The 72,089-nt window shown below is 34.4% G+C and overlaps 3 long non-coding RNA genes, 1 other non-coding gene and 1 pseudogene across 7 annotated transcripts; 1 reads left to right on the top strand and 4 right to left on the bottom strand.

Annotated features, from left to right (window-relative positions):
* Positions 1-13,332: 13,332 nt before the first annotated feature.
* LOC145049102 (small nucleolar RNA R71) lies at positions 13,333-13,439 on the bottom strand. Its single transcript, XR_013683217.1, has one exon. It is a non-coding gene; the product is annotated as a small nucleolar RNA R71 (small nucleolar RNA).
* Positions 13,440-32,739: 19,300 nt separating this feature from the next.
* Positions 32,740-43,308, bottom strand: LOC145098301 (uncharacterized; annotated as a pseudogene).
* A 3,107-nt stretch (positions 43,309-46,415) lies between these two features.
* On the top strand, positions 46,416-47,318 carry LOC145101417 (uncharacterized). The gene is made up of 2 exons (XR_013705659.1): positions 46,416-46,785; positions 46,886-47,318. It is a non-coding gene; the product is annotated as an uncharacterized LOC145101417 (long non-coding RNA).
* A 7,406-nt stretch (positions 47,319-54,724) lies between these two features.
* Positions 54,725-55,993, bottom strand: LOC145100086 (uncharacterized). The gene is made up of 3 exons (XR_013704808.1): positions 55,509-55,993; positions 55,278-55,381; positions 54,725-55,184 (listed from the first exon to the last, which is right to left on the bottom strand). It is a non-coding gene; the product is annotated as an uncharacterized LOC145100086 (long non-coding RNA).
* A 1,905-nt stretch (positions 55,994-57,898) lies between these two features.
* LOC145101416 (uncharacterized) lies at positions 57,899-60,999 on the bottom strand. Of its 4 annotated transcripts, none has more exons than XR_013705656.1 (5): positions 60,563-60,999; positions 60,285-60,488; positions 59,884-60,171; positions 58,587-59,505; positions 57,899-58,457 (listed from the first exon to the last, which is right to left on the bottom strand). It is a non-coding gene; the product is annotated as an uncharacterized LOC145101416 (long non-coding RNA). The 4 variants fall into 4 exon arrangements; XR_013705658.1 differs by having other exon boundaries at positions 57,899-58,644; positions 59,243-59,505; positions 60,563-60,996; XR_013705657.1 differs by having other exon boundaries at positions 57,899-59,287; positions 59,379-59,505; positions 60,563-60,995.
* Positions 61,000-72,089: the final 11,090 nt, after the last annotated feature.

The following is a 72,089-nucleotide window of genomic DNA, read 5'->3' as shown; positions in this document are numbered from 1 at the left end:
AAGAAAAACCAATATCTGTGATCGCATATTGCCTATCTACGATCACATTTTTATCCCGCAACCCAAGAAACTTCAGAAATGCTTTCGTACTTGATTCAAATGCAATCCTTGAAGAAATTCAAAAAACTGCAATCCCATTAACCATATCCATGATCACATTTTTTTCTGAAGTTTTGAAAACATTAACAATAGCCTCGTACATCATTCAGGGGTAAATATGGAAAAAATCATATTTTCTACGATCGCAATTCTGCCTTCTGCAATCACATTTTTTGCTAACTTATTCTGAAAGCTTATGTCTCACATATAAATAAGACCCTCATTATCAGATTGAGAGGTTAGACGATTCCAGACGACGAAAATCACTTCTGAAGGCGATTTCTGATACCTTTCAGCGATTTCTGAAGATCTGAAAGCTGTGAATCATCTCACACATTTAGTTTAGAAGAGATTATTCGGTTAATGTTTCTTTTTACCAGTTTAGATTTGTTTTTAGCCGTGTTTGGCTAAAACCCTAGTTTTTAGTTCTGCATAGACTAGTAATTTTCATATGATCAGTTATTAGATTTGATTCTCCTTTTGTGTTTCTATCTAGATTTTTTTTCAGTTTTGAGCTTAATAAATATTTGATTTTTAATTCTTGTTAATCTGATCACCTAGTTAGGGTTTTTATCATTCCAGCTAATCGGTTAATAGAATCCATAATTGTTCTTATCAACTGGTAATAAGTAACAACTCTCAGATTGGTTCCGTGTTAGGGATTTAACTCTGATATAAACTAAAATTTCATATCTTTACACTTTCGAGCTTGTGAGAAGTATTGGATATTGTTGAAAATTTTACATAATACTTAATGCAACTTTTCTGATCTTAATTAAGAGCTTGTTTAATTGGACAGTAAAAATTTAGGGTTAACCGAAGAGCTTGTTTTGGTTAATTTAACTAGGTAAAACAGATTATACTAGAGATTTGTAGTTTTTCTCAATACCAGCTTAGATAAAACGCATTCTGAATAATCAGATCTGGGCCGATTGCATGATTAGAAAAGTCGCAGCATAACTGAAATCATTTTTATTATTGATTTTCGTTTAGTTTATTTTCACTTCAATTTTTAGTTTTTAGTTTAATTCAAATCCCCCCTTTTAGAATTTCTATTTATTGACTAGAATGTGCCTGATGCAAAAGGGCATTAATTGTTAGGTTGTGCCTGAGGATTCGACGTTGCTTCCTTACGCTATATTATTAGTGCAACTAGAAGTGAAATTTTATTTGCTTAATACGCCTGCGATAGCGTGTTAGCAGTAAGTCACACTATTGTCTATTGATCTTATTTATAAATTAAAAGGACCAACTGGCATACCTATTTATTTTTATGTTTACCATTACTTTTTGGAACGACATAAATTTAAGCATGTGAAAACCCGACATGGACTGATCAGGCCTGTGAGGAATGGAGATTCCAATTAAAGATCTTTAAAGTAATACTAATTATTAATTTTGGTATTTAAAGGATTTTAGGAAGTGTAATGATATATTACCCCTTATAATTTACCAGGCTGCTCATCCAATATTGTTGACTATTTGATGAGGGTTCTGCTATAAAAAGGAACTATTTTCATCTCTATCTTGGAAATTTATTCATGTCTTCTCGTTGGAAACAAAAATTGGAGGGATTAAATTGTTAAGGTTATGAACAACTGCTTTGTAATTGCAATGAATTTGGTTAAAATTTTCTATAACGATTTTAGAATTCAGAATTAAGATTGATCAACTAATAATTCGATGAAGTGGACTACCCAATTTCTCTATTTTGTTTTTATCAAATAAGGTTTATGTTGAATCTTTGCATTTTGGTCTGCTATTTTCCAGGATGTATAGTTATTTGGGAGGACCTTTAAGGTAGAGGCGCCTTCATAACATGGTTATTGTAATCTTTAAGCATGTTGAATTGAAAATAATCGAATGATCTTTGGATTAATTTAAGTTGTTCTTATATCAGTTTGATCTAATTTTTGGGTTTTGATTTAGAAGGCTCATTTTGGTTTATCCGTGCCTACTATCCCCTAATATATTGGAGTATTCATTCTAATATGTGCTACATATTATCATTGTGACAAATCTGGATATATTGGATGCTTAATTGTTGTAACATCTTCACTTATATTCTTGCACATCCCATATGGTGTTTCTTCATAATCTTTACAAATAGATCATCCCACTCAATACGTGTTACATCGTGGAGATACAAGTCGCTTCAATTATCATACTTTACTTTCTTTTCGTTACATCATTGTCTTCATTATACTTTGAAATTCATAGTGAAATATAGCATTGTACCTACTTTTATTAGTTTCATATTCATGATTTTGAAAAAACCATTTAATTGCATACATGGTTTACATTTTTTAGCTAATTGATTTGGGTTTGATTTCTTGGTCAACCGTTTCAGCAAAGTCGTACAGTATGCATGCCTTATTTGTTGATATGATGTTCAAAGGAAAAGGACTTTCATGTGAACCAGGGGTAAGTGGTTAAATTCACTAAAGAATCAAAAGTACAAAAAATAGGTTTTTATACGGCTAAATGCAATAAATAGCAATCAACTACCAACATATCAGACTCTAGTCCTATTTTCTTAGCTACCTTATACTCATTACTAAGGGCCTGTAGCTTAAAAGACACAAACAACTTTTAGGTTTCTATTTTACCTTTTTACTTAGTATTGGATCATTTAGGGAATATAGTATAAAAAATAAAATAGAAGCCAAAATGTTACATGTAATATGTACTCCATGAAAAGTCATTGATGTCCTAGTATTAAACCGCTATTGCGCATCATTTAAGCAAATAATATTCTCACTTCTTGGTTGCACTAAAGGATAACACCGGGAAGCAGTGTTGAATGCTCAGGGACATAGGCTAATGGTCAATGCCTCTTTGCATAAGGCACATACTATTTGTTTAACAGAAAAATATAAAAAAAATAGGGGTTTTTAATTTAACACTAAAACCAAAAAATTGTAGTGAAATAAACTAAATGAAATCAGTAATAAAAACGAATTCAGATCTGCTGCGACTTTCCTGATCATGCAATCATCCCAAATCTGGTTATTCAAAATGTATTCTATCTAAGTTGGTACTGAGAAAAACTAACAAGCTCTAGTATAATCTATTTTACCTAGTTAAATTAACCAAAACAAGCTCTTCTGTTAACCCTAATTTTTCTACTGTCTAATTAAACAAGCTCTTAATTAAGATCAGAAAAGTTGCATTAAGATCCATGTAAAATTCCCAACAATACCCAATATTTCTCATAAGTTTGGAAGTGTAAAGTTATGAAATTTCAGTTTATATCAGAGTTAAATCCCAACAAAGAACCAATCTGCTACTTGTTACTTATTACTAGTTGATAAGAACAATTACGGATTCTATTAAGTGATTAACCATAATGATTAAACCCTAATTAGATTAGGCTAATAAGAATTCAAAATCAAACATTCATTAAGCTCAAAACTGAAACAACTAGATGGAATCACATAATGAAAACCAAATCTGATAAATTATCACATGAAAGTACTAATATATTGTAGAACTAAACACTAGGGTTTAGAAAGACATGGCTAAAATTAGTCTAGAATAGTAAAAAGAGAAATCAAACTACTAATTCTTACTAACCTAACTGAGAGACACGATGCGCGGTCTTTAAATCTTAAAAAATCACTGAAATTGGAGAGAAATTGCCTCAAAAATCTTCTTTTTCATCGTATAGAGCTTCAGGAATTGGTTTGTTTTCAAACTGATCAGAGGGGTTGTATTTATATGCAAGCAGGTAACTTCCAGAGCAAGAATACGAAAAATGTGATCGCATATATGCAAAAATGTGATCGCCTTTTGCCCAAATTTTCCTGATTCGCCATTTAATGAAGTACGATGCTGTTTTTGACCATTTAGAGACTTCGACATGAAAATGTGATACCATATATAGGGAAATGAGATCATAGTTTTTCCCTTTTTCTTCATATTGGTATTTTTGACCTTACAAATCCTCGACCATCAAATGTGATCACAGTTGTACAAAAATGTGATCGCATTTTCGTGTAACGACCCAATTTTCGCATCCAAAAATTTCGTTTTTAAAACATTACTTTAGAAAACATTAATAAATAAAACAATGCTTAATTAAACCATTTCACATCGAAAACCGAATTTGAAATCCATAACAATTAAACAACCAAAATATCAGAGTATCAATCCCAGGGTAAACTCATAAATGCGGAATCAAGAAGTGTGTGTGATGAGCCGCTACCGCGCCTGCTCCTTCCCCTTGGCTGAAGAGGTACCTGAAACAACAATTGAAAAACGTAAGCACAAAGCTTAGTGAGTTCCCCCATCGTACCACATACCAAGCAAACACATAACGCACATACTGCCAGGCTATTCTGGGTGCCTGACTACCCGGTACGGCCATTCTGGGGCGCCGACTACCCGTGCGGCCATTCTAGGGTGCCGTCCTACCCATGTCAAGCCATTTTGGGGTGCTGACTACCCGTCGGTCCTAACAACCGATCCTCGGGGACTAGTCCCCTCCTACTACCTCTATCGCATATAACATACAAGCCAACATGCAAACATATCATCACATACTGTCAGACATTTCTGGGGTGTCTGTACTACCCTTCAGTCCTAACAACCGATCTCTACTTTTATCACATAAAACATGTCATGCTAGCATATAACATATCAGGTAGTAGCAAACCTAGATGACATCACAAAGACAATCATCTAACATACGACTCCAACTGGTGGGCCGGCATTGTGGCCGTAGACCCACCGCTACTGGAAAGTAACTCACCTCAAAGTAGTTGCTGATCTGATCGGGAACTGACTGTCTACTGTTGCTGCTGCTGCTCCATAAATCCTCCGGCTGTAATTCCCACAACATACTCAATCAATCACTGCTAACTGTCCTTTGGGTAAAATGACCATTTTACCCCTGATCATGTCATAAGTCAAAGTCAGAGTCAACTTTCAGTGACCCGACTCGCCGAGTTGGCTCTCCAACTCGCCGAGTCCCTATCCACTCGATTGTCTTGAATCCCGTCCCTACTCGTCGAGTTAGGCGTTGACTCGACGAGTTCTTCTTCTAAACTGAGGTTCAAGTCCTTCATCCTACTCGCCGAGTTGTATGAACAACTCGTCGAGTTCGTCTTCATCCGAAGAACACTTATGCTGCGACTCGCCTAGTTGTATGAACAACTCACCGAGTCTGTTCTTGATCTAAGAAGATTGCCTTGAACTCGCCGAGTCAGGGCATTGACTCGCCGAGTTCCTCCATGGATGAGTTTGGCTTTCAACTCACTGAGTCACACCCCGTGACTCACTACTCCCACTCAAACAACGAAAAGGGGACAAACTCGGAGACTCGCGAGCAGACTCGCCGAGTCAGATGAACGACTCACCGAGTCGTTACCATGCAATCACTATATGCTGGATTCTGCTTGAATCTAGCTTATGCTATCCACAGATTTGGGTTCCTAGAGCATGAGTAACACATAAAGTTTCCAACTTTACGTGTAGATATTCACCAATGAGATTTTTAGGGTTCAAAATGCACCAAAAGAGTAGATCTAGGGTCTTCATGCAATATGGGTCCATAAAGGCAGTAGATCTGAGCTCCTGGAGCTCAACCATGCCTAGATCTAGAGGCCAATCAGCTTATTACGAATTATATTGCACATGCAAGCTTGGGGAAGGGCTCAAGAAGGACTTTAATGGAGTGACAAGCATAGAAACAGAGGGGAAACGAGTTATACCTCAAAGAAATCACTGAGAGAACACGAAGATGCTTGGCTTCCTTCCCTTCCTCTTGATCTACTCCTCTTCCTTCTCAAAATATTCAAGAAAACACCCAAAAGGTCTCAAACTCACAAGAACAAGGGGTTAGAACGTATGGAGAGCTCCTGAGGGTGAAGGGGGCTGGCTTGGGGCGGAAATGAGGGCTTAAATAGGGTGCAAACCCCTGAAACTTAGGGTTTCATCAAACAGCGGTGACTCGCCGAGTCCAGAATATGGACTCGCCGAGTCGCCAACTTAAACATGTCCCGGGTCCCGTCTCTACTCGGCGAGTTGGACCTATGACTTGCCGAGTCCAAGGCTAAAAATGGAAAATACTCAAATAATCTTACGTACCAGGAACCAGGTGCTACATTTCGGCTTTTCGACGTGATTCAGTTGTAATTCTTCAATTTAAGCATTCCAAATCATTCCTCAGCATCCTTCTTGGTTCCAACTCCATTTAAGCTCCAAATATGCATCCAAGCTGCTCCCAAAGTACTGCTCCACTCGAATTATCTAAAAACGACAAAAAAACACTAGCAGTACGGGTATTCTGATGAAAGACACGAGTTGAACATTATTTAAACTAATAACATGCAAATATGCAAATTCTGATGCTAAATGCTAATAAGAACTTTTCTAAAAGATGCATAAAATGACATCTATCAAATCTCTCCATGCTTGAACATTACTTTCCCTCAGGTAATAAAAAGATTGAACATTGTAAGTGAAATGGAAAGACGTAGATGACCTAAAAAGAACATAGAATAAAATAAAGAAAACTAAAAAAAAAAAACTTGAGCTAAAAATACTTAAATCTTTTTTCACATGATTAGACTTAACACCGAGGGAAGCTCCATTGGAATCACTACCTAGACGATCATCACAGTACCTTACATCCTTCACAAATTCCCAAAGTCAGGATGAAGTTTGACGGTGTGAACCAATAAACCAATTGTAACTTTTATTTAAAATTTATACCGTAATTAACCTTGCAAGCAGAAATAACATATTTTAGAATTTCACGTCGTCAAGACTAGATAATTAAGAACCAGGCTCGACACATCCTTAAGAACTCATCACGTCGAATCAGTTTTCGTTGAAGTAGTGAGCCCACCCATAGGGGCCCAACTTATATGCTTTCACTTTTTTTAGAACGACAAATATCATATCACACAGTTCTTCATTCGCGCCAGATTTGACTTTCAGATGACTTCTGAATTGATTGAACTTGATTCTTTATATTTTTTTTAGCTTTGAGTTCTTCAATTGTCTTTTTGAATTTCTTGAGATTTCATAGTTTAAGTGCTTAAAGTTTAGCTTGGGTATCAGATATGACAGTTCATACCCTTCTTTTCTTTTTTTAATGTGTGGATCTGATATAATGTTCTCTATTACCACGAAGGTAACGTGTGTCAACAAACAGGTCCATGTTTTGTGGGTCCAGACTTGTCAATCAAGGTTCTTTTTAAACATTCCAAAGCAAATAATTATGAAACTATTATTTTCGTCCACACAATATTTCGATGCGAAATTCTTTTTATTTTTTACAGTAGGCGTCTCAGATCATGGTATTTTGCGACCCCTGATTATGAGAACTATTACTGAACTTAGCAATATCGATCTGATCACTTCGCACTTTCATTTTCCATTTATACAGAGCTATCAAATGCAAGAATGTCATCATATCATGTAACTTTTTCTGATTTATTATTATTTTTTCTTTTTCAGTATTTTATTTATATGTATGTAGAAAATAAAATCTTTTTGAGTTTTTTTTTAATGGAATGCAAAGAAAAATAAAAATAGAAAAACTAACATAAAATATTTTTGAATTTTTTTTCAATGCAAATGCAAAAAGGAAAATTGATAATTTTAACTGAAAAACTGAAAAAACTGAAATTTTTAAACAAAAAAATGCAAATTTTGACACTAATCCCCTCCCCAAGCTAATATGATGCATTGTCCTCAAATACTAAAAGAGGAATGAACAGCTCAATAAAACATGTAAAATCAAAAGTTGTAGCTAAGAAAGAATGTACCTAATAAGTTTGCAGAAATTTTTGATTTTGACAAAGATGTTGGCGAAAAATCTAAATTTCAGCAACTTTGAAGATCCTTTGATTTCCCTAAGCTTGTTTGGAACTGTGACCATCTCTTTATTAAAAGCGGGAAAATAAACTAAAACTATGTGCGTTGCCTCCCGGAAAGCCGCCAATTTTTAAAGTCGGTGGCACGACTTTGCCCAACCAGATTTGTTAACTGGTGTTGTTGGGAATCCTCGGAAGCACAATTTTTTTTCACTCCAGACCCCTTCAGATATGGTAGAATTGGTGGATCTGGTGGTTGTACAGCAAACTGGAAAGACTTAAAATTTTTATCAGTTGACTCCTTCTTCAGATTTTTAAATCTCTTTCTTTTTCTGATCCTTCTCTTTAAAGCAATCTCCTCCTTCTCTTTAGGTTTTTTTTCTTTTCAGATTCTTTTCAGTATTCACCTCCTCCTTTTCTTTTTCCAAAAAAAATATTTTCAGTTTTTTCTCTGATTTTTTCTTAGCAGAAATCATCTTCTCTTCTTCCCCAAGCTTAGCTTTTGTCAACGTCGTATCAGCACCTTCAGTATAAATCATATCTACTTCCATCTCCCCAAGCTTGCCCTTTTCCATCTCTTTTGATGTGTCAGATAATATTATTTCTACAAATATTTCTTGCATAGAAGCATTAGAAAACTCACATCAATCCTCAGATAAAGGATTGTTGGTACCCAGATAATTAATAGAAAATTTCTCGGTTGGAATTTCTTCTTCATTTACTTTGAAATTAACCACATCCCCATCAAACTCCATTGAAAGTGTGCCATCAAAAACATCAATTTTAGTTTTTTCAGTTTTCATGAATAGCCTCTAAAAATAATTGAGTTTTTATTAAAAACATCCACATCGTCTATGTCCAGAATATAAAAATCAGCAGGAAAAATGAGTTTGTTTACTTGGACAAAAACATCCTCCAATACACATTTTGTGTGTGTTGTCGAGTGATAAGCCAACTGAAAGATTGTCCCGGTCTTTTGTAAAGATCTCAATTTTAATTTTTCAAAAACTGATAGTGGGAGGACGCTGACTGAAGCACCTAATTCTAGCATGGCTTTTAGAAAAGTAAGGTTTCCCAACTTTCTAGGAATCGAGAAAATTCTCGAAGCCTTATACTTTAGGCACATACCTTTTTGCAAAATAGCAAAAATATTATCTCCATCTTTTATGTTTTCGTTAATTTTCAGTTTTTTCTTAGAAACATATAAATCTTTTAAAAACTTGGCATAACAAGTTAATTATATCTAAAAAATGAATATTAACCTCCAACTTACGAAAGGTGTCCAATATTTCCATGCCTTCTCACTTGCACTTTGTGCTTCTCATTCGTGATGGTAATGTGGGAAACGGCTTGTACTCCTCCAGAATTGGCATGGGTTGCTTAGGAGCTTATTTTTCTTCCACCTTTTTAGCTTCTTTTCCATATTCAAATCTGCTTGAGTCTTCATAACTCTTCCCACTTCTCAAGGATATCATGCTCACATTGTGCTTCAGATTGTGTTCAGTCTGTGCAGGTACTTTCCCTTGAGACTCTAGTCGACCCATAGAAGTTGCAAGCTAAGACATTTGTTGTTCTATATTCTTGATACTAGCTTTAGTTTCGTTCTGGAACGCATGGGTGCTGGTGGCTAAGTTGTTTAAAGTAGTTTCTAAGGCCGCACTGGAACTAATAGCTTGTTGATTTAAAGGTTGGTTCGGAAAATATTGTTACTGATAATTTTGCTGGTTCATATTCTGATAAGTCGGCTGCTAAAATCCCGGAGACTGAATTCGTTGCTACTGAAATCCAGATGGATTCTGATATTGTTGTCGTTGCTAAAAATTATTCTGATAATTTTGTTGATAGCCTCTGATAGCTTTTACTACAATTGAATCCTCTTGCAATAATGGACATATGTTAGTGGGATGGTCAGTCTTCAAGGAAATCTCGCATTGTATCTTAGCAACTACTTTTTCTTTTGTCAGCAGCATAACTACTTGTTTTAATTCTGAAATTTAGGCCTCCAGATGATGTGAGCTAAGTTCTTTGACTCCTCTTGGCTGATCAGTGTACCACTCGTCTTCGTTTCCGGAGTGTTTTGAGTCAATACCCACCTTTTCTATCAGCTCCCGGATTTTAGTTGGTGTCATGTCACCTAAGGATCTGCCACTTGAAGTATTTATCATCCTTCTGTCCATTGGTGTCAGGCTTTCACAGAAGAACTAATAGAGCTCATAATCACTGATCCCATGTTGCGGACATCGGACTAACAATTTATGATATTTTAGCAAAATATAATGATATTTCAACAAAAAGAAATAAAGATATTTTAGCAAAAAATAATGATATTTCATCAATAAATTATCATTATTCAATATAAAAAATCGGAAAAAAAAAAAAGAATTCAACAAGAATAAACAAAAAGGTAAAATAAGATTTCAGCAACATATAATAAAGATTTCAGCAAGAAAAAAGAAGAAAAAGAGGTTGGAAGAGGCAATACAAGTGATGCGCCAAACAGAACACGCGCAAAGGTTTTTTAGTCTGAAGACTTCTGAAAAACAAACAGCTGTGAGATTAAAAGTGATGCACGTGTGCTGCGCCGCGCAACAATAAGAGGTCCGAAGAGACTTTTTACAAAAAAAAAAAAAAAAACAAACAGCATCTAAGCGTCTGAATGTAGGAAGAAGATATATCAGCCAAGATTTGAGTTCAAAGTTTTGGTCTTCATGGAAAGTGATTAAAGAGCTTGCCGATTGACCTGCTGGGTGGCCCATTCTCTAAGAGTTTTCTCTTCTTCATCCCCACTCAAGGCTAATTCTTAAGATTCAGTTTGAGACGAGTCTGTGGTTTTAGATTTTTCGGATTTCGATGGGGAGTATGTTTTAACTGGGCTTTGAGAAGATGAAGATGGAGGTACTCTAAGGAAGAATGGAAAATTCGGGTCTAGTTCGTTCAACAAGGGACTACCTTATGGTGTGTTGATCACTAGAGGTAAGGAAGATGATGAAAGAAAGAAACCAACTGATTGTTTCAATTTTGATGTTTCTTTCTTCAGTACAAAAAAGTTCTTGGCATACAAACTATTAGAAGCATTGTGTCCCCGTCAATGGCGTTTATATTTGCATAATTAGTTATATGTTAGCATACATTTTTATTCATTTTTAGCTAATTAATTGCATATCATGGACAAAAGATACTTAAAAGTGTTTGAATTGTGTTTTCAGTTCCAAAAGTGAAGCTCGGAAGCAAAAGGAAGCAGGAGAAGCGGTTAGGAGCTCGGGAATTGAACAAAGAAGAAAACCACCAAAAACAACACCTACTCGGAGAGTAGGATCGACTACTCGGCGAGTTCGATCGAAGAAGAGAAGATAAAGACTTCGTGACTTATCATGTACGGGAATCAAGGGATGGACTCGGCGAGTCGGCAATGGACTCGACGAGTCGTTTCGCATCTATAAAGATAACATCACAGATCGACATTAGATATTCTAAAACCTTTCTGGAGAAAACGGCTGTGATTGGAGAGTCAGAAGAACCCTAGAGAACGAAGATACAACCTAGAATTCAATTTCGAAGGAGATTTGAAGCAAATTCTCATCATTCTACTAAATCTTTTGTTTTCCATTACGGCTAGACAATTAGAATTCGTTTTATTGTTGTTAATTACCTCAATCATGAGCTAAAACTCTTAAACTTCTGTTTGGGGATACAATATTGATAATATGGTTTGATTTATGGTAGGATTAATTCGATGTTTGTGATTTTGTTGATTTTAGCTTGTTAAAGAACCTTGTGTGTGAATGATAACTATTTTTCTGTTAATAGGAAGATAATTAATTAGTATGAACATCTTTTAATTGTCAACCTCATATGCTTATGTGACCACTTCATCATATGACTAGGATTAATGAGCATGAAACTAGAATTAATAAGAAAAATAGGTAAATTCATGTATGAGCTTGTGTGATGACCATCAACAAGAGGTTAACTAAAGGACCAAATTAGTTATCTATTACAAGTCTAAATTAACCCGAATAAATAATCTAGTGAATCAAATTAAATTAGACAATTGATAACTATTTGAGTTAGTTTGTTCTCTAAGGATTAGTGCAGCGAACGTGAATCTAATCACTTGAATCGGTAACCAATAGAAGAATTAATCCATTGCACTATTACCATAATATCAACCATAGGATCAATTGAGTTGAACTAAACAGAAGTCCTTCCCATTATTGAATTTAGTTAAATCTTTGCTTTTCTAGTTTTTAGTCTAAGTGATAGTAAGTTTCTAGTCTTGTAAAACTAGAGAAACCCCTACTTATTAATTAATTTAGATAAAATTAGTCTTTAGTTTTAATTTACCGTTCCCTGTGTTTGATACCCTACTTGTTTAACTGTACCACAATTGATAGGTCCACTGCCTTTGTGTGTTCATTTTATAATTAAAAGTAGGTTTAAAACGAAGTGAGTTTACACACATCAAGTTTTTGGCGCCGTTGTCGGGGAACGTTTCTAAATTAGCATTAATTTCTATTTTTATCGATCCTTTGTGTAAGATTTCTCTTACACAAAGTTAATTCTTAGGTAATTTAGTAATTAGTATAAGTTTTAATAAAAATCCGTTTTAATAAGTAACTAGAAAGTTTTTCTTTTTTTTCCTTGAACTCGACGAGTCCATCGTTGTTCACAGTTTTAATTTTATTTTATTTTTCTTCTTTTTACGCGTTTTTCTTGTTTTGTTTACAGTTGTTTCATGACCCAAGGATCTGATACACCTCTGGTCCCTCCTCTCGAAGACCCGGAATCCGCACTAAGGAGGAACAAAGGAAAAGCCGTTGGAGAATCCGTTTCTTCAAAGAATTCACCACTAAAGAACCTCAAGTTCGTTTTCAGCAAGAAGAGGAGCAGCAAATCAGGAGCATCCAGCGCCTCTTTGACAATCGAAGACCCGATTAAAGAAGACACTGAGTACGAGACCGAGGAAGGAGAAGAACCTACATACGAGCACGAATCCGATTTTGAGGACGATTTAGCTATCACTATGGCTAATATCGATGAAGTCCCCACGGGGGAATGGAAGAAAAGGATGTGCAATGACACTGGCCCGGGACTTGTGCAGCCCGCAATTCCTGCAACTGCTACTTTTGAGCTTAAGGGTCATATCCTCGCTCAACTCAAGGAGATTCCTTTCTATGGAAAAGACCACGAAGATGCCTACAAACACTTGGATGAAGTAAATGATGTGGTTGACTACTTCAATGTACCAAATGTGCCACGCGAGACCCAGCTACTTCGTATGCTTCCAGTCACATTCAAGGGTGCTGCAAAGGATTGGCTCAAGTCACTTCCTCCCGGGTCGGTCACCACATGGACTAAAATGAAAGAAGATTTCATAGACCACTTTTGCCCGCCTTCCAAAATAGCCAAGTTGAAGAAAGCCATTGCCAACTTCGAGAAACAACCCGGAGAGTCTCTTTATGAGGCGTGGGAAAGGTACAAAGGTCTTCTCAGAAATTGCCCACACCATGACGTTAATAGCCAACAAGAGGTCTCCATCATCTATGATGGAGTCAACGTCACCACAAGGCAATTGCTCGACTCGTAAGGCCCACTCACAAAGAAGGCACCCCCAGTAATCAAGGAATTAATTGAAGAATTCTCTAAGCATTCTAGAGAATACCACAACCCAAGAAATGAAGTAAGTCGGGGGGTAGTGAACTTGGCCAATGATGGCATGGCGGCAATGATGGCTAAGCTCGATAGTTTAGATAGAAGGATGACAAAAATGGATCAAACAATCCATGCTATTCAAGTTGGATGCGAGAACTGTAGAGGGCCTCATCTCACGAAGGATTGTGACTTGGATGAAAATGGAAAAAAGAAGGCGCAAGTGTTCTACTCAAGCGGGGACAAATACGACGAGAATTAGCGGAAACCCAAGAAGGAATGGCTCCCGTACAAAGAATATAAAAGGGCAAAGGAAGAGAAATACAAGCAGAAGGAGAGGGGTTTCTATCAAAAGGAAGAATTGGTTATAGAAAAGAGAGCCGATTTAGAAGAAATGTTCACTAGATTTATAGCCACGTCCGAGAAAAGACACAATGATCATGATGTTGCAATACAAGAGACTAGAACTATACTTAGGAATCAGCAAGCATCTATTCTCAACATAGAGAAACGGCTAGGACAACTTGCACATCAAGTGAACGAGAGGAGGCCGGGAGAACTTCCGAGTAAAACCAAGAATAATCCAAGAATGGAGAATGTGAATGCTATAACCTCCAGCTATGGAAAAAATTTTACTCCTATGACCCCTGCACAGAAGGTTTCAACAAAGGTGCAAGCAGAAACAATAGAAGAGTCGAGTTCAGCTAAACCCGAAGAGACTCGTTGAGTCCCTCTAATGGACTCAACGAGTCCATGCCCTGATGACAAATCTGTTGTTTCATCAAAGCCCTATAATCCTCCTTTGTCATTCCCAATCAGAGCCATACCTGATGAAAAGGTTAGAGCATATAGAGCTTTCATGGAACATGTCAAGACCCTTCAAGTCAACATTCCATTTGTGGAAATGATGCTTCAAACACCCAAGTATTTTAACTTGCTAAAGCGTCTCTTTGCTGCTAGAAAAGATTTAGCTGAAGTCGCGGAGGTAGTATTGAGTGAGCTACCAGAAAAGAAGGGCGATCTAGGAAGCATCACAATTCCTTGTCAATTTGGAAATATACTTGCTACTAAAGCGTTGACCGATTTGGGTGCAAGTATTAACTTAATGCCTTTTTCTTTCTTCAAGAAGTTGAATTTACCGGAGCCAAGGCCTGTGAATATGAAGATCCATTTAGCGAATAAGACGATTATTCATCCAAGAGGTGTTTGTGAAGATCTCCTCAATAAGGTCGATAAATTTATATTCCCCGTGGACTTTGTGGTACTTGATATGGAAGAAGACCCTGAAATTCCAATTATTTTAGGGAGATCATTTTTGAATACCGCATGCGCATTGATAGATGTATGCGAGTCCACACTAACATTGAGGGTAGCAGATGAGTCAGCAGTGTTTAAAGCTCTACCAGAGATTAAGCAAGAAGAAGGAAGAAAAGAAGAAGTCTCATTCATTAATTTGGATGATGAAATACTACAAAAAGAACTTGCACTCTTGCAAGAAGAAGATCCAAGTAAGTTTTTGCTATCTTCTGGAGGAATTGATGACGTTGACAAAGACTTGGAGAAGATAGAGAAGCTACTGAAAGGGACCGATTCAAAAAACACAGTGGGATGTGAGGAATACGCTCCGACTAGCCGAGTCGCTTTCATGGACTCGACAAGTCCATTCGAAAATCTCAACAACTTGGACGATTTTGATCTGCTTGTTACCAGCTCCCTGCATGTTTTGGACATGAAGATTTTCCCTAATTCTTTAGAAGATCAAGTAGCAGAAGGAGGAATGGATGGTGATTTTCAAAACGTTCAAGCAGCATGCCTCGATACAATAATACAAGAAGATGAAGATATTCCACTTGAAGATGAGGGGAATGCAGCAGTTAGGAAAGATGATGTTGATAACCCATTCATTGAGTCACGTAATACTAAACCTCGAGCCCGAGTTTTCACCAACTATTAAGTAATGAAGTTTAAAGTAGGAGGAGTGCAAATAGAGGGTGCAGGAGAATAGGGTAAAGAAAAAGAAGATGAGAAAAAGGGAAATTCATGCAGCTAAAGATGATGCTACAAGAAAAAAGAGAGAAGAATTGAGACGGGCCTACAAGAAGAAGATACACTCTTACAAGACAAAGTATAAACCGCAAAAGATTAGGCGTGCATTCCCGATGCAGGAAAATGAAGAAACATAGATGGGAAGGAGTCCAGCTAACGACTCCTTAAAAAGAAGCGCTTGGCGGGAGGCAACCCGTTATTAGAGTTTGCTTTCTTTTATCTTTCTTGTTTTAGTTTTGTTTGATTTTCGTTTTTAGGATTTTATTCTCATCTTCTAAATCATCAGACATGATTGCTTGAGAGTGCGTATGGACTAAGTGTGGGGTGGAATGAATTTTTTATATGACAAAATGATATAATTTTTTGAATTGTTTGCAATTGACTCGCCGAGTCTATCCCTGACTCGACGAGTCTCTTCAGATCCCATATGAGTTAAAATTCGTGACCAGACTCGCCGAGTCTGACCCAGACTCGCCGAGTTTGACCCTGACTCGACGAGTCGATTTTATTTACAGAAAAAAAAATATTAATTAAAAATAATTTTTACATCTTGTAAAATTAGGGTTTTTAACCCTAATGAGATCATATTTCCCCCTTACTCGACGTGCGCCTCTCTTGTTTTCTCTCTCAATCATTCATCAAGTTCTTTACTTTTTCTTCAAAATTCTCGAATTCTATCAACAAAGGTACTTAATTTCTTCCATAATTCTGTTAAAGTCATGATTTTTAGATGTTCTAAGGTGTCAATTTCATAGAATACCCGATTTTGAAGTTTAGTGAATTTTTAGGGTTTTGAGCTAGTATTAATTGTGTTGTTTTGGATTATTATTCTTGCTCTAATACGTTTTAGGAACATCCATGGACAAAACCCTTGAAAAAAAATTCAAGTTTTATGGTCGAATTTCGATCGACCCGTCAACTGACTCGCGCAGTTCATACAACTCGTCGAGTCGTTCATGGACTTGACGAGTCCAGTCGAGGACCCAAATGGAATCTGTTTTGATGATTTTTTGTATTTTCTGGGTTGTGTGTTCTTTGTTTTGCAGGGACAAAGGTTTCAAGAGGGCAGAGCTCAAGTGGACACCAAGGAGATTTTCCTTGGTTGAATTTCCCTCCGATTGAATCCGCTTCAACAATGACAATATGGAAGAAGAAGCTAGCTGAGGTCAGGAAGAAGGAGGTTTATGTACCTAATAGGGTTGACTGGGATTGGTTAAAGAATGTCCGATATGAGGAAGAGTTGGCGCCTTACCTTTTGAAGGAATTTACGTACAATGTGGAGACAATTATTTGTGATGGATGGAGCCGGGTTTTCACAATTCAAGTATCGGTGTATCGAGAACTTTGCTGGGAATTTTTCTCCACGGTGTCTTTCCGAGGAGGAGATGATTGCTACCACCCCACGAGTTTTAGTTTTTGTCTTCGGGGCAAATTCCATCAATGTTCTGTCATTGATCTTGCATGCTGATTGGGGATTTACGACCGACCATTGGTCACTACTGCTATCTTTCGCGCCTTCTTGGAACAGTCTCATAAGGTGTTCCCCGACGGTGTTACAAGTATTGGTTGGTGGAAAACAATCGCCAACAAATTATATATTCCGAAGTCGGCTCAAGAAGGGAGCATTAGGTCACCCACACACAGTATCATACACCGCCTTATCTCCACTACAATCAATCAAAGGAAGGACGACGACAAGGTGTCCAACCTTGACGTATTTTATCTTTGGAGTATCATCACGCCCGATACCTTCTGCAACATTCCATGGTGTTTGGCCTCTTATTTTTCGGAGGGCGCGGTCAAGGATCGCAAAACCTCCAAAATTAATGGTGGCATGTTTGTGACCCGGCTAGCCAACTCATATGGGTTGATGACCCGCGGTGCATGGAACTTGATGACAATGATTCCTGCCCCTCCCTTTAATCCCATTCTTTTTCGGAGGGCAAGAATTATTGAAGATTATGGCGGTGGTCATTATGCTATCCCGCATGACGATCCGGTGGTCGATCCCGAGGCACCAGGAAGGAGGGTTAGATCGAGACATGAGCGGGAAGTGGAGGAGGAACCGCCGGTGATTCCGGTGGACAATGATGAAGTACCAATGGATTGGTACAATGTCGAGATGAGGCGGTTACAAGACCAAATGGCGAGGGGTATTAATTTTAGCAATGAATCCCATGTGCGGCTTTTTGACCATTTCCATATTCCACACATTGATGGGGGTAACTTCCCCTACATACCATCTTGGGATGAGATCATTAATGCAAGGCGGAGTGGAGCTGGTGGAAGCGAGGCTGCGCATGGCCATGATGAGGAAGAAGATGATTAGTTTTTTTGTTTAATGGAACAATTTTCAATTTATTTTTTGTTTTGTTTGGTGTGTTTGAATTTTTAGTTAAGACTTTTATTTTTATGCTTGATGTTTTATTTGCCTTGATGACTCTCAGATTTTGGATTAGGAATGCTTGCATAAAGGGTTTAGAGTTTGAGAGAGAAAGAAAAAAAGAGTGGAAAAGAATCAAGAAAGGGTGGAGTTTAGAGTTAAGGTGTCGAGTCCGGTCCTAAGGGAAATGAGTGAATAATTCTAGAGGTTAAGGGAAGTTCTTGAGATTTATCAAAGAGTTGGAACAAGTGCAAAACGTGAATTTTTCCACCCAGCGATGACTCTCCGAGTGCAATTAACGGACTCGACGAGTCGCTTTATATTTTCACACTTTCGAAGCTTTCCGCGACTATACTCGACGAGTCGTTTATATGACTCGACGAGTCACTCATTTTTATACAAAGAAGACTGCTGATTCGATGTTGTTGAACATACCGCTTGACCACTTATTCTTCCCGATCAATTCCTGAAGATTTTACACTACTTTTCCTGCATATTTGTAGCTGCCCACATGTGATTTGATGTCCAAGACGTGGATGAGCTGTTTCCATGTCTAAAGCAAATTGAAGTTGGAGTTGAAGAAAAGAGATATCGACCTAACGACTGCTACCCCAGGGGAGTTTGTTCTAATTCTCTCTACATTTCATGTTTGTTATTTTTCATGCATAACATGCAATGAGGACATTGCATAAATTAAGTGTGGGGTAGGGGGTTGATGTCGTCTTATTAAATGTAGAATCCTAATGTCCTAATTTAGGTTAATTTTTAAAATTGCTGCATACCAAAAATGTGACTTAGGAATTAATTTAGAAAATTTTGGTAAAAAGTAATTAGAATTCCATGTTAGAGTTGTGTGGATGATTGCATGAAAACTCAAATGTTTAGTTAAGCCTATATACGTTCTAGTGCATTTGTGGCTTCCTTATTCAAGTGAAATCATGGGACAAAAACACGACCTTGCTTAGCCCGAAGGATGCAATATGTTTAGCATCGTGTACCAGAAAAGTATCCAGGAAAATTATTATCGTTAGCCAATAAAGGTTGAAGTTGAGCTCCCCTGCTTAAGCATGTAGGATTTTGAGTGAAAAAAGTGAGGTACATGTAAAAAAAGATAGAGAAAATAGAGAATTACAAGAAAAGTTTGAAGAATTTTGGAGCAACTAAAGTGAAGATCAAAAGATCAAAATTCCAAGAGTTCAAAAATGGAAGATACCAAAAAATCAAACAACAAGGTAGTGAATTCACAGAAATCAAAGATCAAATTATCAAGGAAGTGAAGAATTCAAAAGAGCTCCATAGTGGTATCATAAATTGTAATTCTAGATTATGTATGCTTGGGTTGCTCAACTAAAAATACCTTGAGGATAGGAGGTTCTCTGCGGATGGATTCGGAGGGATGCATAAAATGAGCATTGTTCGGGATAAGTGGGCGAATGTTTATGAGGATTGTGAGTATTTGGAGTATGGGGGTTATTAGGAAAATTTTTAGACACAAATGCATGCGTTGCGGTCTTGGCATAATGGCTGGGTTAGATTGGAGTTGTCTTATGTGATTCTAATGTGTTAAAATTCAGTTTTGCTTGGGGGCAAGCAAAAGTCAAGTGTGGGGTATTTTGATATTTGCATAATTAGTTATATGTTAGCATACAATTTTATTCATTTTTAGCTAATTAATTGCATATCATGGACAAAAGATACTTAAAAGTGTTTGAATTGTGTTTTCAGTTCCAAAAGTGAAGCTCGGAAGCAAAAGGAAGCAGGAGAAGCGGTTGGGAGCTCGGGAATTGAACAAAGAAGAAAACCACCAAAAACAACACCTACTCGGCAAGTAGGGTTGACTACTTGGCGAGTCCGATCGAAGAATCGAGAAGATAAAGACTCCGTGACTTATCATGTACGGGAATCAAGGGATGGACTCGGCGAGTCGGCAATGGACTCAACGAGTCGTTTCGCATCTATAAAGATAACTTCTCAGATCGACATTAGATATTCTAAAACCTTTTTGGAGAAAATAGTTGCGATTGGAGAGTCATAAGAACCCTAGAGAACGAAGATACAACCTAGAATTCAATTCCGAATGAGATTTGAGGCAAATTCTCATCATTCTACTTAATCTTTTGTTTTCCATTATGGCTAGACAATTAGAATTCGTTTTATTGCTGTTAATTACCTCAATCATGAGCTAAAACTCTTAAACTTCTGTTTGGGGATACAATATTGATATTATGGTTTGATTTATGGTAGGATTAATTCGATGTTGGTGATTTTGTTGATTTTAGCTTGTTAAAGAACCTTGTGTGTGAATGATAACTATTTTTCTGTTAATAGGAAGATAATTAATTAGTATGAACATCTTTTAATTGTCAACCTCATATGCTTATGTGACCACTTCATCATATGACTAGGATTAATGAACATGAAACTAGAATTAATAAGAAAAATAGGTAAATTCATATATGAGCTTGTGTGATGATCATCAACAAGAGGTTAACTAAAGGACCAAATTAGTTATCTATTACAAGTCTAAATTAACCTGAATAAATAATCTAGTGAATCAAATTAAATTAGACAACTAATCACTGTTTGAGTTAGTTTGTTCTCTAATGATTAGTGCAGCGAACGTGAATCTAATCACTTGAATCGGTAACCAATAGAAGAATTAATCCATTGCACTATTACCATAATATCAACCATAGGATCAATTGAGTTGAACTAAACAGGAGTCCTTCCCATTATTGAATTTAGTTAAATCTTTGTTTTTCTAGTTTTTAGTCTAAGTGATAGTTAGTAAGTTTCTAGTCTATTAAAACTAGAGAAAACCCTTACTTATTAATTAATTTAGATAAAATTAGTCTTTAGTTTTAATTTACCGTTCCCTGTGTTCGATACCCTACTTGTTTAACTGTACCACAATTGATAGGTCCACTGCCTTTGTGTGTTCATTTTATAATTAAAAGTAGGTTTAAAACGAAGTGAGTTTACACACATCAAGCGTCAATTTCTTAAATCATTGTCACACACGATTTAAGAAAATAATATTTTCACTACGTAGTTGCACTAAACGATAGCACTTGGAAGCAGGGTCGAATCCTCAGTGACACAACTTAATGGTTAATGCCTCTTCGCGTAAGGCACATACTAGTTATTTAACAAAAAAAATATTAAAAGGGGTTTTTTTAATTTATAACTAAAACTATAAAATGTAGTGAAATAAACTAAATGAAACCAGTAATAAAAACGAATTCAGCTCCGCTACGACTTTCCTGATCATGCAATCATCCAAGATCTGGTTATTCAAAATGCGTTCTATATCTAAACTGCTACTGAGAAAAACTGGCAAGCTCTAGCAAAATATCTTTTACCTAGTTAAATTAAACAAATCAAGTTCTTTAGTTAACCCTAACTTTTTACTGTCTACTTAAACAAGCTCTTAATTAAGATCAGAAAAGTTGCATTAAGATCTATGTCAAAATTCTCAGCAATACCAAATACTTCTCAGAAGCTCGAATTCGTAAAGGTATCAAATTTCGGTTTATATCAAAGTTAAATCCTAACACGGAACCAATTTGATACTTGTTACTTATTACAAATTGATAAGAACAATTACGAATTCTATTAACTGACTAAGTGAAATCATTGAACCCTAATTAGGTGGTTAGGCTAACAAGATTTAAAAATAAACCAATTCATTAATCTCAAAACTGAAACAACTAGATAGAAGCACACAATGAAAACCAAATCTAATAACTGATCACATGAAAAGTACTAGTCTATTGCAGAACTAAAAACTAGTGTTTGTCTATACATGGATAAAAACATGTCTAGGACAGTAAAAGAAGAAATCAAAATATTAACTCTTACTAAACTAACTGAGAGACACGATTAAAAGTCTTTAGATCTTCAAAAATCATAGAAATCGGAGAGGAATTTCTTCAGAAATCGTCTTTTTCGTCGTCTAGAGCTTCAGGAATCGGCTTTGGCGTCAAACTGATCATAGGGTTGTATTTATATTAATGCGGGTAACTTCCGGAGCAAGAATACAAAAAATGTGATCAATATATGAAAATGCGATCGCATTTTTTCCTAAATTTTCCCGATTCGTAGTTTAATGAAGTACGGTGCTTTTTTTGAGCATTTGGAGACTTCGACATGAAAATGTGCAAATTATGATGCTAAATTATGGAGCTTCAGGAATCGGCTTTGGCGTCAAACTTATCTTAGGGGTTGTATTTATATGAATGCGGGTAACTTCCAGAGCAATAATACAAAAAAATGCGATCAATATATGAAAATGCGGTCGCATTTTTTCCCAAATGTTCCCGATTCGTCGTTTAATGAAGTACGGTGGTTTTTTTGAGCATTTGGAGACTTCGACATGAAAATGCGGTCGCATATATAAGGAAATGAGATCACATTTTTACCCTTTTTTCTTCAGACTCGTATTTTTGACCCTACCAAACCTCCACTATCAAAACAATCGCAGATGTACAAAAATGGGATCGCATTTTTGGATTTTCGGCGCGATTCGGTTGTAATTATTCCATTTAAGCATTCCAAGTTATTCGTCAGCATCATTCTTCAATTCCAACTCCATGTAAGCTCCAAATATGCATTCAAGCTGCTCCCAAAGTACTACTCCACTCGAATTATCTGAAAACGACACAAAAACACTAGCAGTACGAGAATTATGACAAAAGACATCAGTTGAACATTATTTAAACTAATGACATGCAAATGTGCAAATTATGATGCTAAATGCTAATAAGAACTACCCTAAAAGATGTAGAAAATAGTATGTATCACCTAGGCCCTAAACTATGATACACTCAATTAGTCATGTCAACCTTCTTTGGATTCTTGATTTTGGATATTCGAATGCGATTAATTTTTATAATTTGAAGAAAACGCAATGTCTAGATTTTCAAATTTTATGATATATGATTTATTGTGCTTCTCTATCTTTAGGTTATTATTCATTGAGGAGGTGGCAGCTTCACATGATATTGTTGATCCCAAACTCAAGAAAGCATGTCCAAGAACCAAGGGTATTTAAAGTGCAATGTTGTAATAAATAAATAAAATGTTGTAAGGGTATTTATACAATGTTGTAAAAGTATTTAAAGCATTATTCATACAACGTTGTAAACAACATTGTATGAAATGTTGTAATGGTATTTAAAGCATTATTCATACAATGTTATGTACGTTTTACTCTAGTACCACCTCCAAAGTGCAATGTTGTAGTAAATAAATAAATGAATATAGGTTGTTTACTTTGTGTTTCTAAATGGGAATATTTTTTTTATTCGTTGTTTCTAACAAACTTCAACCATTTTGGACATACTACAATGTAGCAGGCATTGCATTTTCCATTGAGTTCATTAGACATGGTTTCATAACTACAATTTTATGTGAGTGTGTTTCTAAATGTAACTCAATTTATCAAAATTATTAACAAAAACCTAAAAAAACAGATCATATGACAGAATACAATACAAAAAAAAAAAAAAAAAAAAAAAAACAAACAAACAAACCATCCCATGGTTAAGCACAAGCATACCTCCTAGTTATCAAGATAAATCATGTTTACTAGGTTGATTACATTAATAGCAAGTTAAAACTAATATAAATTTTGTATTAATTATAGAATTTATAGATTATAAAGAAAAGAAATAAAAATGCATTTATTTAATTATACATATTATTTTATAAAAAAATATATGAGATATAATTGACATAAACGTGACAAATGAGTACAATTGTTTATATTTGAAGCAAATTTTAGAATTAAAAAAATGTGAGCAAAATATATTCTTATTTCTAGTAGGAGATTTTTAATATGAGTATTTTTTATAGATAATTACTATTTTTTATTAACTTTTTAATTGCATTACAATATAATTTTTACTAGGGCTAATGTCATAAAAACCCTCAAGTTTTCAGGGTTTTGTCGGTTTTGTCCAAAATTGAATTTTATGTCCGTTTTTACCCTAACATTTTCCAAAAAATGTTCGGTTTTACCCTTTTACCGGTGATAACAGGTTACCATTATATTAACTTCGCAAAAAAACCCTTAAGTTTATAGTTTTTTTTACGTTTTTACCCTTAAGTTTATAATTTTTTTTACACTTTTACCCTATGTATTTTTTTTTCATATTATACGTATTCAAGCAGAAAAATCATATGAATATGTATATTATGAAAAAATATATATACTTGGGGTAAAAGTGTAAAAAAATTATAAACTTAAGGGTAAAAACGCAAAAAAATGGTAACTTAAGGGTTTTTTTGCGAATTTAAAATAATGGTAACTTGGAAAACCTGTTATCACCGGTAAAAGGGTAAAACCGAACATTTTTTCGAAAATGTTTGGGTAAAAACGGACATAAATTTCAACTTTGGGCAAAACTAACAAAACCCTGAAAACTTGATGGTTTTTATGACATTAACCCTTTTTCTATTTTTTTTATTGTCCATTATATATATATATATATATATATATATATATATATATATATATATACACACACACACACACTAGTCGTTACCCGCACAAAGCAGCGGACGGCAAATAGTTTGTTTCAGCATATAATTTAATGTGGCGATTAGTTTCCTTTATGCACGAGCTAGTTTATTACGGCCTTTTTGCAGTCTGTTTTGTGTTGGATAGTTTATTTCAATAGATAGTTTCTACCTAGATGGATAGTTGGACAATACAGCGGAATTGTGGTAGGAATGTAAGATAATGAAAAGCGTTATGTGTCCCTCTTTTCTTTTCTTCCTTCCTTCCAAGTGAAACCCTAAAATCAAACACTTCAAAACAAGTTGTTAAAAATTAAACATAAACTTCACCCACACAAAATTTAAAATGAATGATGAACTATAAATCAATATAAATCAAAAGTTAACATAATTCTCATTATTGCAAAATTTTAAAGTTTTATTCGTTTGCAGGTTGTACATTGAAATCCAAGCATTCATTAATATTTGTTCTTAATAGTAGAGTATAGGTGATGTATATTTTTGGATTTGTTTGAGCCGTTTGTTTTAATTTCATTTACTTGTATACAACATATTATACGTTTGAATGACAATTCAATTTTTCAAATCAAACAAAAACATGACAATTTCATTATTCAAATCAATCGAAGACAATTTCATTATTCAAATCAATCGAAGACATGATAATAAAAGGGTTAATGACTTTAAAAAGGTAATTAAGTTTCAATATTATGCAAAATATACCATGTTTAAAAGTGACCAACCAACTTAAAAAATCGTTCACATAATACCATCTGAATTGACTTTTCTTTCTTATATTGCATTGTGTAGCCGGTTCTACAGATTATGAGGTAAAGATGACTGGAAAAAAATCAACGATTACTGTTCATCGTCCTCTTCATATCTTCCTTGCTTCCGTTCCAGCTCTAACCGGAGACCTTTGTCAGACCGGAGACCTGTTGTACCTCTCCCTTGCGTACTTCCTTTTTCGATCCAACAACCAAGCAACCCCTTGCATGCTACTGTTCATCGTCTTCTCCATCTAAAAACCTGCAACAAAAATCATAAAAGGAACCAACAAAAAAAAATGTTGCTGCTAACTGAGAAGTCGGAACCACCTCTTGCTGCTTTGCTTTGCTCCAAGAAACATCACCAAACGAACCGATTTTCCAGCCCCTGTTGGGATGGCTTTTTCAAGCCATATTCAAACCTCAGTAACCCATAGCCGAGAACCACCAAAACCCATAACCACCTCGTTGGTTCCAGCTGAGACCTGAGAGTCACCCTCGCAACCTCCTCATTCTCGCACCACCTCTAAACAAACTCACATGCTGCCTTTTTCGATTCAGTCCAACCGGAGACCTTGAAATCTACGGGATACTACCTTCGAAAAATCGAACACCATCACCACCTCTTACCTGTTTTAGCGGGAATCATCAAGAACTGAAGCTACTGTTCATCTTTTCCAATCGAAACCTTGAACAAAAAGAAAAATACAAGAGAATCCAAATATCAACTGTTCATTCATCTTTAATCTTTCTCTACTGCTTCTTTCTTCGTTTTTACCGAGAACCTAGCACCCGAAACCACCATCGAAAACCACCTCACCACCATCGAACCTACCTACTGTCACCACTCTTTTCCGTCGCCACCACTTCGCCGGTTCCAGCCGAGACCCGAGACTTCCTTAGCAGATCCTTCCCTTCGATTCCAAACTAACCCATCTTGAAAAAAATGGTCTGTGGGGATGGCTTTTTCCAACCATATTCAAACCACCCAAGCTACATTAATTCCATGTAGTAGACTAAAAAGCCACAGTAAGTGTTATTTTTTTTCTAGTAAACTGTACCTCAAAACCAGCTGAACCAGTTAGACAAGGGAACAGAAGAACAAAAGATCAATTTAGATGGTATTGTGTGAACGAAAACTTAAGTTCAATGGTATTTTGTGAATAGGATATACTTAAATGGTGTTTTTTTTAACAAAACTAAAACTTAGTTACATTTTTAATTCATTAACCCATAATAGAATGTCATGAGCTATTCCATTATCTTCTTCATTCCATTCGTTTGTGAATCCATTCAATCACACCAAACAGACTCCCAAGTTTAAAGTCCATGATTTAAAAGATTCAACTTTAGAATACAATTAACATTACCCAAAATACTCAGTTTGATTATGAGACCATGATCAAAAGAAACCAACTAACCTACAGAATCTGAATACAAAAACTACAGGTAATTCGAAGAGAAAAACAAAAGACGACAATCAATTTTGAACTCATATAGAAACCATGAAATTACTTACTGTTTTATTGAATTATTGTTTCAATTGCATCTGTTTGATCATCTATTTTGTTGACCTCCTAAATCCAAATCTTCACGGTTTTATCATTTTCCAGAGCACCTGAAGCAATCATATTCTCAATTAGGTGATAAGCAACTATTATTACCGCATTTGTGTGACCTTCAAGTTTTTGGACTATTTTTCTTGTTTGAAGTTCCCATAAGTATACACAATTGTCCTCTGAGCCACTCACGATGTATTTGCCATTTGTGATTGAAAATGCTGATGACATGGAGTATTTTGAGTTTGTGTGGATATTGTTAGTCTTTAAGAACTTGCCAGTTGATAGATTCCATAACCTCTGCATCAAAACAAAATGACATTTTTTAGGGAAATTGGTGGGATTCAATGTGAATATAAGGCCAATCAGATTCAAGGAAAAAGATTATCATTGTGAATACTATGAACAAGATATGTGTGACATCCCCATTTTCACGGCCAGAAAAGACCGATTTTGTTTATGTTTTATAAAAATCAGAGTACTTCTTTTCATAAAAATGTTGCGGAATTTGTTCCCAGAAAACATGATAAATACGTTATCAAAACATTTTCGAAGAAACGTATTTTATTTATTTTAAAACGTTTGGGATGTTATCGTCAATACAGAAACATAAGCATAAACAGAACTTACTAGTGATCTACATCTCTTTAATCTCTCAATGTAATGTGACTTCATGACAGCATCTGTGACATAAATAAACTGAGTGGGTTAGGTTGGAAAACCTGGTGAGTACATAGGGTTTTCAACCCACAATAATGTATTTATTATGTTTAAACAATCAAACAATCAATCCAATTACCCATCCCCATTATCTTCTTTAGTCTTAAGGATCTACCCTAAGAATCAGCTATTCCTCGTTCATTCATTCCTAAGTATCATCCTAAGGAATCGGCACGAAGTCCATCGTTGCCACGGTTTACACAACAGGCACTAAGTCTGCATAATCGTCAGGGCTTAGACACTAAGTCTGCATAGTCGCCAGGGTTTAGGCACTAAGTCTGCATAGTCGCTAGGGTTTAGGCATCAAGTCTGCATGATCACCAAGGTTTAGGTATCAAGTCTGCATGATCACCATGGTTTAGGCATCAATTCTGCATGATCACCAAGGTTTAGGCACCAAGTCTGCATGGACGCCATGGTTTAGAGTACACCGGGTGAACACATCGTTCACAACACGTACAGGTTGCGAGCCTGCTAGTGTTCCACTGGACTGTCTAGAATAGTCCGTGGTTGTCATCCATACTCTGCTGAATGACGGGACCATCATTTGGGAAAGACTTCTCACATCGTCCACCTCTCACCCTCACCTCGTGGTCTATAACACCTATCAACTCATCATCCACCTCATATTCCATCTATTACATCTACCCATGTTTTACCCCAACATTATCGTAGATATAAAATACATATACAGTTTAAATCATTTAAAACATGTATAAAATCGTTCATCTAGCATAGACATCAAGTACTCAGATAATATGCACACATAGCACGTAATTTATATAAAATACTTCATATCTATGTGTAAGATGAAAGTAACTATGCACTCACCTGGTAAGGTGGTGACTCGGCACTCGGACAGCACTTCGTTACTTCTTAAAACAATTTTTCCTTGACCAAAACCTAGTATTAATACCACTATAGTTTAGTTTTAACATTAATCGTGACTAATTAATAGTCTAGCTATTATTACTATTATATAAGCGTTAAATAACACTAAATATAACTCATAATAATAGCTCAAATAATTATTTTAAGGTCCTAATAATGTTACTATAATTAAATAAAAGCTATATTAAATATAGTATAGGCGTAACTCACTTACAGCGGGTTTTTATTAAAAACTGGGCTTCGCTGGAGCAGCGTTTCCGAGCCGAAAGCTTTTCTTCTCGGAGCTGTCGAGCGCTACGGGGCTTTCTTCTCGTGATAGGGAGGTTCCCTAGACTTGGGAGGGGTTTAGGGAGGTTAGAGAGAAGTTAGAGAGAGAAAAAAAAAGGTTTGAAGGTGTGAGGAAATAATGAAGAGTCCATCTCTTATTTATAGGAAGTGTATAGTAAAGTAGTCTCCAAGCTTCGTCCGTAACTTTTGCATACGAGCTCCGTTTTTGTCTGTCTTTTTACCGTTGAGTTCCTATTAATGAGATCTTCAACTTTCATTTAGACCTCGTTAGCTAATTCTCATTCTATCTCGGATTTACAAAACTGTATCGAATTCGCCGCGCTCGAAAAGTAGGGACTAAGCTTCTTCCATATCTTTCGCATACGAGCTCTATTATCGACGTTCTTTATATCCACGCGTTGGTATTTACGAGTACTACAACTTTCATTTAGATCCCGTTGGCTAAAAATCGACCGATCTAAAATTCAGATTTCGGGCTGTGCACTGTTATGCTAAATCTTAGAAAAATCATAACTTCCTCATACGAAGTCAGATTTGGGCGTTCTTTTTATCGATGTTCTTAGTTTAACATATTCTACGAATTTCGTTTAGAGCGCTAAGGCTAAATCTCGCTCTATCGTAAATTCACTATTTACGCTTCCCGACGTCGTGTTGGTTCCGTCGCGAAACTTCGACGGGCCATAACTTCTTCGTTATAACTTGGATTTCGGCGCTCTTTATATGTACGGAAACCTTGTAACATATAATACAACTTGTCTAAGATTATTTATTCTAAATAATCTTTTGCCGAAAAGTCATTTTCGACCCCCTATTATCCCTAAATTGACTAGCCCGGATCTACGGGCGTTACAATATGAATTACTGATGTCAAGGAAAAGAAATAAGAATTCACTCACCAGTGTACTATCCAGGGTACCTACAAGAAAAAAGTTTCCATTTGGGGAAAATTTGACAAAGCTAACAGGGGGGTTTTCATCATTGATCAGAGTCTTCATACAATACCCTGTGGATGCATCCCAAATCCTGCACAATCCATCTTAACTACTGGACACAATTAATGTCCAGTCTCGATTAAAGTTCACAGCAGTTACGGGATCAGAATGCGCAGGAAGTACCTTCAAGCATTTGTCAGATTTCACGTCCCAAACCCTACCTATCTCATCGAAAGAACCGGAGACAATCATGTTCGATTGAGGGTTGTAATTCACGCAGAAGACGTAGTTTGTGTGTCCAGTTAGCGTTTTGACGAGTGAGCTAGTGGATACATCCTAAAAGCGTACGGTTATGTCATCGAAAGTGGTGGCGAGGTGCTGAGCGCCGAATGAGAATGCGACGTCTAAGATTCCTTGTTCGTGCCTGATGAATTCTTGGATAGGAGATCCATCAAAGGTGGAACATGTGCGGGCGGTGTTGTCGGTGGAAGAGGTAGCGATTAGCTTGCCATCACCATTGGAGACTCAACATGATCAAATATGGCGTAATCATTCCTTGTTTTGATGTTGGTGTCAAGGGAATTAAATTTCAAGTGAATTTGCCATTAAATAAAAGAATTTTGTAACAAAAAATCGAAGAACAAATAGGGTTCCTATGGGTTTTATGGTTTGGTGAGGGAGAGAGAGAAGTTGAAGACCGGTGAACAAAATCTTGTGATGGTGTAATTGTGAGCATTGGGTTTTTGTAGGTGGTAGAGCCATTAAATTTGTTGAAGGCGTAAGGATATCTCGGCAACCAGGGATCTTTTTAATAACAATTTTAAAAATTATGTTGACTCTTTCTCGTTAAAAGATTTATTTTTTAAAAATTTAAATCCAGAACTATGTTAGGAAAGATAAGGACGATAGGTTTGAATGTTTGAGTATCTATTAAACATTGTACTTAATGCATTATATTTTGTAATTTAATGATGGTTAGTTGTACTAATAGATTAAGCACTTGGACCTCTTGATTCTATTTTTAGAAATAGTAAGGTTTGTATAATAATATAGTAATATATATATATATATATATATATATATATATATATATAGAGAGAGAGAGGGGAGGGTTCAATTGAGAAAAAAAAGGTTGAGAATGGGTGAATCATTCTCAGTCATTCATTTATTTTTGCCGCAAAAGTCTCCGTCGTACCAGCGGAAATGAGAAATGAATAGACATGTGTTTTCCAACAAAACATATTTCCTTAAACTATGTTAATTATTACCTTAATATATACAAAAACATAGTTTTTTCGTTTTTTTATTTTTAAGAAGCTATTTTTATTGAAAAATAATTTTAAATATACCAAATTCATGATTTTTTTTATTCTCTACAAATAGAAATCCATATTGATATAGTTTTAAGATAAAATAAATTTTTTTTTATATATTTTTAGCTATCTTTATTCATAAGTGAATAAAAATGTATCAGGTTTTATTACAGTACATTCGTTATTCACTTATGAATAAAAAGTATAATTATTTTTTTGGCAATTTAAGTATCATTCATCTATGAATATATAATTTAATAAACATAGTATATTCATATTTAAATATTGGACGATGCATTCACTTGTGAATATTAACATAATATATTCACTTGTGAATATTAGATGGTATATTCACTTATGAATATTAAATGATATTTTCATATGTGAATATTACATAGTATATCACATGTGAATATTACATAGTATATTCACTTGTGAATATTACACAGTATATTCATATATGAATATTACAAGGTATATTCACTTACCCCGTCTCTTTTTATCATCTTTGTCTCCTAAACACTGGAAGTTTTAACTCAATACGTGAGTGTTTGTTCATAGATCCTAGATTTTTTTTCATGTTTTTTACTTTGCTTTCATATAGATGACCATGAAAAAGAATACAAATCTTGGAAAACATGAAACACCTTCATCTCCACATGAGTTTTTCCCATCTGGAATCGAATATGCTAGAAAATACTATCGGGTAATGAAGTCACTTATACAATCATGTTTTTTGTTAAATATATGTTATTTTATGCCTTATTATTTTGGGAAAACCTTAGAAAAACCCAACATATTTTCATCAAATCCTTAAAAAAAACCACTATATTGTTTTTTTTACGCTAAAACTCTTATATTTTTTAAAATGTCTAATCTAAGGCTTTGAGTTCGGTAAACCCTAGATAACAAAAAAATGTTAGGTAATCGCTTCTCAACTATTTGATGGTTACAATCCATTAAATTAAAATTTTCAAAAACATATAATGGTTTTGATGTACTAAAAAATAAAATAGTGGGTTTTTTTAATTTTTTGATGAAAATGGATTGGTTTTTCTTAGGTCAAAAAGACTTAAATAAGACTTTCACAAAATATAAGGGTTTTAATGCACTAAGAAATAATATAGTGGCTTTCTTAAGTAATAGATGAAAACATGGTGGGTTTTTATGAGGTTTTCCCTATTATTTTTAATTTAGTTCGCTATTTTTCTCTATGGTTTTTCTGATTTTCTTGAGTTTTGTTGTTGTAGAAGATGCAAAGAATCAAACTGATCAAATTAAAAAAATTCATCAGCATCTTTACTTTTCTCTCTCTCTCTCTCTCTCTCTCTCTCTATATATATATATATATATATATATATATATATATATACTAGGTTAAAACCCGTGGAACCCACGGGTGCTATTTCTAAATTGAATTTAAAAATTAATTATTTAATAAAATAATATTTCAATAATTCTTATAACTTATAAATTGTAATATTGAATATTTCAATAAATTTTTTAATTTGTAAGTATTTAATTACAAAGTAAATGAGAAGTATTTAATTTGGAATGAAGATTTTTGAAAACTCTTTTTTTGATGCATGATTCTTGTTGGACATATACAGATGATGCATTACCAATGTGTGTAATGAAATTAACATAAAATACAACAATATGTAATTATAAAAAAAATACAATAATATGATGGATTAAGTGTGATTTGCTAAAATTGAATAAAACGACGTTACAAAAAAGTTGGCTACAAATTTCGAAAAACTTCCTTATAAACAACATTGGAAGTTTTATTTGTGAGTTTGCCATCTTTATCTAAAATTAATAATTTTAATCCCTCTCTGCTCTGAACTCTAGATAAGGCAACATACAATTGTCCATGTGAAAAAACTGGATCTTTCAGAAACAAACCAACCTTTGATAACGATTGTCCTTGACTTTTATTAATAGTCATTGCAAAACATACGGCCAAAGGAAACTGTCTTCTTGTGAATTTGAAGGGAATCTTTTTTTCTGATGGGGTTAAAGATGTTCTTGGAATAAAAGTCTGATTTCCAATATTAGTTCCAGTTATTATACGTGCCTCAATAACACGTTTGCCCAATGATAACACCTGTAGTCTTGTGCCATTACATAAGCCGTTTTTCTGATCAATATTTCTCAGTAACATTACCGAAACACCAATTTTTAAAACTAACTTATGATTTGGTAAACCGGATACTTTGAGACCATTTAATACATCAGGAGAGTATAGATTTGCATCAAATTGATCATGGAGAAATTCGGATTCACATATGCTGTCTGAACTTAAATATTCAACTTCATCTCCTAGAAACTTCTTAAGCAAACGGTCGTTTATTTCCTGGACAACTTCATTTTTCGGAGCAAGTATCGCTCTTTCTTGGAAATAATTTATATCGCTATAGTTCTCTAAAATTGAAGGATATACAAACTCAATTAAGGAACCTATAGGATCATGTGAATCGTTAATGAGAATATCATCCGGAATATCGATAATCGTTTCACCGTCGTTCGGACCACCAAGTTTTCCTTCTCCTATATCCAACAACCAATTTGCAAAATCTCTTATTTTTCCTATATCTGATTGATCCCTTCCAACAGTTAGCCTCATGTTTTTTGTTAATCTATGGACTTTGCAATGTTCCCATAAATATGAAGAACTCAAAGAAGCATTTACAATGTTCTGTCTACTGCCACCCGGAACAACAGGTAGAATCTGTCTAAAATCTCCTCCAAAGACAATAACTTTCCCTCCAAATGGAATATTTGAGATTGTTGAATTTACGCACCTTAGTAAATCCTTAAAAGTTCGATCTAAAGCTTCAAATGCATGCTTATGGACCATAGGTGCTTCATCCCAAATTATTAAAGAGGTTTTTCTTATTAAGCTTGCCAACTCACCGTCTAGATTCACTACTAGAAAAAAGGCATTTTACGACGCTCATTGCGCGTCGTAAAACGCTCAGACGACGCGCAAATGCGTGTCAAGGAAGGCTCTGTCATAAAGAGAGACGACGCGCTTTTGCGCGTCGTCTATAGACGACGCGCATTTACGACGCGCATTTATGACGCGCATTTACGACGCGCGGTTACGACACGCAATGCGTATCAAGGAAGGCCCTGTCATAAAGGAAGACGATACGCATTCGCGTGTCGTAACCATACGACGCGCGTGTTAATGACACGCAATGCGTATCAAGAAAGCCTCTGTCAAGAAAGGTCATGTCATAAATGAAGATGACACGCATGTTTGCATATCATAATTTTAAATGTTAAAAAAAATTATTTTTTATAGATTTACTAATTTTCAAATTAAATTTTCATTTAATGCCTCACAATATAAAATAAAATATCATATACAAAAAATATAATCCATTTCATAAAATTTAATGTCTTACAATTCTATTTCTTACAATATATAAATTTACATGTAAAAACATCTCTACAGTCTACATGTTTCATGCTTGATTTCCATCTTTTATCGTTTTTAAAAACAAAAGTTCTAACAAGAAACCTTCTTTTAGTAATGCAAGTGATGCTCTTGATAAGCTGATATTCTTAAGTGTAACGGATCCCTCATTACTTGGAGATGCTGGTGAGCTTGAAATCCAAATTAAACCTGATCCAGAAAAAGGGACAATCACAATATCATAAGATTACTTACTTTTCTTCATTCTTGAATCTTTCCTCATAAAATACAACTCTACAAGAGATTTATAAACCTTTTTTTACCCTTATATTAAAAGTGCAGTAGTAGGCATCAAATGAAATGTACGGTAAATGAGGGAGAGAAGCCACTTCTCAAAAGTAGTCAATTATTGAAATGTACTATTTCCTTTAAGGTTTTCAAGGATAAAATTGACATTTCTCAAGGTTTAGGTATCACTTACCAAATAAAAGCATTTCCGCAGACTAGAGCAATGCATGCATTCCATCGTACACAACAACATTTAACAGTTTATAAGATAGAAGGTAACCAATTAAGGTTGTAATGTTATTTTTCTTTATTTTTGAAATATGAAAGGAAATGGGAATAGATCTTAAGTTCAGAAGGTATGACCGATCTGTTAAATTGTCGGCTTAAGCCCACAGCAAATTTGCATATAACAATGAATTCCTGCCATGAAAAAACTTTATTTAATAAGATATGATGTCTACCCCATGAAATGGTCCCTGAATCTCCCCTTGAGGATCACAATAGTAAAGACTTAACTGTTCAGGCATGATGCCACTTGTTAACTGTTCACTTGTATTATCCTGCATATTTCTTGTCCAATATTGCTCAGAAGCTGGATTAACAAATACAGAGTTCGATTCATCAACAAGATTTGAATTGATATCAAATGAAGATGGCTGGACCATTCTAATATTAATGCTTTCATATACATGTTCCCATTGCTGCCAATTGATTGGCATTTGTCGTTACAAGGAGTAGCACGAGAAGTGATAAAACTATGAAAACACAAGGATGCAAATCTTGGTGATTTTTGGATTGTATTGATGCTTTAATTATAACAATCATCCAAACAGCTCCTTAATACTTTAATTATAACACAAAAGTCGTAAAACGCTCATCCAAACACCACCTTATACTACTCGACTTCCTCTTTAATACTTTAATTATAACAATCAAAATAAAGTAGTCAACACAAGTATAAATTCCCTATTCTCATCAAAGTTTGAAATTCAAAGACAATCAAGATAAATGGCAACTTCTCTAAATATTTTCACCATACCTTAAAGTACAGATGATGCATTCTCTTTTTCTCAATTTGCCAACTTCCTGAAAAATGTTTTATGATTACAACATAAACAAATAGATTCAGATGGTGATTTTCTTATTCTACTTCAGATTCAAAACCTATATGACATCCCATCTAAGATTAGTTATTATTTGCAGTTTTTACATCAATCATTATTCCCATTTCCCAACAACTAGAAAACATACAATAAGTTCACATTAAACTGACCTCTTATGTTCCATCAGGCTTGGGTTCATGCTTGCATATCTAGCTGTCCCTGTCAAATTCTTGTTCTCTCTGCAATTTATAAGATATAAAATTTAGATTGATTAGGGTTCACTTTTTTATGAATAAAAGATTGCTGATGAAAGTTTAAAAAAAAAATTCACTCACCTATATGGAATGTGCCGATGAGTTGAAGAGTCTCTATATTTCTTGGCTAGCCCGAAATCAATAGCATAGACCTGTAACATGTAGGTTTATATATGTTTTATGTATAAAACTATAAAAAAAAACAAAATGTACAATGAAATATGGAACAAATTATGGAATGAAACCTGATTAGCACGCCTCCCTAAACTCATAAGGAAGTTGTCTGGCTTTATATCCCTATGTAGAAATGATTTACAGTGAATAAATTCAACTCGGTTGATCTGCAACATATATAATCACATAAAAAACTTTTCCACTTACCAAGAGAAGGTGGCTTCAGTTCCCCTGCAACGTATTTTCCAATAACACCCCCACACCTACATATGTTAATTAAGTAAGAAAAGGTAATAGTCATGAAAACACACAAAAAGAACTTTCCTTTCATGGTGTCTAGATGGTGAAAAAGAAGAAGAAGAAGATTGAACATCTGTAGGGATCTTTTCATTTCCCTCCCCCTGTTTCAAAAATAAATAAATAAAATGTACCAGGACCTTCTATTTTCTTTATGGCTCATAATTATGTGAAATTATAAAGTGTAAAATTTCACTATATTGACACACCTGCAATAGAGGCTTGAGGACTTCATAAACATTTTTAACATTATATTTTGTAAGATTTTGAACAAAAATCAATAACTTAATAGTTTCAATCCATACTGCAATGTTTACTTTAACACTTTTTTTGCTAATTTCTTCAAGGCTTTATATAAATTTACTTATTATTAAATTCCATAAGAATTATTTATGAATGTTGTTCAAAATAACCCCTTGTAGAAGAACCCACTTCAGATTGCATCCTCAACTTGATATCCCAATTCCTTATTAAACTATTAAGATTCATATCTGTAACATTTTTTATATAAAGATTTAACAGTTTAAAGTTCAAAAAAATGTGATTAGCTTAAATAATTAGCAACTCTACAGTAACAGATCACAGATGTGACCGTATTGCTGGAATAGTTAGCAACTCTGTGGGGATGTCATTTCTTTACTAAGTTGAGTGAGAAGAAAAAAATCAGAGATATCCAAGAATTTAAGATCAGACATGTTGTCTATGTCGCTCTTTAGTAACAAAATGTCAAGTAATGTGCTTAAAAATGTGAGCTTGCTGCATCAGGTATGGCCGGCGTCATCAGGTTTCAAATGGGTTTTTACTTTCTTTTTCTTTTTTTCCATGTGGGGTACCAGTTAATGGACTTGAATTTTCCAAAACGTAATCAAGCATGTGTTGTACCATTGATGTGGAAACCTGTTTATAGCTTAGTAATTCAGATTTGACCCAAGATGGATGTACATGATTCCTGAAATAAAGTTAAGCTCCATGATTCCTGAGATGAAACCTAATCATTTTTAAATTCCAAACCAACTGTAGACTTTGTTGTAGCTATAATACTAATGTTACCTTATTACATCATTATAAAGTTTTATTACAACTTTCAAATTTTTCTACATTAAATGAAGAATTCAATCTGTTGTTTTAATGTTGACACTTGAGAGTATGTCTAAGCTCCCTACTTTGAGGACATCAATACAGAGAGTCTAATGGAATAATTAATGCAAAGATGTATTGCAACAACCTTTATACTCTCAGAGTTGTACTCCATCTCTAACATCATACTCTCATTATTGCCCTAATTAGAACAAGAGAAGGGGCAAAATTATCCCATGGAGAATCAGAGCAACCCATAGGAGTATTGCCACCATAACAAGGAGAAGGTAATCGTACATCAGATGAAGCACAAAGTAACATTGGTGATGGTGAAGGAATGGAAATAAAACAGAAAAAAAAAACAGAAACCCTAACCAACCTTGGTCGTTGAGATGATGGTGGAGCTTTTCCCTTGACGCAAAACCCTCCATGGTATCAAGCTCAATCTCTGTAGCCCTACGATCTGCCATGTCCAAATCTCTCTCGTCCTCTAGAGAATCGTCCAACCCAACCGACCTTCATAGCCATTTCTACTGATTTCCAACTCGATATCATAAATTATGTTTCGACATGAGAGTGTGGGGAGGTTTCAAGAAGAACAGAGCAGAAGCAACAACGCAAAAGATAACATTAGGTATCGAGGGCTAATCGAGTTTGATTAAAAAGGTTATAAAACTCGTAATAAAGGAAGACAAACCTCTGGAACAAATAAAGAAGTAGAATGTTGATGGTGATTGACCATGGAGTTTCGAGACCTTGACTTTAATGGAGCTATTGTTCTACTTGATATGGAAATCACTCTAAATTTGTAGTTGTGATACAGCTCTTCTATTGATTGAGAGGCTGAGAAAGTACTTGAGGAACTGAAGATCGAGGGAAGTAGATGAAGGGTTTTTGAACTGAAACCCTAGTTCCAACAATAGTCATGGTTCCAAAAACTGTACCCCTTTGATCAATTTCATGGCCTAGTGACCAAAAAACCTTCGATTTCACTAAGAACCGGAACCCTAGTTCCAACAATAGTCGATTTTTGGTATTTGATTGAGAGAGAGAGAGAGAGAGAGAAGAACGATTGAAAGAAGGTAGAGGAGAGCATGGCGGGGTTTTTAATTTTTTCAGAATTTCATTTCCCCCTTTCCCCCACTATTAAAGGATGGAACGCGCGTTCCATAAAAAAATATAAAGCGACATCCTTAGACGACGCGCATTTTATTATAGGTGCCCTCCGTGTTTTTTTTTTTTGACACTAATTTAAGGGCGCGCAATAATGCGTGTCTTCTATCCTTAAATTTTTTGAAGAGATGACATTTTTCTAATGTCACTCTCCTTTGCGTAACATAGATCAATGAGCGTCGTATTTTGCGCGTCGTAAAAGGCCTTTTTTCTAGTAGTGATTTATGTTACAAAAAGAATCCTCTGTAAGCTCAAATGGAATTATAAATCAAGAGTGTGTTGTTCTACCACCAGGCAATAATAAGGAAGCAATACTGCTTGAAGCAACATTTAATACAATATTTCCTTCAGATCTAATTGTTGCAGATATTGTTTTCCATAAAAAAGTTTTACCCGTTCCACCATAACCGTAAACAAAGAAGACACCTCCTTTATTTTCTTGAATAGCACTCATGATGTTTAGGAAAATATTACGTTGCTCATTTGTTAATGCAAGAAACATACGATCATATTCATTCTTTATCACGGGAACATCGTAATCTAGCTCCTCGGTGATAAGCTGATTGTTTGAAGAAGAAACGGATTCAACATCTGGGTATGGCATGTTTTTGAAGTTTTTGAGTGTAGAGTTGTTTCGAAGTAAAATTTGTTGTATTTCGAACAAAGTTAAGTTCTTAAGTTCATCTACTCCGAGTGACAATTCTGCACGAAAATATTAAATAATTAATAAAATTTGTCGTCGATATTTAATAATTTTATTAATAATGATTTAATGGTTGTTGAATAATAAAAATAAATTAATTTAAAAAAAATAAGAAAAAATGTTATACCTGCAGACTTAAATCTTTGTCGTTGTCTATATAGAATTCCATCTGCCAAATATTCCCATGTATTTTCCCAAACGACCTTTGGTTTTGACATACTATTACACATCAACAATGTAGCAAATAAAAAGCGTAGATAAAAACCAGATCCAGAATGACTTGCTTCTTTAATTGCATCAATGTATTCCTTGTCATCATCTAATAGCCCGAGTGCATAACAAGCATCTCTAAAAGAAGAATGTGTTTGACCATTTACCGTGCGAATATCATCAAATGATGTTGGTCCTTTTGCTTTATTTAAAAGAATCCTTAAGAAATATGCCTCACCTAGTTTAGGTGAAACAGAATGAATTCTACCGATGGCTTTTCCTACTTTCCTTCGCTTCCAAAACCGACCATTTAATATCCAAACAAACTTTGTAGGGAATTCAACATATGTGAGTTTTCGTGCTTCACTGTCGATTGCATTACATTTCATCCAAGTTGTGAACTTTGAAGCCGCAACAGAAGGTTTGTCAAGAACATCATCAATATCATCGTCTTCACCATATACAATCTGTTGTTGATTAGGAAGATGAAAAGGCAGTCTGACAACAGAAGGATATCTGCAATGAACATCATATGTAAAAATTTGCCATGATGCTTCACATGCTGATAAATATCTACAATCGTAATATTCAGCTATTTCATCGACCACATCATTATTTTCACATTCATTGTTGGTTGGTACAACAGCAACTGTAGCTCTATCAGGACCCTTATTATGTATTTAAACAAATACTTTATAGAAGATCCCTGATTGCACCATTCAATATTAATATGTGTCTGATATCTTTTCAATAGATATTTGTTGTATGGAACAACATTTCTATTATCCAACCTTACACCTGATTTTTCTACAAAATGACCATCGTTTCTTTGCCTATATAACGGAAAACCATTCTGATCTACAGACGAATGATTACTGAATTTTTTTGGAAAGTTTTTAGAGCACTTTTTATCCACCATGCATGAACAATTCATATTTTCAGCTCCACATGGACCATGAACCATAAACTCATTTACAAGTGAATACAATTCAGGATCTTCGATTCTGTCTGGTATCTCTGCTGAAATTATCGGATCGATAAGTTCAACAGTTGGTAGCTTGTTGTCAGAATGCATGAATAGACATATATGACTATGCGGCAAACCTCTTTTTTGGAATTCAATTGTATAAACATCTGTAAAAGAATTTGCCAAAAAAAAGTAAAATGTGATTAGATATTAAAACATATTTAAAATATAATAATAAGATCAATGTTTTATAAAAAATTTAAAAATATTGTTTTAATTACATGCTTGAACTTTGCTGAAAATTTGATTATCCCTTAAGTCTTTAATGAATGCATCAAGCTTGATCTTGAACAACCTACATAGTATATCAGGCATGTCTTCTGGTTGAAGTGAAGTATCCTTAAGAAACCTTTTAATCTCAGGCCATTTGGGATTACACGTAAAGGTTATGAAGAAATCAGGATATCCAAACCATTTGCATAGTGACATGGCATCCAAATAGTTTTGCAGCATATAACGTGCACCTCCGGTAAAGGATGAAGGTAATATGACATGTTGGCCGACATTCGAGATATCAGTCGTTCCTTGAGCTTTTTGGTTACGTAAATTTTCATAAGAATCACATCTAAGAACATGTTGTTGCCTATGTATGTAGTACATTCTCTCCGTTTCCATCATAGTGTAGGCATCTACCAGAAATTGTTGAAACAACCTTCTTGAATTAAGTATGAGAGAAAACGAATGATCTCTGTCTTGAATCCTATAAGCGAAATATTCTCTCATTGTACATTTTGCACGCTTGCTGTTGTTCGTAAATGACACACCTCTATGAAGAATGTCAACACTATAACCATCATCCCCATATGGAAATAGCAATGGATATTGGAGAGGAAGATACGAAGGATGCAATTCACTAATACGTTGTAGACAACCATTTTTTGTTTGAACGACGATATCCCTCTTCTCGATTGAATCTGAAATGTCACCAATTATTAAAGCAGCAACCTCAGAAGCAGTCGGTAGGTTATATGTTCTTCCATCTTGCTCCCTTCTCCCGATAAGTCGTAATTTCATATCAACTTCTGGATTTTTCTGAAAAGTATCTCTTACCATCCTATAAGATCTAACCAACACATTATTTGAATCCAACATCACCTTAATATCTTCAATAATATCACTATCAGTTGATGTTGATTGATCCTTTTGACCACTAAAACAAATATATTTATAAATAATATTAGTAATATATATATATATATATATATATATATATATATATATATATATATATATATATATTAATAATAATACTAAATTATGAATAAGAAGTTTGAGAAAATACCGAAAACATCTTTGTCTATTTGTAATTTCGTTGTCAGTGTCATAAATGTATAACTAAGAGAATTTTGGTTCCGATCCTTTTGCTGGCAAAAGACTTCCAATACTATGATAATTTTGACGACCCAATCTGAAAATGTATGGAGCGTTTCCTCTATTGATTCTCTATTGATTGAAGAATCAATTTTACCACCCATCGACGTGAAAGAAAACATTGAATTGTAACGTCGAATGTTTTTCATGAAATGTTTGCTTTTTGAGTCCATATTTCGGAACCTTCTTTCATAAGTCGGGGGTGCATTCTTTAAATCTGGAAGTTGAACTTTGTCGTAACCACAACATAATGAATAATCCGTGTTTCCCTTTTCTTTACCTCTAATGGATTCATTTCTCCATAATTTTGCACGACATGTTTGACATACAACAACTTGATCACCATGATCCAAATATTCTGTAAAATAAAAGCGTTGAATAAAATATCAATGAATTTTATAATTATATACAACATAGTATTTGAAATGTAAAATGGATATTATTTTTTGATTACCATTTGAGATACCAACTATAAGATTTTCATTGTTCACTTGATGTATATTTTCTACATCTTCTGTCAGATCAATCAATGGGATAGGGGATAAATGTCTTGTCTTCGTTTTTAATTTATGACATCCTGGATTTAACTTGATTGATGATGAAGAAGTTGTTACTGTGGATGCATTTTTTGATGTCATTTCATTTGAAAGTACATGGTACTGTCTTTTGTTTGCTAACTTGGAAGTGGTATATTTATCGAAACTAATGATATCTGACCAAAAAAAAATTTATATATTAAATAAATAAATAATTAAATATATATATATATATATATATATCCCGATTATATACATAATGGATAATAGTATATTTTAAAAACCATAAATAATTACCATTTCTATTGTTAGATAACGGATTTATAACATTTGTAATGTTAGAAAATGGAGTTCTAACATCTGTAAAGGAATGGCAGTATTGTATGGTTGTGTTATGCTTTGGAGGTGTTGTAAATGTATTAACATTTTGAGTTTGACGAACAATATTGATTGATTGATCTGCAAATAGAAATAAATTATAAAACTTGTAAATATATGTATAGAACAATATAACAGTATTTTTGAACAAATATTGTAATGATGTACTTGGAACGTTCGATGTTGTTTTTATTTTCTTCGATCTTTTATTTTCCAAATATATTTTTCTTTGTCTTCTTTTCTCTCTGGCCTGCATGTGGTACATCTTACTGTTGTTTTCTGCATAAGAAGACATAGGTTAGGATATGAAATGTGAAATTATGTACATAATATGTTTATATAATACAATTGAAGTTAGTTAGAATTAAATAAATAATGATAATAAAGTAAATGTATTTAAAAAGTTACCTTTATTAATTTGTTTATTAAAATGTGTAACAAAATTTGCAAATATTAATTTACTCTTTTATAATATATTTTAAACAATTTAGTCAATTGAAGATTTTTAAAATATTAAATAGTATAAAATAGAAATTATATATTTGTTTATATTGTGTAAAAGAGACTTTAAATAAAAATATTAAAGTTAACATGAGTCGGATTGTAGATATGGGTCCGAAAATAAGATTTGAAGCGGAAGCTTGTGTTGTAGTTGCAGAAATAACTCCATCAAAAGAAGTCTAGATGTTTGTTTACAACGACTCCAATCTTCCATAGACGGACGTCGAAGATTAGCAGTCAATGACTGTCCTCGATTCCCCCTAAATCGATCGCAATCAACAACGCATGAAAGGGAACCTAGAAAATCATGGAGATCTACGATACCGTGTAATCGTCCGATTTGGTCTCCGTCAGGATTGAAAAATACGATCTGAAGGTAGACTCTCCTTCTTGCTGTGCCACAATCAATTATTTCCCTGATGACCATCATGACTCATCATCCTCATTTCCAACCTAGGGTTTATTCGATTTACATCTGCTGTTTCCCCAATTTCAACCAATCGTGGGTTCGGATGATATCAGGGGTTAAAACCCTAGATCTCCATGGAATCAATGAAGGTAAAATTGTGTGATACACGAAAATCGTGATGATTATAAATTGCTTATTGATCTTAAACATCTATTCCCGCTTATTTTTTTACAATTAGAAAAACATCTATTCCAGCATATTGATTATTGTTGTAAATTTCAACCATAAATTCATAGAGAAAACAAAGTGATCTAAACTCATAATACTAACCTGACATATGGATATGGAAATCTTGCAGGTAGAACTGGAATGAGGATTAGAACTTTAATGAAGCAGATTGATGTAAGCTTAATGAAAAAAAAATCGCAGAAGCAATTGAACATTAAGAAGACGAATGAGGAGTTTCAAAATTTTGGATTTCACGTTTTGAGGTAAAGTTATATATATATTGGAAAAAGATTACGATTTTATGATTTTATTGTTGTTGGATCTTTGTTAGATAAAATTTTGTTCTTGATTTTTTGGAATTTAAAAGATTACAACTAAAAATTAGTTTAATATTCGAATTTCATCTAAAAATGGAGTATAGAATATTAGGAAATAGTAAATTGAATATAGGTTATTTATAGAAGATAAGTAAATATGCTGCAACCATTACAAAAATGTATGAATTAATTGAAGAGAATCAAAGATATAAATTTTGTTTACAATTGGTTATTGATTATTTATTAAAAATAACATATTTATCGTGAGAAAAATAATAGTTATTCTAAATAATAGACATAAATGTTCCATGTTTAAAATAATCAACATAAATATTATAAATAATAGACAATAAGAACACAACACATAGAAGTTGGTTTCTATTAAATGTAATTATTCAAATCTTGTATCTAGATTACATAAATGGTCACTACATTTTAAAACTTAACTTACATCTTCCACTTTTAAACATAGCAAAACATGAAGAGGTTACAAAGTTCCAAATTTTAAGCACCCGAACCTTGATATGCGATTTTTCATCTATCTGGTCAATGTTATTTAGGTAAACCTTATTTCCTATTTCCGTTTTCTGCAAGAAATTTAATCATTATAGAATTGTAAGGAAAATTAGCAACCTTTTAGAATGTACAGAACATCCTAACCAATAAGTAAAACAGAAAAATTAAAAATCAACACATGACAATAACAACTGACTTAATATACTCATAAATTTTTAGATTCAATAATTCATTTTATAATAAAATGGAATACAAACAAAACCAAATAATTCATATGAAATAATGTTTTAGATTGAATAAAAGTTTATATAATAAGATGGAACACAAATATAAAATAAACATGAAAACGACAATTATACCGAAAATGCCCCTGCAACATACTAACACTAACAGATAACATAACAATGAGTAAAACAGAAAAATTAAAAATCAACACATGACAATAACGACTGACTTAATATACTCATAAATTTTTAAATTCAATATTTTTTTGAGATTGTATTTAGATAAATACAAACAAATTTTAAAATTTCATACCATCAAAACAAAAGTTACTGTGTACATCTGAAAAAGACTATTTTTAATTTTTTTTAAAGAAAATGAACTTGTAATGTTCATTAGTTTTTCGTCTTTTAAACTGAAAAGGTAGAAGAAGTAGACGATTAAGAAGAATTACAAAAAAGAAGAAGAAGAATAGAAATCATACAATGAGAACGTGATAGATACCGATAAATAAGAACATGAAAGGAATAGAAATATTTGTAATTCTGATTTTTGAATACACTAACCTGATATTTAATTCTTGAAGCGTTGCAGAATCACAAAGAATGAAGAAGAATACGTTTGTTGTGGTTTCTATGGAGCAGAATTGTTATGGAGCATAATGGTATATACAAAATAACCGTATAAATGATATTTACGTTTGCTGAAAAAAATACTGCAGATTTTTAGGGATTTAATAATTGCAATATATTTAATTTGCAATCAATATAAACAAACTTTCAAATTTAATCATGAATTTCGAATCTGATTATTGATTAACATATTTTTTCAAATTATTTCCATAATCTTTATTCATTTAAAATTAATGCTTGAATATTTTGAATGCAGTTGACAGCTAAAATTTCCGGATTTATTGCATCAGTTTGAACTTTGATTCAATTTGGATTCAATGGTATTTATGTAAATATAGATGAATAAATGAGCGGGAAAACTCGATTTTGGGGGTTCTTAGAGAGTGACACGTGACAGAGTTCTACTTATTTATTAGAATTATGATATATATATATATATATATATATATATATATATATATATATATATATATATATATATATATATATCATAAAAACCCTCAAATTTTCAAAAAATGTTCGGTTATGTCCTAATGTCCTAAGTTCATTTTTGTGTCTACAAAAACCGCACATTTACATAAAAATTGTCATGATTGCTCTCTTTTTCGATTTTACCCTTCTATGACATCAGGGGATGTTTGGTTCTAGGATTAGGGTCTTGTGTTTGGTTTTCTCAGCCCACTGCACCCTCACCGTTTTCTTCTCTGGTAAATTACACATGAGAAATGCATCCTTTTCCCCCTTTTCTTCATCGTTGATATCTCTTCTCTCTCCTATTCCGGCAGCCGGCCACCAGCGGCCACCGTTACTGTCAAACCCCCCGTGCTACCGCCAATATCTGTTCAACCTCTAGAAACGTGATCGGGTCATTCAATAACCACCAGAGACGTCGCCGCCATTGTCGGCCACTTCAACCCCAGATCCATGGTCCGCATTAGAATTTACAGGTTTTCAAAACAATTTCGTTTTCATCTTGGTTTATATGAAGGATCGCTTTGATTTTGCTGATCTATAGTCTTGAATATCCTGAATATCTGATACGACCAGAGGTGGTGGTGAGACTTGGTGAGAATGAGAAGGATACGAGCATACAATAAGGGGGAAGAAACGATAACAGAAATGAGTTCTGTCCCACACCTACAAAGCCATCAATGAATCTGGTTTTGAGTTTCAATGGTGCATTTTGATTTCACAACACTGACCGACGATTCTCGTGTTCTTACTCAAATTGATTTCAGATTATGGCATAAATTCTATTTCAGATGATCACCTCAAGTCGATTTCAGATGCAGATTATCTTTGTGGGGTTTTACATCTTTTTTTGTCAGATTTGTTGTTTTTTTACATTACAAAATTGCTTCATAGAAATCATCTATCTATCTTTGTTATTTGTTTTTAGTAACCCAAAGAAAACTTTGCTTCACCACAACTGGAAGAAAAATAACAACAGATGTTAAATTGTGAGTTTTATGTGATTAAATCTATTTATTTGTTTGGTTTTCCTGTTGCCTCATCAATGATTATAAGAAAGGAAAGAACTAATCTTTGGATGAAAAGCGGTCATCATAGTAACACCAGAAGTGGTGGTCATTTTTCCGGGAAGAACCAAACATCCCTAATGCCATAAAAGGGCAAAATTGGAAAAGAGGGCAATTATGATAATTTTTGCCCAAATGTGTGGTTTTTGTGGACACAAAAATGGAGTTAGGACATAACCAAACATTTCTTGAAAATTTGGGGGCTTTTATGACATTAGCCCTATATATATATATATATATATATATATATATATATATATATATATATATATATATATATATATATATATATATATATATATCTTTCTGTGAGTATTTGTATGGATATATTTTTTTAGGTATAGACATTCTAATTTAGTTGTTGTTCCGATTGATGGTAATATGTTTTTGGAACATATCAGCTTTTGAACTAGAGGAAGTCGAATAAATGGGTGATGCAATGCTCAATATAATTGGGGTTGTAATTTAAGAATAAATGTTAGCATTTTTACATAATTATCTTCCTTTTTCTCTCTATTTTAATGATTATGTGATACTTCAAGTTTCCATAAACTAATTTATACACATAATGAGCATGTTGACACATATAAAGAAGCTTTTTATTATTCAGAGAAGGCATGCAATAGACCATGTATGTCACTAAATCCACAATCACCGATAATGCTTTTTCTTAATTTCTTTTGCTCAACTTATTTATTTGGGCCTGATGTGTGTATCCACAATCACCGATAATGCTTTTTCTTAATTTCTTTTGCTCAACTTATTTATTTGGGCCTGATGTGTGTATCTTTTTGTTGCAAGTGGATGCTTTCACTTTCTGTTTATTCTTTATTTGACAGGGGACTACAAAAAAATTAATGTATTGCATCAACATATGGTGTTTTCATTAAACTTCATAGAAGGAATAAAAGAGTCCATAGTTTTTCTCCCGAAGAACGAAGAATGCGAGGTATCTAGGCTCTATAAATTTGATAATGTTACTTGGTCAATGTTACTTCTTGATTAGATCGATTTCAAGTTGTTTTCTAGTTGTTCGGTATAGGTTCGATTTTGAAGAATGTAATTTATATTTTTAGGCTTAAAAAATGTACGCTTTGTAGATTTAGGTTGTTGAGTTCAAGTTTTAAGGATATGCCTAGGACAGAACTAACAAAACATACATGATTCTATCAAACTCATCAAATCAGGTCCTGTTTTTATGATCAAGATTTGCAAAATGATGAATTTAACAAATAGGATGTCTCAAACTTGCAGGAATCAAAGTCATTTCAAAGTAGGGGTGTCGAACGGGTAAAATTTTCAGGTTTCGGGTAGAACGGGTATTCCCTTAAGAAAATAATACCTGATACCCGACCTATATTGTAATTCGGGTTTTCGGGTTTCGGGTATTCGGGTTTGAGGTTGGGTCGGGTAATTATCGGGTATACCCAAAACTTTCTTAAATGACACTTATTGATAATTTTTTTTTATTTTTACATGTTGGTTTGTTTAATAATGAATCGGGTAGGAAAATGCTCCATACAATTAACAAGTACATATATAATAATAATACAAATCATTATAATATGTTATGTACTTTTTTAATTTCATTCCGTGCGATAGTGAGAAACTGAGAATTGTGATGACGGTTCAGGACTTCAGCTTTAGCGTCGTATTCCCTTTGCAAGTTTGCATCGACTGTCGAGCCGTCGTTAATAACTTGGAAACAAATGGTTTTGTTTTATTTGAAGTGTGCGTACATGACTGCATTGTATATTTGATATTATTTAAAAAACAAATTCGGGTATTCGGGTATACCCGAAAATAAATATTCATACCTAAAACCCGACCTATATTATTATCGGGTTAACCTACTACCCGAATGTTCATACCCGTTACCCGTTCTACCCGACCCATTCTATCCGAATTCGGAACGGATCGGGTGGGTAGAACGGGTTTCAGGTTTTTTTGACAGGCCTATCTCAAAGGACAATCACAACCTTTAAAGATCTGATTCTTTAGCTAGACATGGAAAGTGGTTTTTTAAATGTTTTTTTATTTACTAAAACAACCTTCAGCGACAATTTTTGTGGGTTATAATCGTTTGTGTTTGTTGGAAATTAATAGTTTCAATTATGCGTTGTGCGGATATATGGCTACCGATGTATATGTTGGAATGATATACTATAGTTGTATTTGTAAAAATTTTGTTTGAATACAATGTTAAAGATGTGCTTTTTTCAAATTATAATATATTTAGATAGTTGGGTTGGTGGATCACCTTTTTTCTTTTATGGACTGTGGACGGTTAATTCAAGTGAAATAGAGGATTTTTATGTTTTTCTAACTTTGCATGATTCTTAGGTTTGGACTTTAAATTTTATACTATTAGATTAGTATTTATAAGTTCTAATTTCAATTAATAACAAACTTTTATAATTAACAATTATTGTCCTCAAATTATAATATATTATTATTATATATCTTTTAAACTATAAATAATATTAGGTTACATCTTAGTTTTTCTAAGGGATTTAAAAACTATATTCTTAAATTTGCTATTATATATTATTGTCTGGCATAAATTTAAAATTAAAAGCTTAACCTAAAAACATTGACTCTTAAGTATATAAATACAAAACTATAGAACCTTTATTTATTAATTATATATGATAAATTGGTAAGTATTTGATATTTAGTTAAAACCTTTTGGACATTCAAATACCATTTTCACACATGGTAAAACGATGTATCTATTTATCAACTTCCAAATGAATATCATAATGCTTCTAAAGCAAGGTTTGGTCCGTCCAACATTCATTTAGATCTCGTTGATCTATCTATTTACGACCTCGCCGATATGGTTATCATATAAGTTAAAATGTTAAGATACCCTTGACAAATCAATGAAATCACAACACAACGAGAAGACTCATTTCCTTTGTACCGGATGAGAAATAACTATTCATTTTAGCAAAACCGACTCATAGTAATATGCAACTATCATGTGTTCCTTGAAATATGACATGTTTTTGAATTGAACTAATTATGAAATGAAACTATTTGTTGTCGTTGCTTTGCGCAAAACAACGACAGGCTTTTATTTTTAACCAAAACCAATATTTTACTTTTATTTTACTCAGATACATCAACGTACTTATATTTTGAAGCCAAATTTATTCAACCCAAAACAACTATGTATTTATATTTTTAATCAAATATATCATCGAGATGAAACAAACCCCCACTCACCGTATACAATGCATAAGCTATTTGTTATCCATAAAAAAGGAAACAACTCACAAAATCAAACTATGCAGCCCTTTAAATAGAATGTTCTGAAACCATTCAGGGAAATGAAATTATTCGCCGCCACTGCTTTATGTGGGTAAATGACTAATGTTTGTGTGTGTGTATATATACCAGTGGCGAGTCTAGAACGTAAAATTATGTGGTTCACTATTTAAGTGAAACCGAAAAAATGGTAAAAAAAATACTAGTTACAAGTTCGGGTCGGGTTGTATAACCAAAAAAGAAATTTCAAGTATTTATAATTGTATTCATTGAGGTCTTGTATCTTGATATTAGTTGTGGGGTCAGGGCCGACGTACGGCGAGTAATTTCCGATTTGTGTAATTGTGTATCACGGTATCAACGTATACCTTGAAGCAGGAGAAGAACGACGTGTTGAGAACAAATTTTTTTTATTGTTTGTTTTTTTCTTTTTTCTTGTATTTATCTTATTATCTTTAACTTGTATTGGAATATTTTTTTTATTGGATTATACCTTAAATGACTTCGGTGCCTATTAAAACATAAAATGTGAGCTTTTGAAATTTTAATTTATATATATTTTGTTGTCAAAAACATTAAGGTGGTTCACTCCAAGTTTTTAAGATGAGTTACAATTTATAATTATTTATAATCTCTTATAAAAGATGGGAAAAACAGTGAGTCAAGTGACCCACCTTCTATACACATAGACTCGCCAATGGTGTATATGTAGGTTCCATTGAGATTCTGAAAAAATAAAAATAAAGATCTTGTGATTCAATCTCAACCACATATTTCTCATCTAAAGTTCATGGTGTGACTTAGCTAATGAGTGAAACTCTAATTCTCGGCCTTGGGACCCTATTTAAAGGCACTAACCCCTACGTTTTTCCTCATTCATCATCATCCACTCATTGAAAAATGTGCATTGTCGTTAACCAACCCCTTTTGGTGTCTTTGGTGCATGAAGAAGGAGTTTCCCAACCAAGTTTCTCCATTCAATTCATCTTTTGGACCTTAGAGAGGTATAAAGTCTCTACCTTTATGCTTGTACTCTTTAGATCAAAGTTTTTATGGTCATTTTGGTCCCAAAACCCTTGTGCTCTTGATGTTTGATGAACTTCAAAGCCTCTTGGGGCATTATTTAGCTTTTGGACCTATGATGATGAAGAAAAAGGGCTTTCATGGGCATGCGTTGAGCCTATGCACTAGAGATGACCTTTTGAGTGGATTTTAGACTTAGGGTTGTAAATCTTGGTTTATTGAGTTGTCTAAATGGATAAACTTGGAAAATTTAATCATTAAGTCCCCTGATAGATTCATATATGAAGTTTGGGACTTCTTTCTTAAATGATAAAAGACTAAATGAGTAAGGCTGTTAAGTCAGGTTTCACGGCATGAAGACCAGGGTGTCATAGCGTGATTTTGGGTATGTCTTGACTAATTCGTTGCCAAGTGAATAATAATGTAATTTTGTGGACTGTTGACTTTTGTTGACCATTGACTTTTTGACCAATTTGACCTTTACTTAAACTGAAAGTTGAGTACAAGACTGAGGTTTGACCACTGTCGAGTTAGTATGATCGTGTAGCTGTCTTGGCGAGATGTTGAGTGTTGATCTTTCACCTTGTTGATTCAAGTGAGTTTTCTCACTATAATCATAGATTGTGGTTATGTTGTGGTATGTTGTTAAGCTAGTAGACCAGTTAGTCAGATGCATGTGGTGCTGAGTAGTTTGTTTATCTATAGTATATATGCCGACATATCTTGTAGTGAGCTGAGGCGGTCCAACTTTGTGCTGAAGGCCAAGATACTTAGGTGGACTAACTTAATGTTGAAGGCCAGGATAAGAATAACTTTATGGTGAAGGTAGTTAAGGCGAACCAACTTTATGCTAAAGGCCAACTTTTGTATACTTGCATGTACTGTAATGTTTATGGTATTTTGGGGAAATCAGTAAGCTTTAAATTACAATTATGGATTAAATGTTTCAGGTACTTTAGATTATCAAGGGAAGGAGAAGACGTGATGGTACATACTCATCAACAACTTTTTTTACTTTGTGATTCTATGTTCATTTATCAAACTCTGATTTTAGGATTTTGTCTTTTGGAACAAATGATTTAATGTTTTGGCGTATGAAAATGGAATTTTATCTTAATTAAAAGTTAAACAAAATATATTGTAAAAATCAGGGCATTACAAGTTAGTATCAGAGCCCTAGTTTTAGGGATTTGGTTAAACATGTGTGCGATTCCAAACTCAAACTAAGGATTTGAAAATTTTTACAAACTTATTGAAAAGAATGAAATGAAATAAGAAAAGAAAATGTGATGTGTACATTCAGTCGAAGCTCAAAGGAAAGTGATCTCCCAAAATATAAGGGGTGTGTGTGTGTGTGTGTATATATATATATATATATATATATATATATATATATATATATACACACACACACACCCCTTATAAAACATATTTGGTTAAACGCTGAAAATTAAGTCATACAAGACCATAATGCGATTTATACAATGAATTTATGCATTGAAATCTTATATGGTCAACACAAATAGATAAGAACAACATTCAACATGAAGACTAATTCAAATGGCCATCTCCTTAATTTTTCACTTAAAATATGAAAGAATCATGGATATTCCTTAAAGGTTGGCGCCAATTGAATCCGTCAAGAGGAGGGAATACAGGTTATATAGCATTAGCACAGACAGATCTTCATTTTCATATTAATGGAGATAAGATTGATATGTAGGAAACATACGTCGACCACCGTTTCCCCTGGTGTGCCTTTTCCACTAGTAAATTTTGATACATCGCAACCGTCCTAGACTCATCTTCTCTATCTTCCACGACCACTAAAGTATTCCAACTATTAGTTCTAGGTAATACTACTCCAGAAAGAAATTACGGTGGTGCTTTGAATGGCAGGAATATCATCAATCACTCTTTGGTACCGTATAATCCACTTCCACCATCATAAACTCAACCATCGCAAAAGCCCTTTTGAGCCTCCAAAACACATCTAGAACAATCCTCTTGGTGATGTTCTTCAATCGACAATAAGATTTTTTATGAACCTTAGATCTTGATCCATTAATATATGAATCTTAGATCATCTCCAACCTTTAACAATATTTTTTTACACTATACCTATAATTATAATGTAAAAGATAATGTAAACACTAAATTCCTCCAACCGTTACACTATATCTAACACTAAAAAATATTTTAAGTATCTTGTTCTTTATTCAATACTATATTTAGTATTACCCTAAAATCTAATCGTATATGTAATGTTTGGTATAATGTAGGTTGGAACATTATAATGTAATATATAATATAAAAGAGAATTTTTAGTATAGGGATTGAGATTTTAGCCCCCGAAACACTATCCCAATTTATCAAGTTACTCTTTTATTAGGTCTGACAATCGTGTCGTGTTCGGGTTGACGTGTCGCGGGTTGGCGGGTCAAAATATGTCAACCCAAACACAACCCATTTAAATATACAGGTCATGGGTTGACGGGTTTGGAACATAAACTCATATATGACCCGCCAACCCATTTATTTATACGGGTTCACAGGTTGGCAGGTTCGTGGATCTGATTTGGGTTCGTGGGTCAGATTCTATAAATAAATTGACAATTAAACATGAATAAATTCTTGATAGTTGATGCAAACATATCCGAATTTTAGACACTTAAGTCTTAAACATACAAATGAAAGTTCAAAACATTTATAGAAACATATTTAAACTAAACATTAATATAAATATAGATGATTCAAGTGCTAAAGTAATAACCACAATTCCCATTTTTTCTCCCAAAAAAGAAAGTCAATTCTCCAACACCATTTCGATACCTGATTTCGATCACAGAGTAAGAGAGGGGAGAGTGGGACTGTGGGAGACCGAAAGACTGGAAGTTTGGAAGAGGGAGATATGCTCATACGCAATTTGATTTTGAGATTATTATTTAGGACAAATTGGCAAAATGGTTATAAACTTAGTCATACATGTTACGACTTACGATCTTAGGTCATTCACCACGAGTCAAAATGTCAAAACAGTCAAATGGTCTATAAATCAATGGTATTATTATATAATATTTATTAAATATTAATACTTAATGCATAAATACATTTAAAAATAAAATAATTTCTTTTATTAAAACTATAAACGGATTCACAAGTCAACCTTTATTTTTGAAAAACTATTATACGACCTGTTTGGGATGACGGTTTAAAAAACTCAACCCAACTAATTTATTTGGCATGGTCTTGCCACCCTACTTTTTATCATCTTCATCCTTCTCCAAATGATTTTCAACAGCAACGATGTCGGACCACAACGACCAGTCGTCGTCTATCTCTTCCCCTTATATCGGCCATTTGCTTTCTACGTTCAATTTTGAATTCTAGCTTCCCCAATTTCAACACCTATATCTCGAATTTCACCTCCTTCTCTCACCACCCTTACGCTCCCCCGTTCTCCACAAAGTAGTTTAGGTTGTTGGTGCTTGGTTATTTCAGAAGATGATTCACTGTAAAACTACAACTAATTAAAGATTCATCAAAAAGAAAAGGAAAAGAGAACGAAATTATGTATCAGGAACGTGAAAAAAGTCAATCAATACTCGTTTTCATCTTCCGTCTCAGGCTAACGGGCTAATGGAAGCTTTATACAACGATGTTTTCATCAAATGCGTTCTTGAAAGCTTTCGTCATCCTCTGCCATCATCTGTTAGAGAAACCAAGTCCCATCCCAGTTTCAGTTAGATGAAAGCACACGTAAACTTTGAAAAGTTAAATAAGGACTTTTAACAAACACCTGGTGGGAAAACTTTGCAACATTTAATAAAACGTACCATCTGATTTTGAACACCTTAAGCCCAGAAATTCAACAAAAAAGTTCAGCTCAGTAGTCTCTAGTTGATTCTTAGCATCCAAATCAAATTAGCAATAAACTATGTGGTTAGCCTTGTAATTTGTTAAGCCCCAATTTCAGAAAAAAAAAAGATGAAGAAAAAAATCAACACATGGCTTCAGCATATATGCAAATGAAGTGATGAACAGATCGCTTGAAGATGGATTAAAGTGAAAAGGGGTGAGAAATTGAGGCAATGAAAGTTACGAAGGGTTGACATCCGTAATGATGGAAGGATTGAGTGCTGGTGGTGGTGGAGTGGACGGTTTGTGCAAACCATGGTGCCATGATAAGGACTCAAAGGTCACCCTTGATGTGAGTTTGATATGTTATCAACCAGAAAGACATGCATCTTTTATATGTTGAAATCCATGGGTAGTTTGAGCTTAATACAAGGGAATCATAGATAGGGTATGCTAGAAAAATAGAATATCATTGACCGTTCAGGAAGGGCAAATTGGTAATTAACTTCAATGTGGCTAAGATTTTAATAACAAAATAACTAAAAGTAGAAAGACAAAAAGTATGATGTTATAATGGATAGATTTTTATTTGACTCTACATTTTGTTTCTCACGCATGGAGATTGGAGCAGCTTGTAGATGAAGTGCATACATTGTTAGTGATATTTTATTCTATATTTATGATAAGCTAGATTATAAAGAATATGTTAATTACCTAATACAAGGGAATCATATTTTACTTCAATTTTTATTTTTGTTATAATTTCTTGAAGCTTATTTACAGTGCATATAAGGTGTTTGGTGAAATGCTTTTTTTTTTTTTGGTGATGATGGAGCTCTTACTGGATTCATGTAACTTGGGCGATTAAAATTGGGTTTTGGATTTGAAGATGTTTGACCGAAGTCAAAAGGAAATCAAGATCAAGTTGCTTCTAATCATTTTTTTCATCTACATCGATCCAAATAAGAAGTGGTAACAATCTCATTATCAATTACAATATTTGTAAACTTTCTACTTTTTCATATAAAGGACAAAGATGGTTGGGTGAAATCTTGGAATCTTGGTTCTAAAGTAGAGTTCATTTTATTTATGAAAATTGAATATCGGGATTACGATTTCAACAATACTCGATGCAGATTTTTTAGCATTATTTTTGGAACTTTTTAAGGTTTAAAATTGTTGTTTTTGGGTGATATAGCAATGTACATTTAACCAAATTTTAATGGATATTTTTTACTGTTAAAATGATAACTCATAAGCCTTAAAATGGTTGCTTTTAAGGCAGCACGGAGTCATATGCGGTTTCGTCAATGGGATGGGGCAGTACCGGAGGTACCGTCGGGAAACGAAATCGAGCACCATGGGTTTAGCGGTTTCATGTCTTTTTTGGTTTGATTCGGGTTGATGAACCCACTGACAATGCATGCATATGAAAATTACAACGCAATAACATTTATGCAAAACGCAATAGAGACAAGAGACATGGATAATTAATTCATTTATTTAATGAACCACAATCAACTTATTTTATTTGTTTGAATTCAACTTTTCACCTTGACCACATTAATTCATGTTTACTGCCTTTTTTTGTACCTTTTTGTATTTTTTTTTGTTTTAACTTTATAAAACAAAGATATAGTGTCTTTATAAAAATAGAATAGACAATTTATTTATTTGTAGTGTTTTTACTCTCAAATTTTTTACATATCATTCAATTCCTTGAGTGGGTTGTGAAAGATAGGGTTTCATGTGTTGTGGGTTGGAAAAGATAGAAGAAAGAGAAAATAAAAAATCTGATGTGACAGTGGGTTGAATGGGTTGGGAGGGAATGACTCCCTCCTCCCTAATGGAGGTACTTCTATGCTCATGAATAAACATATTCATATTTTTTTACATGGTTTTGTCAGTAAGAAGAGTGTAATTGCACTCCATTATAACATTCCTCCTTCACATCCTTGTCAAATCTATCAACTCCTATGGTCATTGTTTGCTAAGGAATTAAAAATACTCCTAGGATCATAGTTACTCTTGAGCTTTGGTATTATGGCAAGGGTGTTTAGTGTTGTGTTTGTGGACAATTTTATTTTTGGTGGTTTGGCTTAATAAGCGTTATTTATTCTCCATTAAACCAATATGTATATTGAGGACCGTGATGTACTGATGTTAATACTTGAGCGTTTAAATTAATAAGTCTGAAAAGTTTGAAAAGTTATTTCATTATAAGTTGTTTAAAGAAAATACAAAACATTACTATTGCTCAAAAATATCGGATAATTCAAATACCCAAAACAAAATCAAAACTATTGACCGAATTGAGATCCACAAATTCAAAATTTATAACTATAACATGCTGTTAAAAATAAATAAATAATAATAATAATAATAATAATAATAATAATAATAATAATAATAACAACTAGTGTAGGTGCCCATGCTTTGCATGGGTTGGATGTGACGTACATAGCAAATGCATACAATGCAATTTTAATACAAAAAAATGAAAGACTCAAAGAAAGTAAAATGTCTTTTAAGTATCTCAATAACATCTGAATTCCTTTGAAGGTTGTCTCATTCTTTCTCTCCTAATACCAAGTGACTGCATACAAAGCAAAAGCTCGTTTGCTTGAAGGTCATGCTCACTGAAATACTATATTCAGCTCCGCTTTCAAGCTACTAGAATTTTAAATTCGTATATAACATACAAAAAACATATTAACTTAAAGATAAAGATATATTATATTTAGGTTAAAGTTGGCCATGTTACACTGGCGTAACTTGCTGAAGAATGGATCCAATGGAATGAACCATTCCATTTCTTCCTTGATTCCAATATACCAAACACTACCATATTACCCGCTTTAGCTATGCATAATGTAACTCCAAATTCTTCAATTTTCTGTCCTAACCAATGCACAAATCAGCTTACACTAAAAAAAAAAGTTCATCAGTTTAGTAAAATCCATATGCACTGCATCCACTCGAAATACTACATCATAACTTTTGCAAGATATAAGCAACATTAAAATGGTAATTAATGAAAAAAAGTAATTAATTACCTTATAACATAGTTTCGTTTATTGCTGAAAGGATTTGGCAAATGGGATTGCATACTTTCTGCAAATAGAGTGAACTTATCAAAAGGAACCGGCAACTCGAGTTCTATTTAGCCTAAATAAATTCTATTGATGTAAGTCATAGCTTTTTACAAATTTACCCTCGTTTAATTTTTTCCTACTAATTCCCAAATATGCCATCATTCTCTCAGTTATTTTTTTAAACATCATATGTCCATAAAACAATCATTGGGGAAAAAAAACCTTTACCAATAAATGAAGATAACTTCACCAAAAACATATTCTTGAGACACATGAGATACATAGCAAGAACTACTGTAAGTGATGGCTTTAAAGATTTGATTATATCATGAACCAAAATGCAATCTCATTAAAACCAAAATAAGATTATAATAAAAAAATATAAATTCTAGTTTTCCCGAACTATGCCATCATTTTCTCATATACTCTCCATACATCATTTATCTAAACAGGAATCAACTGGAAAAAAGGAAACAGGGCCGAAAATCGATTTGCAATTTCAATGTAAACAATATCCAACAACTACAAGCCTATAAAGAACTTTTAGTAAAATCTACCAAAAGAATGAACAAATGGAAAATTAGCCGCAAAAAATCTAAAACCATGGTGAAACTTACAATCCAGAAGGGTGGTTATCATAGGATCCCAACTTTTAAAATTGCCTACACAATACTGTTGGCATTGAGGAACACGAAAAATTTCATCCTACATCAATATTCCAGACATTTCAACCATAAATGAAGAAAAATTTACCTTTTTAAGAAGCCAGGTTTGTTCTCTGAGAGGTCTAAATCCACCACGAACAGAAAGGATGTAAATCTCATTAGGTTGAGGATGAATTCATAGGCGATAAGTGGGCAGTTGAGGCGCAATTCAAGACCTAATATTAATCAAACATCAAAAGGAATTTTAACTAATAACTAATACTCAGATTAGGAAATCTTAAAATTACACAATAAAATATAACAAAATCCATTACATAAGCAATTTCCTTATATTATACATATGCAACAGTAAAATATGAGCATAAGAACTTTGTTATGTAAAAAAAAAAATCAAATAATTAGTCATGAATTATAAAAGAATTTGTGGATTCCTCATAGTAATAAGGAATTCCTTGAATTCAAGGTTTAGAGACAAAGCTGATGCGTTTTGTCCCAAAAATAGCTACAATACATCTGCATTAAGACATGTCCTTGTAAACTTATATAGAGGTAGAGAGAAGACAGATAATTGTCAGCAAACCAAATAGACTAACCTAAATCAAAAAGCATAGACAGTGAGAAGGAAGCCGGTAAAGACCACTCTGTGCAGGTCTGATGTTGAAGAAGCAACCCATTGTGTTTGGACGCAACAAAAATTTAAGGTTTGATTTGCCCTAAAACCATCTCAATCACATATATGTAGTTATGGTTCGACTACAGGAGAGAAAAATGATGTCATCGGAGCATAAGGGGGAGCGAAAATTAGTTAAAGTTTTCTTCCCTCTTACAATGTATTTGACAACAATTAAGCCTTCCATCTTCATTAGTTTTTTGTCATCAACCTAAACAAACACAGCCACATGAGAAAGAGATGTATCAATAACAAAATACTGATATTGGCATTTTCACAAACACTTGGAGTGCATCGTTTGAATAGATTATGATGATTACTAACCTTCTCTAATAAATCGAATTTATGACTGTATTGGGCACCACTGGTAGTATCCTCCAATGGTTTTCAACCAGGTATGTAACATTTCAATAGGTTTGCTTCATGTTGAAGAGTCACCAAAAATTGTTTCTCTAATAAATCGAATTTAGAAATGAAAACACATATAAAATCTGGAAATGAATGCGATTTCGTTTCCAGATCCAGAAGCTGAAAAAAAAAAGAACCAAGCCAATGAACCTATGATTTTGGATCAACTCCGAAAACGAAAAAATAGGGCTTACCTGTATACCGGAGGCGCATCAACAACTCCCAGGGAATCGATTTTCGCCCTGTGTGTCTTCATAAATAATCTACAATCGAAAGCCATGTGAGGCGGTGGAGGTAAAGAGATGGTGTCGTCTGCATCGATGGGTACCAGAGATTGTGCACACGCGGTGGAGCAGGTGCTGATTAACAATGAGAAAAGCTTGATTTGCGAGATTGACTTCATCGACGATGGGATCGTCGGTTCTAACATTACACAGGTAGAGGAGGCAGTCAAGAAAGCATCGTCTGTTTCTTTAAAAAGGAACAACGATAGATGTGGAAGGCGTGAACCGGAAGCTTTGGCGGTGACAACCCCGAATCTATAAAGCCGGAGATGAAGAAGAAAAGTAGAGAAGAAGCGTCGTGTATTAAAGCGGTGGAGGGATCTGTCTAGGCGGTGGGTTCGGTTAGGATTGTTAGCTGTTTTGATAAATCCGAATCGGACATTTGGATAATTCGGATTGGACTATTTGGTTCGGATATTCGGATTTTTGGATTGGTTTATAACAAAACCGAATTATTATTTTGGATTTCGGATTGGTTTTGGTTTATAAAATAAAAACTGAATAGTCCAAAAAAACCGAATTTCAATTTATTATTTTGTTCTTTTTAATATATATCTTTAATAATTTATAAATTTACTAAATTATTCTTTTAGTATATTAAATTTTTTCATCTATTATAATAACTTTAATATGTACTTCTTATAAAAAAAAATTGTTTATAAAGTAGTAAACTATAATATATTTTTCTTGATAGTTACTTATAAGTTTTAATTCACAACTAATTATACAATATTTTTTAGTTTATATTATAGAGTAAGTTAATACTAAAGTTGTATATCTATTCAAATGTCTTGATTCTTGAAAACCGAATTGTAAAAAACCGATCCAACCGAATTATAATTTGGTTGGATTAGATCGGATTTGAATTTAGTTTGGACTATTTGGATCTACGTTTTGAAAACCGTAATTAATTTGGATTCACTTGATCGGATCGGATTAAACCGATCCATCCAAACGAACACCCCTAGGTTCACTGAGGAAATTGTAATATTAATAAAGAGCTGGACCAATTGTGAAATAGAGGAAATAAATGGACCAAATATGTCAAAAAAACAACAGGTTTACTGTTGCTAAGAATCATATCTTTAATATATATATATATATATATATATATATATATATATATATATATATATATAAATAATAAGCCCCAAAATCCGAAAATGTATTTTATATTTTATTTTACTTTAGCCCTAAATTTGTGATAATTTATCAATGTTAGCCATAAGGAGTTAAATATTGTAATTTATGGAAATGGAGATTTCTTTGTAACATCTGGACTTGTAATGAAAAGATTTTTGGAGAGCAGGGGGTTGTTTTATAACTTTGAACCTAAGTTGAAATAAATCTAGCAGGGAGGGACTAGAAGTGTAAATATGATATTTTGTTTGAATGAGACACGGGACTTGAACCCGGTCCCCTTCCCTTCCCGTTTTAATGGAACATCACCAATGGAAACCCTAACCCTAAACTTATACTATAGCAGCCACCTTACTTCCGAGTAGTCCGGTCGCCGCCACCATCCAATCCCTGCTGCGCCGAACCGCCACCACCGCTGCTCCTGCTGTCGGCGACGAGAGCTATCGGGAGAAGTCGTCTAGTTCGAAGAAAGAAGTTGTGAACGATCGGAAGTTGTTGGTTGTTGCATCCGTTTTTGGTAAGACGAAACTGCGACTCACCCTCATCCGCTTCTTTTCTATTAAGCCTCAGCCTTCCCAAACAATTAATGTCGCTGCGGCCGTTCGTACAACTCTTTCTCCCATTGCTCCGGTCGATGTCCACCACTCTGTGGAAGGCTGTTGGGTGCTTTTGGTGTGTGCGTGTGTGTGTGTCACGTGTATGTGTGTGTTGTGTCATTGTTCATGTGTTGGTGTATGTTTTCTTGACCGGGAACCAAAAGAGAACCCACCACCACCACCGTGAGGTGGTGGCTGCCATCTCCAACCACCGCTTGCCACCATGTGGTGGCTGTGTGTGTATTTAATGGCGTGTGTGTATGTTTTCCTTTTGTTGATGAGATGTTGTATGGGTTAGTAATACAAGTTTGTTTCATAAATGCCCAAGAAATGGCACCTCCTCCAAGAAGAAACACCTAACCACTTGTAGAGGAGTGATCCTCTAAGTTGTTAATCTAGCTGGCATCTGAATAACCTTCCAAAACAGAAGGTTATTCATGGTCCCTTTCAAGTACTTGAATACTCTGCTCACAGCTTGCCAATGATGTGAACTAGGATAACTAGTATATCTACTAAGCCTTCCCACAACATATGCTATATCAGGCTTAGTATTAATCATGGCATACATTAGACAACCAATAGCCCTTGAGTATTCAAGTTGAGACACTGGAGATCCTTTATTAGGTAGAATTTTAAGAGTAGGATCTATAGGAGTGCTAACAGGAGAACAATTCTCAAAGTTAAACTTCTTTAATATCTTCTCAATGTAATGAAATTGGAAAATTGAAATCCCATTGTTTCCTTTTCTAATTCTTATACCAAGAATTACCTCAGCCCCCCATGTCTTTCATGTCAAAACTAGATAATAAGAATTTCTTGGTTTTATCAACTTCATCTTGATCAGTACCAAAGATTAACATATCATCAACATATAGACAAATTATAACTCCTTTACCAGAAGAATCAAATTTGCTATATACACATTTGTCAACCTGGTTTAATGCAAAACCATTAGACAATATCACATCATCAAACTTTTAATGCCATTGTTTTGGTGCTTGTTTCAAACCATATAATGATTTCTTCAACTTACACACCTTATGTTCATTACCATGCATCACAAACCCTTCAGGTTGCTTCATATAAATTTCCTCATCTAAGTCACCATTCAAGAATGCAGTTTTCACATCCATTTGGTGAATCACAAAATTATGTATAGCTGCGAGAGCTAACAATAATCTAATTGTGGAAATTCTAGCAACAGGAGCATAAGTATCAAAGAAGTCAATGCCTTCCTTTTTCCTAAAGCCTTGGATAACCAATCTGGCATTATACTTATCAAATGTGCCATCCACCTTCATTTTCCTTTTGAGGATCCACTTATTTCCCAATACCTTGCAACCAGGAGGTAAATTAGACAATGCCCAGATATTATTATGCATGATAGAATCAATTTCATCCTGAATTGCTTCTTTTTAGAAATGAACATCCCTAGAATCCATAGTCTCACTAAAAGTCTTTGGATCCTCCTCAATATTAAAACAATATTGATGTTGACATATAGTCTCATTCCTTGTTCCTTCAACCAGATAAAGTTGAAAATCATATCCAAAAGACTTAGCTTTTCTAACTCTTGTGCTTTTCCTAGGTTCAGGTACAGAACTTGCACCACCAGAAACATCTTCAGCTTGAGTAATACTCTTGCTGGAAGATTGATGAATCATGTCCCTTGGTCTAGGTATAGATGTGAATCTTTCTTCATCAAAGATAGCATCTCTTGACTCTATCATTTTCCTTTTGTATGTTCTCGGTTTAACGTATACTACAACTTTTGTTTAGATCACCAAGGCTAAAAAGTCCTCTATCGTAAATTCACTATTTACGTCTCCCAGTGTTGTGCTGGTTTTGCTGTAAAACTTCGATGGGCCATAACTTCTTCGTTATAACTCGGATTTCGGCGTTCTTTATATGTATGGAACCATTGAGACATATTCTACAACTTAGTTAAGATTATTTATTCTAAATAATCTTTTATCGAAAAGTCGTTTTCGACCCCTATTATCTCTAAATTGACTAGCCCGGATCTACGGGCGTTACAATTATCTCCCCCTTAGGATGATTACGTCCCAGAACCATCAACGAAACAGGACAGTATAATGACTCCATACGTTATCTCTTCATCCTAGGTAATAATCATAACTTCCTCGTTTCTTCGAATGAGTATCTAACTCTTGGACTCCTTGACTGTAGGCGGTGCTCGATCTTGCACTTACTCCCTATCTCACGTTAGACTCCAAATTATGACATTCAAGTCACAATCTCAATCCTCACTGGATTCGAACATAAGATAAGTTCTTTTATTACTACAATGGAATGACTTGTCATATTCTAATGACCTATCATCGTATGTTGCAATGCTTAGACTCAGGTCTCTTAGAGTCTTCCAGAACAGACTATACTTTCCTTCATGTTCTAATCTCATCTTAAAAGGTAGCATTTCTAGCTACATGCAACCGTCGCGATACCTCTACCGATCACTTCGATTATCTTTTACTTCAATCCTATGGTTTAAGTCAGATGCTACATTGAACTTGGTTCTCTGAACCACGTAACATACTCATCGTAGTAGGACTCAATTCGATATGACCACTAGGGTCGGAATAACAATCATCTTCTTAGTCATTACCAAAACAATGGTAACGACATATTTGAATAAAACGATATCAATTACTAGCTTCTTGGTAACCTTGTGACTTTTCCTGATCCAAGCGTGAGTCCTGTCCTTCCGGTAGTATATGCATCTACGACCTTTCACACCTACTCATACTCGTCCCAAGTATTGTCTCGCAGTTTTCCAAGTCACCATACAAGAAAATCACATAACAGTTTAACACATCAGATAACAAAACGAAGGTTTTATATTATTCCTTGAAGCGATTACATAGGTGTTCAAGTTCAACCTATACTATGCCTCTAATAGGCTACACCACGTGGTACTATCTACACGACTACTTCATAACTCGATCATTGGATGTCAAGCCAAGGATCATTAGAAATGCTCTCGCCTTTGGCTTTGGCAACACATTTGGCTTTATAGCCCCCTCTTTCTTTGGGCAGTCATGCTTGAAGTGCCCTTCCTCGTTACATCCGTAACACTCCCTTTTGTTTAATGTACACTCGTTGTCATAATTCCCATGCTTCCCACACTTGAAACAGTCACCTCCTCACTACATTTTCCAGTGTGTTTCTTTTTGCACTTTTCGCACCATCTTTCTTCGCTTCCTCCTCCTCTAAACTTTCTTGTATTAGAATTTCTCTTCTCATCGGGCCTTGCCGATCCTTCGAATTTCCTCTTTTCTCCAACCTCAACCTTGCTAGAATCTCTTCCCTTAATCATATCCTCCACAGATTTGGCAGCCCAGATAGCTGCTTCCAGAGTAGGCACGTGCCTGACGCACTGGCACCGCGTACTCCCATGGAAGTCCTTTTGCGTACTTGTCAATTTTCATCAGCTCATCCGGAACAAGATGCAAGGTGAACTCCATCTTCTCTGTGAAGTTGTTGGTGTATTCATCAATACACATGCTTCCTTTCTTCAAGGTAAGGAATTGGTTTTCTAGCTCGAGCATATTTTAGGGTGAGCAGTACTTACATTTGAATTGCACCAAAAACTCTGCCCATGTCAGTTGCAGGGGCTCATTTGGGCTCAAAGTCTTCCCCAAGGTATTCCACCAACGTACAACACCTCCTCGGAACTGACGCACCGCAAAGGTGGTTTGCAGCTTGCCTCTGCAACTGCAAGTCATAAAGGCTAACTCCATTTCTGAGATCCAATCCATGACTCCGATTGGATCTTCCTTTACAGTGAAATTCGATGGCTTGCAAGTCATAAAATCCTTGTACTTGCATCCATTTCTCTTGACTACATCATCTTGGTCGTTTCTCCTATTAACTGGCGAATCAGCTTGGCGCACTGACCTACTGTAGTTTCCTTCCTCCGATTGTTCGGGAATCGGCTCTTGTTGCACAACGGGCACGGTGGCTTCATCCCTATTCTCTTGAATCATCACCCTCATTTCTTCCCTTTGTTCAGCTAACATAGCCCGCATGATGGATTGTACTCCAGCCATGGTGATTGGCTCAGGTGCAACTTCTACTACGACTGTTATTTGCTGTATCACTGGGGGTTGATCTCGGTTCCCATTTGCATTCATGTTTCCGCTACGGGTCCTTGCTATCTTGATTTATACACCGAATAAGGTGAATCTAGTGTTGGGTTTTGAGCATTCTAACACTTCCTAAGTGTACATGCAACCCTAAATACCTTGGATCTATGTTTTCTCTATTATACATGCAAATAAGAACATCCAAGGTATTATCCTAATCTAGCATACAAAAACTATGAATGTAACAAGATAGAATACATACCTTTTGATGTAGCTTAATGTCTTCAAGCTTTAAGAGCTTAGCCCCAATAGTGTGGAAGCCTCAAGTGGAATCACAAATCACCAAGACACCTTGGAATACTTTAGAGAATATGATTACTTGGTTCTCTCTAGTGAAATTGGCTAGCCCTTCTTTAGTGTATCCACACTAGTGCCTATTTCACCAACCAAAGACATCTTTATATAGTATGGAGGATTAGGGTTAAACCCTAATACCCATGACCTTTCATTTCCTAGGATCCATGGGTTAAACACTCCATGGACTATCCATGAAAGCTTAGCCCAACCTAAATGAACTTGGCCCATTCCATATATATAAGAGTCCATATTTAATTAGTTCCTTTTGATCACTTAATTAATTATAAATTAATTCTTGATCAATACTAATTAAATAATATGATTCCATATTAATATATTAGAACTTATAATATATTAATATTAATCATAAACATACTATTCTCAAAAGATTATCCATATAAATTGTGTCGGTGAAGTGCAACCCAAATGGACCATGCCGGGTCGGGTCAAGTACATACCAAATATAGTTATGGACTTAGACATTAATCCAACAGTCTCCCACTTGGATAAGTCTAAAACTATTATTGCGTATGACTTCAAACCTAACTAGCAATCGTAGCTCTTAAAGCTGCTGTCGAACTCTGATCTTGTCAACGAACTTGTCCATTAGATAAGGGATCATATATTCCTCCATTCTAGATATCATATGGACTGAGACATGGATTATAATCATTCTCTCTGTCCATTTGTTGTTTCCCGATTTCCGATTTATGACGACTGACTAATTGAACAAATCAAATCAGTCCTGGCCCGGCCGAGCACTTCCATTTGTCATCATCAAATCATCGAGGGGCCCACAGATATCACTTTTATCCCGAAGGTAAAAGGAATGGATAAACTTCGACTCATATGGCTTGTTCTACTACTTGTTGAATCATACACAAAGGCACGTTTTATAGCACCGAGTTACCAAATGCGTTTTCGTGCAATCAATGTACAACCAACTCATAGTAACAACTCATATCTCTAGGTTTGAAGAATATAAGATATTATTGTCTCATGATCACTCGTGATAAAATCCATGAAGTGATTCCAATGAGCGCGGGTTGAATCCAATACTCAGAACTTATGAGCACTCATGAGTGTTGTAGCCCTTTGTCCAACACCTTAGACCTCTACAAGCCAACCCATGACAGTCTTAATTCATATCTACTTCCAACATATGACCGACTGTGGATGTTTGAATAACTTAGTCATTCAGGAAGAATAACCCAGTTTATTCGGGAAGTCAAAACATGCAAAATAAAACACAATAATAATTGAATCCAATATGGTATCAACCCTTTGAACATAAATAAAATACCTTTTATTTATCACCATATGATTACACATTATTCATTGTATACTGTTTCAGCTATCAACTTTATTCTTGAATTTAAAACAATAGTTGTCCCATGCTCCAAGCATGTACACTATGTTTTCTTAAACACTAGTCATGCCACACACCAAGTATGCATACTATGTTTGTCTATGATCTTTATTTTGTGAACTAGATCAATTGAACATAACTTCAATGATTCTCTTTTCACACTCCCAAATCCTTACCGCAAATGCAAGAATTCCAAATTCATGCCATTTACTGAAATCTGTTAGATTCTAAACTTATATGCATTGATCCTCTCGTAATGATTATGCACAAAGTCATAAAGACTTGGCAACAATCATTACAGAGTATTCCAAAGGAGATCAACTCCTTGGAAATATCCTTCTTGCATTAAGTTTCCTTAATCTTACACAGATTGAAAATTCTAACTTTGAAACATTTCCAGATTCCATTTTGACTATCACTTCTGAACAAGAGTTGCCTCCTTACAGATTATGTCAATATGGTCCTTCCAGAATTATCACTATACTTCCAATTGTCCTTGAGTAACCAATCTTTGGTAAACCTTAGATTGTCCTCGACAATTGTTTAATCCTTTTAGTCATATCCAGTTCTAAACCTTTTCCCTTCTTAATGCCCCAGGCATTTTGGAAAATTTTAGAACGGATGAATATAGCACATGTAATCGATCCTATATCTGAAGCATATGGGACACGATTCATGATGTCTTACATAAAGACTAAACCAGTCTTTTGCTATAATATTTCCATTTCAATTTGCCAAGTTCTCATAATTCAGATTATGAAAAGGGATGCCGTAATCATAATCGAATTTTAGAACGCAAATAATGGACCCATATACAGAATTTCCTTATGTTGAGCCATTCCAACATGAAATTCATATATATCCTTGACTAAATGATTAAAACCTCACGATCTAAGCTTATAGATTTGAGATGAAGCATAATTTCCTCTCCCTTAATTATAGCAAAACAACTTTTTCCCAATTGAAACTTTTGTTTTCTATAATTAACATTGCTAACTTGCAATACTTATCATAATTATCATGCTCCCACTAACATGATGATTATTAGCATAACACTTATGCTCCCACTAGCTTTGACATGTACTCAGAAATCAGCTGGACAGTCTGAAATTTAGATTCACACACCCTTTCCGTAGATAGCTCACCTGTGTGTCTAAGCAATTTCAAGAACCATGAAAAGGGATACCGTAATCATGGTCTCAGTTGCTTAGGCATTTGCCATTTCTCACAAGTCCATGTTAGTGTGCCGGTTAACCACACGCGCTCCACTAACGACTTTTGAAAATGCAAATAACACAATTGATATCTTCGTAAAATCTACTTAGTGAAAGCGTTTCCTCACCATCATTTTCATGAATCGGAGAGAAACCTTATGACACTTAGATTTATATGGTGTATGAGTTCCTACCCATATGAATTTGTCAAACCATAATCACAAGACAAAGATAATGACAAATCCAAAACCATATGGATTGAACTCAATCTTAACTTCTTGCCACCTGGCAGCTCAAGGGCCTGCCATTGCTTCCAAGTTGTTATGCAACAAACTGAGAACTCTAAGAACTCATATGCAAAGCCAACTTTAACTGGAATGGGCACAGATATGTCAACACGATAGGTTATAAACCTCAAGTCGTGTGCTAGTGAAGAACTTCAGGTTTTATTCTTGATTATTTCTTGAGACTTTCAAGACCTTTAAGACTCCCACTGTCCTCTTGACATATAAGACTCCCTTGTCAAACATCCAAGAGATAGTGCGGATTCTAATCAAGAAAAACACTTTACCCAATTGGCCTAAGTTGGTCTTTGTTTTATCCAAAACATCACAACTTACCAATTTCAAATGTACAAGAGTAGAAATTTTTTACTCTTACATTTGACAAGTGTTTTAAACCTTCTTTAAGACATGTCACTCAAATGACAATCTTGGAGTATGACTCTAAGACTTGTATTGGAACGAAGTATGACTCATCTTCTTGATTTAACCATTTCAACAATTCAAGTTCCTCTTCTTAGTCATAAGAATGCACTAAGATTTCCTTAGAGAACTAATTTTGATATGGTTTCTTAATCATTAAGATGATCACAAAACTGATACTAAAGTACTCTCCCATCTTTTCAGATATGAGAAACTTTTATCCTTCTGCCTAATTTGATTCTTCTTATTCGCCCTGCCATACATTGGAACCTTTTCCAATGTCTCAGAGTTACACTTAAGCTTGTAAGTATAATCATATTTACTGAGCTTTAGTAAACTATGACGGATAGTCTTATCAATCTTTTGTGGTGGACTTAATCAGTGCACAAGAATGTATACTCGATCCCTTAGTCCTTTACTTGACTCACACATCCATGTGGCCGAGTAATTAGTCTTAATTTTCCAAAACTTGAAAGTTCTCATTCATCATGCTATACAACTTGCATGATTCCAAGTTCCGGTCCAATTGAAACTTGGGTGATGAGAATCTTTCCTTATTTGGTAAATCTAGACATTACCACAAATGAAAGAATCAATTTCATATTTCCACTCTTGCTTTTAATGGAATCATATAAGCAACAATTTTTCCTCAAAAGCCATTGTAAGGATATTTTAAAATAAATAAAATCAAAAAAAATTTCTTTTATTTTAAAACTTTGCGGAAAAACTTATCCTTACAATCCATATGAAAACTTGTTGTTATCTATTCCTAAGCAATATCTCATAACTCCTAAGAAGTTGCTCAAGAATCCGATCTTCAAACTATGCGATAGAAATCCATCTAAGCCATCAGATTCAGCATATTCTTTCTTTAAGTTTCTTCACTTTTCTTTGATTCTTAAAACATCACCATGTGACCCAGTCACATCATGTATCAGGAATCTCAGAATAGAAACTTAACAGAGTTAGATAGTGGTCTTTACCTGAAGTAGAGTCAAACTTATTGACTTTAACATCCTTAGGTAAATTTGGCAGCTTCGCAACCAATGCCCCTTCCCTTGGCAATATAAACATATGGACCCTTTGATAATGGTACACGAGACTATCACAGACTTAGCTTTTCTCTTTACCATTTGGTCAACCAAGTTGACTATGGCCGATCCCTTTCCATTGGGAAGAGAATGCTTTACTGGATATCCAATGTCATCATTGTCAATGTCCATAAAGTTTTAGGAAGTTGATCTTAGCAAATAGATAAGATCATTAAGGGTCTTGTCATAGTCTGTTTCATAGGTGTCCCAAAGGAACTCACTATGTGACTTAGAAAGTGATTGAACCACCAACTTTCTCAAGACTTTGACACCCAACTCTCCCGGCTTGTCAATATGTGACTACATCTCCAAGATGTGCTCACACCTAGACCTTGCCTTGCCAATAGGGCTTGAGTGACCTTAAACTTTTCAAGAACTTGTGGGTTGGGGAGAATAATTGGAGGAGGTGAAAGAAGTATGATTTCCAAAGGACATCATCTTCATTTAGGAAACCTTGTTTCACTAGATTTGGGAAGATCATAGGTGTCTATTACAGACATCTTTTGGGAGATATTCAAGATAGTTGATTTAAAGTCCTTAATATGACACCCAATATGAAATATTAAGGCTAGGACCCAACAAACTATTTTATAACTTAGAAGAGGTATGTCGTAATCCAAGCTATAAAATATTTGAAGGTAGGTGAATGACGATTCACCAATTTCCACCAAGATAAACGAAATGAATTATTAGGTTTTAATTGGTTTTGAAACTCCTAGATCTATTGAGATTCATTGAACTGTTCAATGGCATGTTTCAATCTCGAGTGTGCCCTTCAGGTTTTGTGACTGGGATGCCGAGGATCACAAAACAAGGTGTGAAGTAACCATGCAAATCACTTGGTACCCTTAATAAATTAC

The sequence above is a fragment of the Lactuca serriola genome, chromosome 4 (assembly GCF_051521515.1).
Source record: "Lactuca serriola cultivar US96UC23 chromosome 4, Lser_US96UC23_V15, whole genome shotgun sequence".
Taxonomy (NCBI): domain Eukaryota; kingdom Viridiplantae; phylum Streptophyta; class Magnoliopsida; order Asterales; family Asteraceae; genus Lactuca; species Lactuca serriola.
The sequence above is the reverse complement of the archived record's forward strand: the minus strand, read 5'-3'. Positions and strand labels throughout refer to the sequence as shown.